The following is a 69,239-nucleotide window of genomic DNA, read 5'->3' as shown; positions in this document are numbered from 1 at the left end:
AGTTTGTCTTTGATGTGTTGTGTGGTTTGTTTGTGTTTGTGTTAGAGTTAGGAGTTTGTCCTAGAGTTATAGGAGCGCCTCCGTCCAGTCAGTTGGCGATTCATATCGCCGACTGATGATTAAGTCTTGGATATGCTAGTGATCCCATTGTTTCCCTTAGGGTGTACAGCCTAGTTACACATAGATTATAGGAACCACCTGCATTAGCTTAGGGCTAACCTGCATTTAGTATAGGCATATAAGGTGTCCTAAAATCTACAATCCATTGGAATTTAAATAATCACACAAGAAGCTTTAAGAACTAGTCCGGTCTTTTAGATCGAGTCTAGGATAGAGGTCTAGATGTCTTAGGCATCATAGCTTAGAATAGGTGCGAAGAACTACGTTGCCTTGATTCTCGTGGAGGCGGGGATACGTAGGCTTCTTTGGATGAACATCAGATCATCTAAAGACTCGGGCCTAGGTATAGATTAGAGTTTTAGGGTTGTATGGTATCGAGTCATTTTCTATGTTTTGCAGTGTTTTCTTACTTTATTGCGCAGACCTTATACTTTTTTGGTGTGTCATGCATGTGTTTGTTCATCAGAACTTAGACACCCATTAGGCATGTCACTTATAACCTAGCTATGCTTAGGTGACACATGTTTCTTTTATTTTATCTTGTGTGCCTTTGATTTCATCTCCGAGACATGCATGATTAGATAGACGTCTTCTCGGAGATATTCATTCCCATTTCATATGATTTTCGCCCAAAGCTCTTCAAAATTATTAAATAAATGGCATAAGAGACCAGGTGTTTGCACTTGGGCGGATGAGGTGCTCTTTAGACCTTCCGAATTCGTAACCAGGCACGAACCTTATTTTATATCTCTGGTTATCCGTTGCAACAGAGCATAGTATGGGATCCAAGGCCCATTTGCCTTTTTCCTTGGATGGCGACTCTTCTTTGTTTAAGGTACGCCTCGAATCTGGGCTAGTCCCCGAATCGAGAGGTATCTCACCTTTGTATCGCCACTCATGCTGTGAGGGGCATTATTCTTTCGAGAGTTCCTTGGTAGAGCTCTCCATTCACGTGGATGATTCATAGAGACAGTTAGCGCGTGGGGGCACGTCCCTCACCACCGCGCCTCTCTCGGATCGGGGTCCACAGGCTGGCGACTCTGCTGGGGATTTCTCTTTCGAGATATTGCCTAACTCTGTTAAAATGCCATTTGTTGCTAATTTTGAAGAATTTTGAGCTAAAATCATTATAAATGGGAATTTAATCGCTTAGAATCCAGGGGCACCAGATAGGTGTTTAAAACAAGGGATTCACACATTGCACAGCATACATCATTTTGTTCTTTATTTTCTTTTATTGATTTTCTTATTATTGGCTCCACGGGATAGATATAATGCGTGCCTCATGGGATATCACTATCCAGATGGTGCTGTTGTATCTATTACCAAGCTATGCGCCAGTGCTGCAGTCGTAAACACTCGGTGTACTTGTGTTTACAGCAGCCGGTGAGCAATGAAGCATACTGTATATAACACTCGGTGTACTTGTGTTATATACTTAAAGTATGGATCATATGCATAGTACCTGATATTGAGTCCGGAGCTCTACTTTCATTTTACATATATTATGTACATGGATATATTTGTTGATATAGTAAAACCCAATTAGGATCTGCATGTGCTTATATATATATTGCATTCATATAAGGACGAACATGTGTTGCTTACACATGTTGGAGCTTAGATTTAGGAGCCATGTCCTATCCATAGATTATTACAGTTCACCTTATGTGGCTACAGACGCAGTCCTAATACACTCACATGTCTGGCTTGAGTCAAGCTTCTTGACTCTATGGAATCATATTTAGGGCTGGTGCCCCTGGTTAGGATATATATGTATATATCTATATTTTGATTATCAGATTAGAGCCTACTCATTAGTGAGGCTTCCTTATCTAATCAAATTAGTCATATCAGTCCGTTCTTCGGATCTAGACCCGACCAGTGGCTTTTACTTGCCCTCTCATGGTCGTGGCCTATCTTTTGCTCTATTCATGGAGATTTTGTCCATATATCTTTTGATTATAAGATTAGGACCTACTTTCTAGTAGAGATTCCTAGCTTGAATCAATCAATCGTGTATATTCATTTTTCAGATCTAAACCTAGCTAGTGGCTTCTACCTGTCACACTCATAGCTATGGTTTATTCCTTGACCCAGTGATGATAAATATTACCTGTTTTCATCCTTCAAATGCAAACCTCATTTATCCATTCTTTTGTTGTATTACTCAGATTATTGTTCGTCCTGTCTTAGATATGGTCGATAGCCTGTCTGCTGTCTCTATGACCATAGTCTATCATTATTGATCTTCTTGATCGTACATTTTTGTCGTCCACCTTTCAGATTTAGATCCGGTCTATGATCTACTTTTGTCATTTTATGACCGTGGTCTCTTCCCTGAGTTTCTGATCATCTTTGATCATCAATGGAACATTTGATGTCGCCAATTATATCCTTCTTGTGATTATTGGTTAAGTCCATCTTTATTCTTTGTTTATTCCAAGTTATTCTCCATTCCCTAATTATCCCATCCTATTCTTTGTGTTTAGGTTAAATCATGGCGAATAATTTGTTGAAAGGCTGGATAAGCGAGACTATTGGGGCTCTTCCGCTAGAATCCTCGGATAGGAGTATGGCTGATCGGTTCATCTGTGCCTTCAGTCATTTGAGTGTTTCCGATATAAATTGGAAGTTTCTCCAAGCAGCCGCTAGATCCTGGGATCCTAATCTTCATGTTTTTCGATTTGGATCATTCGAGCTTTGTCCTATATTCGAAGATTGGTGTGCTTTATTAGAGCTCCCAACAGATGGACTTTGGATACAATCTTCGAACATAGATTCCTCTCATTCCATTTTTTGCAAGTTATTCAAAAATCAAACCGTTGATGCACTTTCATGCTTAACGGATACGTGTGTGCAAGTTCAAAACCTCATCACCCTTTTTTCTGAAAACGTCGATCCTACTAACTCTCGTTTTCAGAGTTGTCGACGCAATGCTTTGATTTTTAGTGTCTTTGCGCGATATGTCATTCGGAAAAACCCTCGTGTTGCTCCGTTAACCTTGTTAACTGTGGTAGACCAAATTAACAAAGGGATGAATCCCATTCCTACCATGTTAGCAGAGACCTTTTTGGGACTAGATCTTATTGCTTCCCAAAATATCAAAGACAATTTCTGTGGGTGTGTGAAGTTGTTGTATGTCTGGCTTGGTGAAAAATTTCAAATTCTTCAGCGACAAAAACAAAATCCGTATACCCTGAAGAATTTCCATACATGGAAACCAATAGCCAACCAACCTCAGTCCATTGATGAATGGCACAATTGGTTACAACATGTAGAGGAGAGCCAGTTTCGTTGGGTAAGTCATTCATGTTTCCACGTTTTTACTAGCACTTACCCGCATTCATTTGTTTACCTCATGGGTATCGAGAAATCTTCTTTTTATGCACCCATACGAATTCTCCATCAGATTACGGGAATTCCATGTCCTCCCGGAATCATAGTCCCTCCTCTTTGTGAAGATCTCACTCCTGATCTCGTCCGATCCATTGTGGCTGCTTGGGGAAACAAAAATATAGAAAGGAGGTTAGGCTTATCTCGCAAATTCCGACGTGGAGAAATATCGGAAGAGCCCGCATGCCGGCGAGCTCGGATTGAGGAACCTTGAAGATCCATATCATGTTTTGTTATTCCGATTTCTGCATTTCCCATTATTGTCAGTCTGCTTATCCAGTTGTGATCAGAGATTAATATTTTTCATCCGTTGTAATCACAATTTGAATCTTATTAATGAAAGTGTGTTTTTGTTTCTTTTGTCATTGTTTGATCAAAATAGTTTATCTCGATTATCAAAATTTTAATCTAGTGATTATACTTCCATTTCAGGATTCTTGATTGAGCAGCCATTGCTCCTAAGAAAATCCTCGTTTCAAAACCAACCTGGTCCCGTCAGACATTTGATTCCAGGCTGAGCCGGCAATCCTTGTCACCTTTTTCTTTTACTTCTCCTTTATCGCCTTCCTTGAATTTTCAAGAAATACTTTCACCAGTCCAACCAACCCCTGAAGCGATGGCAGAGAATGGGCAAAATAGTATGGACACCAATGAGATGATGAAAGCTATAATGTTGCAATTGAGTACCATTAATGAAGAAATAGCCCGATTAAAGAATGACAGAGAATCTACTTCCAAAAATCCTGCACCTCAGCAAACCCCAATCATGCCTCGCCCACCTCCTATGATGGCTCAGCCTCCTGTGTTGCCAGTCTTTGACAATTCTGATGACGAGCAGTATGAAGAAGAGAACTGTCTCCCCCATCTGGATAAAGGCAAGGGGATAATCGATAGGTTAGATAAAATGGCCCAGGAGATGGAGAGCATGAAAATGCAGGGTCCAAAAAAATTAAACATGGCCGAGTATATGATAATACCGGGAGTTGTGCTACCTCCTAATTTCAAGATGCCGGATCATGATAAGTATGATGGGACAGGATGTCCCAAGAGTCATCTGAAAGCCCTTATTCCTCTCTTACAGCAGCATGGGCTTACTCCAGAGCAGATTGCACTTCTTTTCCCTAGATCTCTTACTGGAACAGCAAAGAAATGGTTTTTGAGCTTGAAAACCGAAGAGATCAGAACTCTGGAGGATATTGCCAATAGATTTGTTGAGCAATTCTCCATGGAGGAGGGAATAGATGTGACAAAAAGAGATCTGAAGGCGCTGAAACAAGGGCACAATGAAACCTTCACTTCTTTCATTCGCCGATGGAGGCGAAAGGCAGCGCAGATGACTCACCGTTTGCCTGACTCAGAGCAGATTAAGATTGTTGTGAAAAACTTATCATCTCAATACTATCACCACATGGCAATCCAGTACTTCATTGATTTTGATTTTCTAATCAAAACCGGAACTCAAATCGAAGATGCTTTGTCCAAGGGACTGAGATCAAGACCTTCGTCTGATGTGAGAGAAGGAAAAAGACCTATTGTGGCACCGAAGGAGGTGCACAATGTTAACTATACCGGGCCTCCCAATTATGCCAGACCACCAGGTTATGACCGACCGCAATCCAGAGCGGTGACCGAGGTCAGGAGGCCGATGGAAAAGAAGGTCTTTCGTCAGTTCGACCCTCTCCCTTACTCTTTATCAGTGGCTTTGAAGAAGTTACTGAGAGATAAAAAAATCACTTTGTTGGAACCTAGAGAGCTTCCTAACCCTTTGCCCAAGTATTGGAGGAAGGACCAGTACTGTGATTATCATCAGAATTCAGGGCATTTGACTGACAAATGCATGGCTTTAAGACACAAGATCCAAGACATGATAGAAGCAAAGGATCTTGCCGTTGAAGCACCGAACGTCACTCGAAACCCATTACCTACACATGCAATGCCTCCCCCGAACGTGTATGCCATTTTCACTGAAGAAATCCTCTTAGATCACTCCCGTATTTGTGCGGTTGTTTCTGATAGACCGTATGTTCTGAGATGGGATGATGAAGATGAAGCGATCGAAAACAAGAAACCTTATATACTATCCCCTCTAGATGAAGGATTAACAGGATCCTCTGAGTGTTCTTGTTCTTATGTCCTCAAGAGTGAGGAGGAGGAAGAGATGAAAGAAAAGATCCCTTATGTTTTAAGATTGGAAGAAGAAGACTTGTTGCTTCTGGAAGATCAGTGTGACGAGCTCCGCCATGTCACACGAGGTGGTCGTGTCTTCAAACCTGCAGAACTCAGAGCAGAAAATCCTGCCGAAGTTGTAAGAGCTGCAGAGAATCTGAAACAGAAGCAGACTGTGGATGAAGAGGAAGAAAATTTGTTGAAACAACTGAAGAAGACACAAGCTAACGTGTCCATCTGGGGTTTACTAATGGCATCACCGAAACACAGACAGGTTGTGCTTCGAGAATTAAATGCCTCTCAAGTATCAGTTGAAATTACCCCCTATGAGTTGGTCAATCTCGTGGCAATGGCCAGGGTTTCTAGAACATTGTCATTTACTGATGAGGATCTGCCTCAAGAAGGAAGAGATCACACAAGACCTCTCCGTATCACCATACTGTGTAACAAGAAGAGAGTCCCCGAGGTATTAGTGGATAATGGGTCGGCTTTAAATGTATGTCCTTTAAGCACCGCCACTACCCTGGGATTCGGGCCAGCCGATTTTATCCCGTCGGAACAGGGGATATTGGCATATGACGGAACCAGAAGAGATGTCATCAGGACACTCGCCACAGAAGTCGAAATAGGAGGTGAAACTTTCGAGATAGAGTTTCAGGTTCTTGACATCAAAACATCTTTCTTTCTCCTTCTTGGCCGGCCGTGGCTTCATAAAGTTGGAGTCGTTCCTTCCACACTTCACCAAAAATTGAAATTCGTCCGAAACAATCGGGTGATCACAGTGCGAGGAGACCCTGAGCCGGAAGTTGGACAAATAACATCTGAACTGAGCACTGAAAAATCAAGAGATGTTAGTTTAACTGGCTTTTCATTAGAAGTCTCTACTATTTCCTTTGGGGAAGCAATGAATGAAGAAATAATGTTTCTCTCGAGCACAAACACTCAAGTGGTGAAGATAATGCGAAAATATGGTTATGTCCCGGGAACTGGTCTGGGAAGAAATCTGCAGGGCCCAACTGAGTGGCCGGAATTGAAAGCAGTCGGCGGATTATTCGGGTTAGGGTACGAGCCAACTCCGAAAGAGGTTCAAGAAATGAAGCGTTATATGATGAAGTGGGCTGAATGCCGTCGTCGAGGTATATAATTTCTGACAGGACCGTACAGCATGATTATGAACGGCCGATTCAGAAGAGAAGGGGCAGACTGTCCGTTCTATGGTTTTCCTGAGACCTGGTGCGATAAGACTGGGAAGAGGCTTCCAGGGTTAGAGATCTTCTTCACAGATGAGTTGTCAGAAGATTTCTACAGTGAGCAGTTTGCCTTGGCATCGATAGCAGAAAAACCAGCTACAGATTGGGCGGAAAATATTGAGCCGCATCTCCTAGACTCCCTATATCAGGTTGAGGCCCCAATCGTCGCTATGATTGGAGGAGATGTGCCCTTCACGAGCCCAAGGGATTGCATTACTCCAGCCACTGGACCTTTAGACAATTGGACCGCACAGGTTATACCCCAAGTAGTCCTCCAGTATAGTCCAGTCCTTTCAAAAGAGTCAGTCATTTCAAAAAATGTGTCAGTTTCTGAGTTCAACCCAGAGTCTGTCATTTCTAACTTTTCTTTTGATGCAGGTACCATAGAGGTCGGAGTAGTTCTCGGAGGTGGTGAAGAGTCGGTCCCTGTCGAGTCTCGGTCAGAAGATGTTTTCACTGATTCTTCATTTGTACATAGTCCTGTCTATGTTGATACTGATGTCAACATGTCATTTCATTTGAATTCAGAGTCTGTAACGCCCGCTGTGGGTGAATCATTCGATGTAATCATCAATTCTGCAAAAGAAATAAAAGACTCATTTGTGTACGATCCTGTCTTTATTTCTAATTCTGTTTCTGATTCTGCTTCAAAGCCTGATCAAATAACTAATAATAATAATAATCAAGACTCCCCCTCAAACGAGGAAGCCGACGAAACTCCTTTTGAAATCAAATACATGATTCAACAAGAGGAGATTCGCCGAGCAAAACCACTCGAAGAAGAAATTGAAACTGTAAATATAGGTGATGAAACTTTAATTCGGGAGATTCGGATTGGCAAAACTTTATCTCCTGAGGAGCGCAAAGAATTAATCACCTTGCTAAAAGAGTTTAAGGAGGTCTTTGCTTGGTCTTACGATGACATGCCGGGATTGAGTGAAGACATTGTCCAGCACAGATTACCTCTAATCCCTGGCATCAAACCGAAGAAGCAAAAACTCCGAAAACTCAAGACAGAATGGGAGTTAAAGGTTCATGATGAGGTGAAGAAACTACTCGAGGTAAAATTCATTGAAGTAGTGGAATATCCCGAATGGCTTGCAAATATAGTTCCTGTGCCCAAGAAAGATGGAAAAGTCAGGATGTGCGTTGATTTCAGAGATCTGAATAAGGCGAGCCCAAAAGATGACTTTCCTCTTCCGAACATCGATATCCTGGTAGACAACACTGCTGGACATGCTCTGTTATCTTTCATGGATGGGTTTTCAGGCTACAATCAGATCAAGATGGCGCCTGAGGATATGATGAAGACGGCATTTATTACTCAATGGGGGACGTACTGTTACCGAGTAATGCCGTTTGGCCTCAAAAATGCTGGAGCTACCTATCAGAGGGCTGCGACAACTCTTCTTCATGACATGATTCACAAAGAGGTCGAGGTCTATGTAGATGACATGATTGTCAAAGGAAGGACTCGGCCAGAGCATACAGTCGCTTTGAGAAAGTTCTTTGAGCGAATCCGAAAGTTTCAACTTCGCTTGAACCCAAATAAATGTGTATTTGGGGTCACGTCAGGGAAGTTGCTGGGATTCATGGTCAGTGAAAGAGGAATCGAAGTGGACCCTCAGAAAATCAAGGCTATCCAAGAAATGCAACCACCAAAGACAGAAAAGCAAATTCGTGGATTCCTTGGCAAGGTGCAATACTTGAGGAGATTCATATCTCATTTAACTATGACATGTGAACCCATCTTCAAATTATTGAAAAAGAATTCTTCCAAGAAATGGAATGAAGAATGTCAGGAAGCATTTGAAAAGGTCAAGCAGTGTTTGTATTTACCTCCTGTCTTATCTCCAGTCATTCCTGGTCAACCATTGTTGATGTATTTGTCCATCACAGATACAGCAATGGGTTGTATGCTTGCTCAGCAAGATGTAAGATCTAAGAAGGAGAAGCCTATCTACTACATCAGTAAGAAAATGCTAGAGTACGAGATAAAGTACACTATCTTGGAAAAGACTTGTCTAGCATTAGTCTGGGCGACTCAAAGACTTAGACATTATCTCTTATCGAATAAGGTATTTTTGCTTTCACGGATGGATCCGTTGAAGTACTTATTCGAGAAGCCCGCCCTTACAGGAAGAACTGCAAGGTGGTTGCTATTGTTATCTGAGTTTGACATCACATACGTCACTCAGAAATCTGTCAAAGGACGGGTTATTGCTGAGCAGCTAGCTGATGCTCCTGTTGAGGAGAATGCTTTTCTGAAAGTTGAGTTTCCTGATGAAGAAATCATGGAACTTGAAGAAGAAATTCCAAATACCAGATGGACAATGTACTTTGATGGAGCCGTAAACAATCGAGGACAAGGAATAGGAGCAGTGCTTGTATCTCCCAAGAAAGAATACATCCCGATATCCATCAAGTTACAATTCGAATGTACAAATAACATGGCAGAGTACGAAGCTTGTATCGCAGGGCTTGAAGCAGCTTTAATTTTGAAAGTCCAAGAGATTGATGTATTTGGAGATTCAATTCTGATAATTTGTCAAACCAATGGTAATTGGAAGACAAGAGAATCGAAATTGATCCCGTATAATTTCTATCTCGAATCTCTGGCCAAGAAATTCAAGAGTATCACATTTACCCATCTGTCAAGAACCAAGAATCATTTTGCAGACGCCTTGGCTACCTTAGCCTCGATGTTGGATATTTCTGAGACAATGGAGGTCCAGCCTTTAGCTGTGAGGTCACAATGGGCTCCAGCGCATGTAAATGCCATTGAGATATCAGCACGATGTCCAGATGGAAAACCATGGTATACTGATATCCGAAATCTCATTTCAGGCAATGGACATCCCCCTGAAGCTTCCAGCAAAGAGAGAAAAACTCTTCAGAGATTCGCCGCTAACTTCATCATTTGTGGTGAAGAATTGTACAGAAGATCCTTTGATGGGATTCAGCTTCTGTGTGTTGATGAAGATCAGGCTGCAGAGCTCATTGAACAAACACATGAAGGTGTTTGTGGTCCTCACATGAACGGTAAAATGCTATCAAGGAAGATCCTTAGACTCGGTTTCTATTGGCCCTCAATGGAAACAGATTGTTTCGCATTTGTGAAGAAATGTCATAAATGCCAAGTCTATGCGAACCTTATTCATGTGCCTCCGTCAGAGCTGCATTCTATGACCTCGCCATGGCCATTTTCAGTATGGGGGATTGATATCATTGGCAAAGTCTATCCTAAATCGTCGAGTGGACACGAGTACATCTTGGTGGCCATTGACTATTTCACAAAATGGATAGAAGCTGCTTCATATGCTTCTATAACTTCCAATACCGTTGCGAAGTTCATCCGTGCGAATATCATTTGCAGATATGGAGTACCTCATGAACTGATTTCTGACAATGGATCTCATTTCAAGAAAGAAGTAGTGCACCTGTGCGAAGAGTTTAAAATCAAGCATCATAAATCATCTCCTTACAGACCGCAGACAAACGGGGCTGTAGAAGCAGCGAATAAGAATATCAAGGTCATAATCAGTAAGATGACCGAGACTTATAAGGATTGGTCAAATAAACTCCCGTATGCTTTGTGGGCTTACAGGACGTCGATCAGATCCTCTACAGGTGTAACTCCGTACTCTCTAGTTTACGGAATGGAAGCAGTCCTCCCTGTTGAAGTGAGAATCCCGTCTTTAAGAGTTATGATGGAAGCGAATCTGCCAGAGTCTGAGTGGGCCAAAGCCAGACATGATGAATTGCAGATGATTGATGAAAAGAGGCTCAGAGCCTTATACCACATCCAAGGGTATCAGAGAAGAATTGAAAGGGCATTCAATAAGAAAGTCAAGGTTCGAGACCTGAAACCAGGAGATCTCGTCTTGAAATCTTATCGAGCACCGGTGTTCGATCCCAGAGGAAAATTCAGGCCAAACTGGTCTGGTCCTTACATTGTTGATAAAGTCCTGCCTGGAAAAGCCGTAAGACTCCTCAATGAAAATGGTGAAAAATTAACAGAACCTACAAACCTGGACCAACTAAAGAAGTACTATGCTTAAATACACCAGGAGGCCATCCTTGATCGATCAGAGCCAAAAGCTAACAACCCAAAAGTCAAAATACTGTTTGCAAACCCTTTGGGCCTATTAAAATAAAAAAATAAAAAAATCCCTTTTTCTTGACAAACACAAACCAGGGGCATCTTTTATGACTTGCGTCATAAAAGATAGTAAGCTTGAACTACGTTCTGACCTGATTCCTTTCTACAGGATACGTAGGCCACCTGATTAATTCGGGTTCGGTCAAATTCTTCAAATCCTTCAAATCTTTCAAATCCTTGAAAATATGAAAGAAAGAACAAAACAAAAAAATCCTTGAAACCCCAAAAATGGGCGAACTACGCGGACCTGATTCCCATTTTCTTTGGGGATACGTAGGCAGTCTGGAGGGCCAGATTCGGTTAAATACATAAAACAAACCAAAAGTTTAACCTGTTTGAACCCAAGCCTACCTAAAAGTCCTTCTGGTGTATTTTAGGTCCAGGTTTGTAGAGAAACAGAAAGAAAGAAAAAATGATGGAGTCTTAGACCCGCTAGACTGAAAACCCGAAAGGGCGGTCTAGGCAAAAATTAGGGTCATTCACCTGCTAAGTTGAAAACCCGAAAGGGCGGCTTAGGCAAAAATCAAGGTGCAGAGCCTGCTGGATGGAAAATCTGCAAGGGCAGACAGTCCAGGCAAAATATAAGGCATGCGGTCCGCCAAATCGAAAACCTGAAAAGGCGATTTGGTCATGGCAATGACTTCAAAAGGACGAAACCTCTGAATGCCAGCAAGACTTTCATTTCTTCTGAAGCATTACTCCGAAGTCTGAGCAAGCGCCAGTAGAGATTCTTCTGACACTCTATAAGCTAAGGAGTTGAGACTAAGCAAACCAAAGGGATAATAACCATGACGGAAAACCTGAAAAGAGGAATGAAACACCTTTAAATACGGTTTTTGAAAGATTCTAAGAAGTGGTAGACTGTACCATTTTAAAATACTTATCAGGCTGAAAAGCAGATTCAGTTTCTCTTAGAATCCAAGTCATGGTCGAAATCCTTTTTTGTTATTAGCCACAGTTCATTCTTTATCAAGTCAAGGTTAAACTCCAAAGTCTTGTGTGGGGAGTCCTGTGTGGTCAATGTCTCTCCAAGGCTGGAGTGATGGAAAAATGATGAAGTTGTGGATCCTTGAAAATGATGCAGAGCAGAACAGAGTTCAGAAGGATAGTACTCAGACCATTCGAAGTGTTTACAGCGGACAGAAAGAGAAGAAAATTAGCAGATTCAGTCTGTTATATATAAAAAGATTTGTAATTTCAAAAATTCAGGAAATGAAACCCCTTTTTACCATTTTCCCTGTGTTTGCTCTCCTATGAATTTGTCATGGAAGTAAATTCGTACTAGGAGCATCTTTTATAACCTGTTCAGGTTATAAAAGATATCAAGTGAACTCTGATAATTGAGATGATTATTTTCATTAAGTGAAGATAAGAAGAGCTTCAGTAGGGCTTTAGTTAAATTCCTCTGAGAGTCTTTCTTATCATCTTATTGAAAACCTATCTCATAATCCCCAGTGGAGTTTCTATCCACAATATAAATAAACCAAGCATTAAAATCAAACCATCAAGCCTCCGAGCTAAAAATCAAACTTTTATGCATAAATTCCTTGCTTCTGAGCATAAACCCTGCCTCTGAGCATAAAACCTGCCTCCGAGCATAAAACCTTGCCTCCGAGCATAAACCCTGCCTCCGAGCACAAATCCTTGCCTCCGAGCACAAATCCTTGCCTCCGAGCACAAATCCTTGCCTCCGAGCATAAATTCTCTGCCTCCGAGCATAAAACCTTGCCTCCGAGCATAAACCCTGCCTCTGAGCATAAATTCTTGCCTCTGAGCATAAAACCTTGCCTCCGAACATAAACCCTACTTCTGAACGCAAATCCTTGCCTCCAAGCATAAAATCCTGCCTCTGAGCATAAAACCTTGCCTCCGAGCATAAATCCCTGCCTCCGAGTATAAAATTCTTGCCTCCGAGTATAAAATTCTTGCCTCCGAGCATAAGTCCTTGCCTCTGAGCATAAAACCTTGCTTCCAAGCATAAATCCAAGCCTCTGTGCAAAAACTCAGGCCTCCGAGCTAAAATTCCCTAGCATCTAAGCTAAAACCTTTCAACCTCCGTGCATAAACCATTTTGCCTCTGAGCATAAAACCATCCGCCTCTGAGCAGAAAACCAACATTCCTAACAAACCAATCCTCTAATAATCCAACCTTCACCAAGTCATTTTCTCCATCCCGTTCTCTAAATCAATTTTTGGGCTAGTCAAAATGTGACGTCTGTTCAGCTTTGACATTCGCGCGACAAGCGCGCTCTGCCAAAGAGGGGCATCTGTAGACACCCCATTTTGACTAAGCCCTAATCCTTCCTGGCTCGTGCCAAATCTATCCGAATCTCAGCATTAGGGTTCCAAACTTCACCCTAGGCTGGATGAGGGTCTCTTCTCCCCCCCTGCAAAATTTCATTGAGATCGGAGCTCGTTCGCCCAGCAATCAGGCTGAGAGGGTGTGTGTAGTGTAAATAGGGGGTGGCCCGCTAGGTTTTTCATTTTACCTAAAAATCTATGTACTTTAGGGAAAATTCAAGTTATCCAAAGATCCTAAGTACCCATGAATACATTTTTGGAAACCTTAAGACCCCAGAAAAATCCCTGCAAAATTCCAGAAAGATCCGACGAAGAAATTCGAAAAAGACAAGTGGAGTTAGTGCAGTTATCAAGCGTGGGGAGGGTGCATTAGCCAGCTGAGGTCGCGCATGTGTGCGCTTATCAACTTGGAGTGCCAATATCAACATTCATTTTCTCTTATAAATAGCCATTTAACCTCATTTAAAAAAAAACAGAAAAAATTTCGTTTTAAGAGAGAGAGAGAGAAAGGGAGAGAGAAACTAGATCTTGTTTCTTCAAACCCTAATCCCTTACCGATTTCTTCTACGGCTGATCTCCGATCGACCTCCGGCAAGCTCCGGCCGGTTCTTGCTCTTCTCTAAACATTGCATTCTTCTCTGCAAACCACTATATTTGCCAATTTTCTTGTTCTTCACCATTTTTTTTAACCTTTAAACCCTAGCTGAGCACAAATTCAAAGAAAAAGAAGGAGATCTTCATCTTAGTCATTTTCTCATACTTTTTCCGGCAAGTCTTCGTTTTCTCCGACCGGCCTCGCCAAAGGTCCGGCCAAAATTCCGGCTATCATTCAATCAATTCGATAAACCAGATCGGATCGTTTTTTTTTTTTATATCTTTGGGAAGGAATTAGCAGTTCTATTTTCAGATCAAGCTAAACTTGTGGAGATCTAAGAAAAATCAACTTGCAGTGCTAGATTTCCAATAATTTGAAGTTTCAGGTTATTCTTTCTTCTAAAAAGTTCCTTTTAGGTTTTATATGCTTCTTAAAATTTCCTTTTGATATATATGCAGGTGATTATTATTTTTTGTTTCCGATTGTGTATGATTTATTGATAATAGTATGATCTATTTGATTTTTGAATGAATAAATGATTTTATACTCTGATGATTAAACGATTTACCTGATTTTCATGAGCATGTGATTTTGTGTTCTAGAGACAACATGATTTATTTTGATTATGATGGCTGAATTGATATATTCCCATGTTAAGCGCACTGCTATGCTTATTTATTAGTTTGAATATATGTACGCCTATAATTGATTTTTTTTTTTATTCATACAGCAAGAGGAATTTTAGATAGAGCTAGGCTATTTGAGTGCTATACAGATTATAAAAATGTAAGGGAAGTTAAATTAATTGAATTGTATAGCTGAAAAATTCATTTTTATTCTTATTTATTTTAAAGAAAAATCTTGAAATGAGTCTGTTATGGAAGCCTTAGATGTGTTCGAGTGTGGTGCAAAGGCTAGTCAGTACAATAATGATATTACTCCTATGTTTTCACAAATGATTTTATATTTTTTTTTATTATTATTATTTATTATTTATTTTATCATCTTTACAAATAATTCCTTAGGTAGCAGCTTTCTTTTATGAGAAAGCTAAAGCCAGATAGTTGCCTCAGACCTGAGGAGATGCTAATATTAGTAATCTTGTCTGCCATTTTATCCTTCCTATGACTAGATTGTGTTTCTAGATAGAGGTTTTTCCCATGGCAAGCTTATCTTGATTTTCTTTGTATTTAAGTCTTGAATATGAGAATAGGTAATTGAATTTTCATCGTGAAGTCATTCATTTATATCACATCAATTTGAGGCCCTCTTGATATGTTTTTTTTAGTTCTGTGTTTATATGTTTCGGTTGGTCCATTAACTTTAAAAATAGCAGACACCCAAATTCATAAGTAGTTATCTCTTTGAGAAAGATCTTTTGAAGAATCAGCTTCATATCTTAAACTCCAAATTCATAATTTCATGTCCATTAGATGGTACGAATATGAGTGGGCTGAAAGCAACTATCTGGCCATGACAAGCTCAGTTCTTTTAATTAAATTTTTTTATTTATTGAGACAGCGGAGGATTTGTGATGGATGGATTTTGACTTTAATAATGTCACTTATATTATGGCTGTTCTCTATTCCCTCTAATAGGTGTAAAGACTCTCTATCCCATTTTAAAATATCTAGAGATTAATGGTAACAGAAAGAATAGCCTCATCTAGCTACTGTAATGATGTCATCCTCTTTTATTTTCTTTGTTCAGATCATACTTGTAAATCTCTATGTGGTCTGGAAATACCAAAATCAATTAATGTTGAAATCAATTCTTCATGAAACTTATAAGGGCTGGGAGGATCGTTAAAAATAAAATAAAATAAAATGTTGTGGCTTTATTCTTATGTAATTACATCATTATAATTAGTTTAACTCATCAAATGCCATAAGAGTTTTCAAGAAATATTCAAATCATCTGAAGAATTAGATCTAGTTATTATGTGATGCTTTTGCCATTGGTAAATTTCATACACCCATACAAATTCTAGTTGTTTAAGGACAAATATATTAATTGTTTCCAAAAGGATAGATTGAATATGACAACCATTGACTGCTATATTTGTTTGTTTAAGCTATCGTTTTTATTTTATTTTATTATTTTTCAGACATTTTTGATCAGAAATATCTTATTTTGTTATAGAATGAAAATGTATGTAGAAAGTAAGTAGAATATGTTACTATGACAGTACAGCTTTGAAGATGTGTCTTGACCATCATTGTGTTATACAGTGTCTTGGGTCCCAAAATCCGATGATGTTTGGACAGAAATAGTAGACAATACTGACAGGATTTTAATATGGTAGTCATTTTAGAAATGCATATAGAATAAATATTATTTTGATTAGGAGATTTCCTTTTGGGAGTTTAGCTAATACTTGAGGATCGTACAGAGCTTTATTACTTTATCTCAGTCAAGTGTACATAGTTTTAAGAAATAATTTGGGATAAAAATTTATACATTATAGATTAGTTATAGTTTAAGGTTTCTTTAGACTAAATTAGTCTCTCCATTACTAACTTGTAGCGTGTACCCTTAGATATTAGAGTTTATCATTGCAAAGGGCGATGAAGGCGATAGCCTAAGCCCACCTTTAGAGAGATTTATTGGATTATGATAATACCCTCTCCCCTCTTCTTTCCTCTTATTTAATTTTGAGTTAAATTCTGAAGATAAATGGATTGTTCAGGTGAGATTATATCAAAGTTCATTATACTCATTCCTTTTTTATTTAAATAAATTGTTAATAGGAAGAAGGAGATCAGATGACTACTCTATTCGATATTATCGACATGGGTACTGTCTGATCTCAAGGCGGGATTAGAAATATTATCATGTGTATATGATATCAGATGATTACTTTGGCATCATCTGATTTCATTGGAGTCCCCGTATTGGGGTTTGTGGTTGGTTTTGAAGTGTTTTGATATTGTTTTTACTTTATTAGGCTATCCAGCGGCTGGTCTGGACTAATTAATGTTATTTATCATTTTATGATTGCTATTAGATTGTATATTCTTCTTTGCTTAGCACTTGATTTATTCTTAGAATAAAATTTGCGATTATCTGGTAGCCTTTTCTTCTCTTTTTGATAGACTAACACAGTCTTATAGATTTTGTTAAAATTCTTTGATATTAGAATTCCCTCTCGTTGAAAGGGCGATGAAAGCGCTAGCCCAAGCCCATCTCTAGGGGACTTGCACAGTCCGAATAGCATTCTATTTTCTCAAAAGACTTGCCTAGTCTTTTAGATCCAAATCTTTGGAGACAGGCATTGTCTCATTAATAAATCAACCTGAGTTAACCTCTAGAAGACTACCTCTAGTCTCATAGGTCTTAAACCCTCCTTTTTGTGCGTCGTTTGGTTTTGGGAGAACACCCTACCCGGCTTGGCAACATACCCCTTACCCTTATGGGTATTGGGTTGCACATTTGTTGCACCCTAGGGCTAGGTAGCTGTCCGGCCCGGCTGGGTGTTTTACCTTTGCCAAATATGCACAAGGTCTCTTTTTCCTTGTTAGTATTTTTCTCTATCCTACCTCTGTGTCTAAGAGACTTACCTAGTCTCATTTTCTTGCTAAACCTCATCTTTGTGCGTCTTTTGGTTTTGGGAGAACACCTTGCTCGGCTTGGCAACATACCCCTTACTCTTATGGGTATTGGGTTGCACATTTGTTGCACCCTAGGGCTAGGTAGCTGTCCGGCCTGGCTGGGTGTTTTACCTTTGCCAAATATGCACAAGGTCTCTTTTTCCTTGTTAGTATTTTTCTCTATCCTACCTCTCTGTCTAAGAGACTTACCTAGTCTCATTTTCTTGCTAAATCTCCTCTTTGTGCATCATTTGGTTTTGGGAGAACATCCTACTCGGCTTGGCATCATACCTCTTACCCTATGGGTATTGGGTTGCACATTTGTTGCACCCTAGGGCTAGGTAGCTGTCCGGCCTGGCTGGATGTTTTACCTTTGCTAAATATGCGCAAGGTTTTTTTTTCCTTGGTACTTGTGAGTTTTATCTTAGCTTGATAGTCTCACTAGCACCCTTCTTTATCTCTTTTTCTTTTAGGAGACAGGCTTTGTCTCATTAGCGCCTCCTTCTTAGAATCCTATTTTCAGAGTCAGTCCTTAGCCTAGGAGTCTGTCTTTAGCTAGAGAGTCTGTTTTTCTTTCAGGAGTCAGTCCTATCATCATAGGGGTTAGGATTTTATCCAACCTCTCATCAAATCTTGTGTTTTTCTATCCGCTCCTGCAAGATATAGGATGCTGTCCAACCCTTGCAGAGCTGTGTTTCTGTTCTTTTCCCCCGCAAAGCATAGGATGCTGTCCAACCTTTGCGGGATATCGGGAGTCTGTCCTCCTCTTATGATGATAGGATTTATTCCCCTTGAGTCAAAAACACTTAAAAATAACAAAAACATCTGAAAAACCAAAAATCTCAAAAATCTTGAGTCATTAGGAGAGTAGTTAGGAATTCTGTTTCGAACTACGTTGGCTTGATCCTCTTCCACGAGGTACGTAGTGCAGCTTGAGATTCTTATCTCAGGTCCAGCCAAACCTTTGTAAATAAATCATTTACCCATTTTAAGAAAAAATACCAAAAATCTTCAAAACCTTGTTTTCAACAAGATCTTCCTCTAGAGTTAGTAGTTTGTCCTAGATAAAGAGTTTTAGAGTTTTGAGTTTGTCTTTGATGTGTTGTGTGGTTTGTTTGTGTTTGTGTTAGAGTTAGGAGTTTGTCCTAGAGTTATAGGAGCGCCTCCGTCCAGTCAGTTGGCGATTCATATCGCCGACTGATGATTAAGTCTTGGATATGCTAGTGATCCCATTGTTTCCCTTAGGGTGTACAGCCTAGTTACACATAGATTATAGGAACCACCTGCATTAGCTTAGGGCTAACCTGCATTTAGTATAGGCATATAAGGTGTCCTAAAATCTACAATCCATTGGAATTTAAATAATCACACAAGAAGCTTTAAGAACTAGTCCGGTCTTTTAGATCGAGTCTAGGATAGAGGTCTAGATGTCTTAGGCATCATAGCTTAGAATAGGTGCGAAGAACTACGTTGCCTTGATTCTCGTGGAGGCGGGGATACGTAGGCTTCTTTGGATGAACATCAGATCATCTAAAGACTCGGGCCTAGGTATAGATTAGAGTTTTAGGGTTGTATGGTATCGAGTCATTTTCTATGTTTTGCAGTGTTTTCTTACTTTATTGCGCAGACCTTATACTTTTTTGGTGTGTCATGCATGTGTTTGTTCATCAGAACTTAGACACCCATTAGGCATGTCACTTATAACCTAGCTATGCTTAGGTGACACATGTTTCTTTTATTTTATCTTGTGTGCCTTTGATTTCATCTCCGAGACATGCATGATTAGATAGACGTCTTCTCGGAGATATTCATTCCCATTTCATATGATTTTCGCCCAAAGCTCTTCAAAATTATTAAATAAATGGCATAAGAGACCAGGTGTTTGCACTTGGGCGGATGAGGTGCTCTTTAGACCTTCCGAATTCGTAACCAGGCACGAACCTTATTTTATATCTCTGGTTATCCGTTGCAACAGAGCATAGTATGGGATCCAAGGCCCATTTGCCTTTTTCCTTGGATGGCGACTCTTCTTTGTTTAAGGTACGCCTCGAATCTGGGCTAGTCCCCGAATCGAGAGGTATCTCACCTTTGTATCGCCACTCATGCTGTGAGGGGCATTATTCTTTCGAGAGTTCCTTGGTAGAGCTCTCCATTCACGTGGATGATTCATAGAGACAGTTAGCGCGTGGGGGCACGTCCCTCACCACCGCGCCTCTCTCGGATCGGGGTCCACAGGTATTTACATTTTACATATTTATTTCAGTGCATTCACTAATTTAATGCAATTTACAAAGTTTATTTTTTTAAAGTTTTCATTGAGTTGAGTGAGAGGACTGTTGGGTGGACTTTTTAAAGTTTCACCTTGGCAAGGTGAACATTAGAAGCGTAGTTTTCCCGTATAACATGTGACTTTAAGTTCGTGCGTAGGTGAAAGTCCATTATTTGGGAATCTTCCTACTGAGGTCGCAATTGATAGTTCACGTAAAAAGGCAGCTACGACTAATGGCGGATCCGAAGATTGCCGAAATCCCTCCTGACTAACGCCCCCTAAATGTATCTACCGATACTTTAAGGGAAGTGATATATCTGCCCCTTTTGATTACTTGGGACACCAGCAGCAGTGTATGTGGCAATCAGCCCCATTGAATCCTTCTGACGTCAAGTACACCAGCCCCTCTGCAGTCATTGATACATTGCTGTTGGGTGTCCCAAGTAATCAAAATGGGTGGATTTATCACTTCCCTATTTTATAATGGGCATAAATTGGTGGTTCCACCCTATCAAACATGAGGTGCAAAATTGTAGGCCCCACCTTATGCATGGTTTTGGTCAGAGATGATGGGACCCGACTATCAAAACATAAGGTGCGAAATGGTGGGCCCTGTGCACAGTTTGGGTGGAGATGGTGGCCCACCTCATAAAAGAAGAGGTGTAAACGGCCCCACCCATGTATGCATGAGATGTAATATGGTGGGCCCACCATAGCACGGGTGTAAATCGATGTACCCAACCCCGTCAAAACATGAGTTGCAAAACAGTGGGCCTCACCAAATGCATGGGTTTGGGTCGAGATGGTGGTTCACACCCATCAAAGATGCATCAAAATGATGGGCCTATCCCATAAGCCATAACCTATGCCTAGTTTGGTTGGAGATGGTGGCGCCAAACAATCAAAACACGATGAGTAAATTGGTGGGCCCAACTTTGCAATAAAAAAATAATTAGTTGATTGGATTTACATTGGATAAAGGGCAAGGGAAAGTGAAATGTTCAGGACCTCTATTGCCATTTAAAAGCTGGGAAAACGAACGCTCGTGCTTAGGCAAACGAGATTCACCATCTATGTCGCAACAATCACGTAGATGGTATAAGATATACATTAATCTATTATAGATTCATGTTTAAATGCAGTTTTTTAGCCCCTTCTGAAGTTGGGAACTAAAATGTGTTATTTTGCTTTTCATTTTACAAGACTTGGTGAAAACACTATGGAACGATTGCAAGTTCAAGAATGAAAGAACTCGGGGAGGCATTGCTCATTATAGAGCATCACGAGTTTGTGAAGATGAGTGAATCTTCTTCAAAGTATATATGGTGTGAACCAAAAGTAGATGAGAGTAGTCGATTCAAGGATGTTAAATGGGTGTGGAGGAGGGAGTTTTAGGGGCCTTTTGGATACGCGGATTTTAGATTCTTGGATTTCCTCAAAATTGTAGATGTGATATGAGAGAAGAAAGAGACCAGCCGTTGTTTTCTGATTTCTCACCCTTCTTCCTGACATCAAGAGAGCAGGAGATCATCCCATGTTTCTAGGTTTTAAAAATCTCATGATGCAGGAGAGATTTCTAAAACCTAGACTTCTTACTTCAGCTTAATCATGAACTTTTTTGCACTGTTTTCAAAATAAAACATGATTCTAAAATCCACGTATCCAAACGCCCCCTAGGGTAATTAGTTACTTCGATGAAACTTTAACGCTTTGGGTGGCAGGGACGTTAAAGAGGGTGACTGGTAGGGGGCGAATTTATCAGCCGCCAAGCTTTCTCCCTGTCTTGTTTTGATGTGAATCAAACGAAGGTGGAAATTCCGTTAAGCTCTTAGCAGAAGACAAGTAAATATCATTTCTCCTCCATCATTATGTGTGATTTATAGATAACGGAAACTGAAAGAATAAGATGCTACTTAGAAATATAATCATTCTGAAACACGACGAAGGCCAGAGTGGTGGTTATTTAAGTTTTTTTCCTTTGTATGATTTTCCTCTTTACATTTTCCGTATTTGTAATCTCATTTTCATTTCTCTTGTGCCGATCCCACGTTAAAAAGAAAATATCTTGCTGTTTATGATTTGGGCTCTGAAAGCTCTGGTGGCTCAGGGGATTCAAGAGGTATGCCCCTTGTTCCTGAATTTCTATTGACTTCCAGGCTTGATTTCTCACTTCTGGCTTTGAATTTCAGCGAGCACGCCTGGAGGCAGAGTTGGATGCATGAGTTCTGGAGTCGGCATCCCAGACTTCTGCGGTCGAGGCAAGAGCAAAGGCCGCGGAGGATCAGTTGGCAGAGGCATGGGAGCAGATAGCAGGGGTGCCGGATACTATCTCCGATTAGGAGTATACGATTGCTGAGCTGGTAAGAATTTGTTCTTCCTCTTTGGTGATTTTGAGTTTGCAGCATTGCATTTCTAATTTCTTTCTTGCCAATTTCTAGCGAGAGAGAGAGAGAGAGTTGACAGAGAGGTGCGGAGATAGGCTGAGTTTCTGGATCTTTTCTTTAGAGCATTGATTGTTGATAATTGGCGGAAGCTCCTCAAGGTTTTCCATTATGGGAGAGAAATTGAGATCGATGAGTGGTCTTGAAGGGACGGCACTACTTCTTCCGCCTCCAAAGGAAAGAGGGAAATTATTCATTTCTATCATAGAAAGAAAGAGAGTTCTTTAGGATTTGCTCCCTGCTGACGCCCAGGATGGATTGACGAAGGGAAGGATTGCATAAGAACTGTCAGCCCAAGAAATCCATAAGAAAGCTCTGAGTGATCAGGCAGTCTTGGGAAGTCGAGTCGACCTTGAAACGGGTCCAGCAGCACCCCCTTACAGACTCTATTTTTTCGTAAACCGGAGCAAGTTGATGCCGGATCGAGAGAAGGGGAAACCAGTCGCATTTCACCATATGAATAGAATCTATCGACAAGTACAGTCTTCTCTTTGTACGTTAACCAGAAAGCAGGCTTACCAATTGAGTTGTGGTGGGACTAAATAATGTCCTCAGTCATGACTTAATATGTAAGCTTATCTCAATGCTTCAACACAAGCTATATCCTCGTGATATCTGCCCTCCTCCTGATGAAGTTATTCAGAATGAGGAGATGTGTTGGTTCAAAGATTCAATGAGATGACTGAACCGTACAATCCCCACCGGTTTGCAAGACAATTTGGTTTTGACCAATCCATTCTGGCACCCGGTCACGTCATCGGGCGTGTCATCTTTCATCTTTCGGGACTGGTGAGGTACTGGGCACATATGATGAGAAAGGGCACCGGGGCTGCTTTCGTGATAATGCCGAACGACGGAGAAGGCAAGATGGACTTGGAGTATGTCTGATGGTGGCATCAACTAACATTTTCTTCTCGCAAGGAATCAACAAGCTGTTGACATTCAAAGAGCAGCAACTCCCTGATGAAGAAAGAGTTGTGATCGAGTCGATGTCCTCCTCCTCCTGAACGCACATATGGACCCATTCCCGAGCGGCTCGCTCCAAACCCAGTCTTGTTACCTGATACCTCACAAGTAATGGGTAGCAACAAACTAGCAACTTACGAACGGAGGGAGGTTGAGATCAACTCTATCAATGATACAATTCAAAATGACCAAAGTAAAATGTTACAAGCCCCAATTAGCTCAATGGGCTAGTTTCAAGTTCGATCAATCATACAGTAGAGGATATGCCCTTGTAGAAGGTAGTGGGATATGAATGAATGAATTGTCTTTGACTTCGCGTCTGTCTCTCTTTCCTTTACACACGACATCTAGACATTGGTGCGATATCTTGACGAGATCGGGAATCCCTCCTTCCATCCAGAGCAGGAGTGTAGGAGGAGAGTGATGATGATGATGAGGACTATGAGGGGGAGGAACTGGATGAGTAGCTAGAGGATCTAGACCAAGAGGTAAGGAAAGGGGTTGTCAAGTCAAAAAATTTCTTTACCTCAAAATCGTTTTCGTATAGTTGCATGTACCCGGGGAAACCATAGATAAACTTAATGAAGCAACAAAGAGCAGAAAGCAGAGTAACAAAAAGCAGAGAAGGTACATAATAGACGCAAGTGAGTAGGCTAACATTCCATCTCAGCTTCCATATTTAGCCGATTCCTTCTCCATAGAAAGTACATAAGTCACCGATTGTATAGACCCTATGAAGCACATTAATACCGAGCTTGAGTAAGGGGTACTTGGCGCTTAGCTTTGTTTGCAAACGATAAAGCAGAGATCAAGGAGTAGTAGGAGTAGTAGAAGAAGATGGAGAGAGAATAGTTGTGTCACATGTATAATCAACGAGATTGAATTAAAGAGACATGTACCAATAGCAAGTAACGAACCAATAACGTGTTGTTGACCACACTGGGGGTGGTACTAATTTTGGTTTTCCAATAATTTGATAAAAGTTGACCACAGGTGGATCTCACCGCCCTTCTAGAATCTGAGGATCATCGCACCACTTGTGCCTATTAGGGTCCTAATTGGAGGCCTATTAGGGTCCTAATTGGAGGATATCTCTCTACAAAGTATAAATAAGAGAAACAGAAAGATCACCACCCATATGAATGACTACAAAGATTGCCACCCATTCTAACTAGATAGTGCAGTATATAATCTATTTGGAAGAAGATGGAGGCAAATGGTGGAAAGGCTTTGCTTAGCACCTTGCGAATCTTCTCGGATTAGATTTAAGGCAGCATCAAATCCTTTCTATTTCTCTTATTTATATGTCGTTTTAGATGGAGAGATCTTCTCCAATTGGTACCCTAATAGGCATAAGTGGTGTGATCATCCTCACATTCTAGAGATCCACCCGTGGTCAACTTGTATGAACTTATTGAACAACTAGAAGAAGCACCACTGCCATCAGTGTGGTCATCAACGCGTTATTGGTTTGTTTCTTGCTATTGGTACCTGTCTCTACAATTCAATCTAGTTTATACAGGTGACACAACTACTCTCTCTCTCTCTCTCTCTCTCTCTCTCTCTCTCTCTCCATCTACTGCTACTCCTCCTTCTTGATCTCTGGTTTTATCCTTTGCAGACTAAGCTGAGAGCCAAGTACCTCCCTTACTCAAGCTCGGCATTAATGTGCTTCACGGGGTCTATACAATTGATGATATATACTCTTTCCATGAAGAGGGGATCAGCCAAATAGAAGCTGGAATGGAATGTTTGGCTACTCACTTGCATCTATTACGTATGTTCTCTGCTATTTGTTGCTTCGTTGAGTTTATATACGGTGTCCTCAAGTACATGCAACTACAAGAAAAAGAATTTACTCAGGCCCATATTATTGACTCAACCGCCCCTCTCCTTACCTCCAATGCAACCATAATCAACACCACACATTCCACTTTTTCGTCATGTTTTAGATTCTATCCCAGTGGATCATGTGATAAAAGATACGGAGGAGAGAAGAGAGAAGAGAGAAGAGAGAAAGATGGGAGCTTATAATCGCCATAGTTGGATTGGCTCTGGGATGAATAACCATAGAGATAGCCTGCCAACCCTGTCTAGAGATCCAAATTACGATTTCAATGATGACATCGACACCTCCATTCATGCCCCTCTTTGCCAAAATCGACATAATCCCACCGTCGCTGATCAAGTTGCAGCTACTACTTTTGTCAAAAACTCCATCGTCAAGATCGTCGGACTGCACCAACCGTGATTCATCTGGTTTTAGCAGAAAACATGAATTGGGGTTTTATTCTGCCATGAGCAATGTATTTTGCATTAAGAGTGTCTATTTTTTATAACATAGATTGTTTTTTTGTAATTTTTTCCATTTTGGTTGTCTTATTTCTTGTCTGAGAGATATATGGGTGTTATCTTTCTCTGTTGTGTCTTGTGGTGTGAAATAGAGGAAGCTAAATGTTCTAAGGTGCATTGACCCTTTTAGTCAAGCATCATAATTTGTATGTTTTTTTAGGGAAAGGATTTCAGCGCTCCAATGTTTTGATAAATATGCGCTCCCATGTTTGTCTAGTAGTATTTAAAGGGCTTAAGAACTTTTTGAGAACTGTAATATTCCTCTAACAGCCCTTTAAATACTACACGACAAACATATAAGCGCATGGTTTCGGGGTTTGCTAATTGCTACTATAATTTGCTTGAAGATCAGAAATTGCATAAATAATCTGTAATGGGCTTTGTTCTTTGCCGTTTCATTCATCTAGAGAGACCCACCCAAACCCCTCTGGTTGCTAAAAGTATATCTATGAGTCTGGTTATGGTGATTGACCTCAAATCATGAGTTTATAAATCATTATTATAACTGATATATAAGAAAACAAGAGAAAAACTATGACCTTATATTCTATGTTTCTTTACGAAGAAAAAGAATGCAGAAAAGATCTTTTACTAGTGTTCACCTCCACCACCAAAGAATCCACTAATACAATGTTCAAACATTATCCATGTTTATGTTGCAGAGGTAAAAATAAACCACTTGTTCATTGGTAATCCCTTTCCATTCTATGCGTTTTGTTCTCTGTTTGGTATGGTGGGTGGCACTGCAGTGAACTGATGAGTCGTAGACATTTGGAAGTTTTGCCCACTCTCAAAAGAGTGGAGATTTTGGGGGCAATTGTCTTTCCTTGTGATGATTTTCCGAAGCAAGTACCCATGCAGTCGGTCATTTTTTTGGCACTTAGGGAGAAACATTTTGAGGCATTTGGTTTGATGATCTGTTGAGAGGTTAAGGAAGTGCTTGTAGAAAGGATGAAGGCAATATATATTAGCAATTAGAAGGGTTTCGAAGATAAACTAGTCCTTGAGGAGGGGCTTTACAAATTCTAATTAAGAAACTAGTCCTTTCAAAACAGTGATTCGAAGCTTACAATCTAGCTAGCTAGTATTGGAAGGTGACCCCCCTCAATACAATTCATTTGGAAGAGCAGAGAATGCAAAGAGATCCATGACTTCGAGACTCTAGATACAACATTTCACCATGTCGAGATTGTTGAAGATAAAGCCTCAAAAACCTCACTTGACTATTGGGATCTCTGCCCCATCCTGTGATGATATATACAAGTGCATTACTTCATTATATTTTCTTCTAATAATATTTTCATTGATTATCAAAAGAAAATGTATAAGAGGTTAATGTACATCTCGTTCCTCAACATCAGTCTCCCTGTCAAATGTGAGCTTCTTCATCGATATCATCTCCATTGGCATATACTTGGGAGCTCACAACCTGACCGAACAAGTCCTTGTGTTTTAGATTGCCTGTTAAAGTAAGATGTTTGGTAAGCAAAGCTGAATTTGCCCTTGATCATATAGGCAGTGCATATCAATATCAAATTTTAATGCAGGAAAAGAACTAACATGTAGATAATAATATTTATTTTCAATAATGTCTAATAACTTTACAGGCACGTTGGTGTGTCAGGTCTTCCACATTTGCCTGTACAAACATGCCCGTTTGGATAGTTTAAAAATATTTCATGAAAAGGAAAATAGCGAGTCTACTTGTATGGTGATATTTGTCCACACATACATGTCTATTGAGTCCATGAATGATGAATTTTGTTTCATGAAATCTATGCTCAGGTTACAGACACGGTACATGTAGAAATCAATCGTAAAAATGCATAATGGGTCCATTAAAATATAATGTACCGATCCAAAATGTGCCCCCCTTTTGATGTGTTGTGAAGGAGAGCCTTAACATGAAACAGGAAACGCTCCATGGACCTCTTTGTGGCAGGAATCTTGCTTGTGATTATTGTCCGTCTACAAGAACAACTGAACAACAATATTCACATGAAAAAAAATCAAAAGATTCAAGAAAAAGCAACAACTTAATGGGCAGAACTAACCTTATCCTCATAACAGAGTCTGTATGGTTGTTGCCTTCTGAAGATCCTTGACTTGTGACAAATTAGAGTCTGTATCTTTTGGAAGCTAATTTTGTTTAGCTTAGTTTTATTTTATTTTTACTTTTGAGAGATGTAGTGAGGATAATATTGTAATTTTGTGTCAAGGGTTTGTTGGCCTAGCTTGCACATGTCACATGTGTGAGTCACACATGTTTGCTCCATCTTTTCCCACTACCCACCCATTTCAAATTCAAACTCTACCTTAAACTCTAAACCCATCATCACTTCCCTAGCCTTTAGACATGGGCTAGGAATTAGTAATAGCTGTTTGATTACATCAGTGTTTTGGATTAATCATAAATAGAGGAGATAGTGGATTTTATAAAAGCTATGTGCAAGGGTTGTTTGCACAGTTCATATCATTTTTTGTCGAGTTTAGAAGAAAATCTCCTATCTTCTTTAGAGAGAAAGTGTTGGTTTTTATTTGTTCTTTATGGATTCATAGAATTTTACTTTGTGGATTCGAAGGTTTATCCGATCGGCGTCTCAACTCGTTCTTTGCGCTTCTGGCTACACCAGGTGGTATCAGAGTCCTGCTACGTTCCATGGCTTCCCACGGAGAACGAGAAAGCCAATCGACCATGACGATAGAGATGTTCAATGCTCTACAAGCTATCGTTAATCAAATAGTAGAACAATTGGACGGCTGAATCCTATTGAGCGCGGGCAACCCCATATCGACAATGGTGATCGACGACGACACTCTCAAACTCTACACCAAGTTCCATGTCCCGGCCATAGAGTTACATATTTTTCCGATGATGATTACTTCATCGACGATGAATTCGAAGACTTCATCTATCTGAGGCATGCCCCTGGTCACGTTCCACAAGCTGTGGTTCGTGATCGCGACTATCATATTAAAAGGGATTTGCTCGAGTTTAACGGCCAACTTCACATAGAAGACTTCCTTAATTAGCTTGTAGTCGAGAGATTTTTTTTATTACATGGAAGTACCTGAGGAGAAGAAGACAAGACTCACGGCTATCAATGTTTAAATGGGGAGATTCGGTATGGTGGGAGTAACTTGAACTCTCTCGTACAAGGATGGGACATCGATCGATCCAGACATGGGCATGAATGAGTCAAGTCCTTCATGAGAAGTTTCAACCAATTGATTATGATCAGCTACTATTCCAACAATATTAAAATTATCACCAAGGTAGCAGATTAGTGCAAGATTATACAGAAGAGTTCTACTGACTATCGTCCAGAATTGATATTTTAGAGATCGAAACACAATAAGTGGCACACTACATCGACGATATTCGTTAAAAAATCTATGATCATGTAACTCTTCACCCAGTTTGAACATTATTTGAGGTAGTGAAGATGGCGTAATAAGTTGAGACCATGCTCAAGTTTCGAGCTCAGAAGACTTTTTATGTAAGTCAAGTCATGGTAGAGACACCACAGACGATGATTCCAATTGCAATAGAGGAGGTTCTCAATCCTTATTTTGGGAGAAGCAAGCCTGCCCAGACGTTTTCGACGCGAGAAAGAGGACGTGGAGACATCCCATCTACTTTTACAATGACGCTTGTTCCACGATGTGATCCGTACGAGTTGCAGTTCGAGCAGCATATCATGTGCTATAGGTGTAACCAGTTGGATCACAAATCCAACCTGTGTCCCAAAGGTGGCCGGCGTACTAGCAATCTAGCTGTTGTTGACAAGCATGAAGACGATGATCCTGAGTAGTGTGCCGCTATGTATATTCTTTGTGCTCCCATATTTTCTCCAAAGGCTTACGTTGCGGTTTGGATCTCCCTCCCTCATGTATTCCGAGTTAGGGATGGGGTCTTGTGCGTGTGAATGTAGCATCTTTCTCTGTATCAAATAAGTCTGTAGAGGTCCCAGCCAAACCACAACTTACCCAAACCACAGCTTACCGACAAAAAAACAAAAATATGCACATCATCATTCAAGAACTTGTAAAATTATAAAAAAAGTGACACCTTTACCGGAGGCTGTCGTGGGATCAAATACCAAGGCCGGCTCCTTTGTCTCTCTTGCACATCAAATTAATATCAAGGACAGCACCCATGTGGTACCCCGCGCAGCGCACGCGAACCCCATATAATTTCACTCTGAAATTGTACTAGCTAATGGACAACCAATACAATAAAGTGAAAAGTGCCAATATCAAATATCAAAGGAGTACTCATATCATCTCTCAAAAGTTGAGTGCGAATATACTTCACAGCTTTTTTCACATGGGTGTTTTACATGGAAGTATGGGGCATTAGAATTTCACACCATTAAATAGAGGACAAGGGGGCATGAGTTAGAAACCCACATAGAGTCTGTGTTCAACATGGCCATTTCTAAATGGTTCCCTTTCTACTTCCTGTTCATTCTCATGTTCCTAAATATTGAGATGATTAAGACTCAAGCCAGAGAAGCCAGAGAAGTGGCTTTCCCCGTAGCCTTGCAATGTCCTCCTTCAATTCCTGCATGCCGAGGGGGTGTCCCTAACGAGGGCTGTTGCAATGCCATTAGCAAAGAGATCATGGGTCCGAATCGCTGTACTTGTGTGTGTAGGGCTTTAGGGAATAGTATGGTGTCTCCCTCCAAGTGTTCTAAGTGGTGTCCAAAGTGTAGTACTACGTGCAACTGTTAGGGTGGATGATGATGAAGACGATGAGGAGCTGCGTATTTAGTCTTAGATATGATGTGTTATTGGGTGTTTGGTGACTTCTTTGGAGTGTTTCTAGTGATGCCTATGTAGTTTGGTTACTTCTTTGGAGTGTTTATAGTTATGCCTTTGTTAGTGTTTAATTTTGTTGGTTATGGAATTAACATGTCTCTATGGTATCTGAGTATCTCTTCTATCTTTGTTCAGATTTCAGACATTCTCTTCGGGGACAAAAAAATAAAAATAAAACGGGTGATAGTTCTCTTCTGGGATAATTAAGCCTCACAATTTTTTGCAATACCTGTAAGTAAAGGACCTCTTTGGCACTGATCCATGGCGAGGCAAGGCAACAAAATTTTCTTTTGATGAAAAACAGGGAATAACAATATGGGTATGATTCTCCTGAGGCTCTTTCATTTCCGTTTCTGTGAAGCATTAAAGAGAAGAGGCAGATTTGAAGGAGAGTTCATTTCTTCCAAGTCGTTTGTATTTCCCAAGTCATTAGGAGTGGTAATGATGAGGTTTGAAGAGACAAGTCACATAAAATCTCTCTCACGATGTGAAGAATGATAAAAAATACACCCATTCTTTTTACTATCAACACTCCCATTGTTCCATCCCATTTCTCTAAAAACACCCATTTTGGTCTTATCTCGTAAACTCAAGTTCCAAAGTTGAAAACACCCTCTCTCACCTTATTTTTTTTATCTTTACCCAAATATCACGCCCCTCATTTGATATCAACACACAGCCTTCTTGTCTTATCTTATGAAAATAGTTGGCACCTCAATCCATTCCACCTTGGATTTTCACATGGATTGATAACGAAAACCTTTTTTTTTTTTCCGAAAGCACTCGCTCATCTTGTCTTATACAGAAAAAAGAAGAAGAAAAATGCCCACAAAGTTGATACATGCACCTATTTTTATACGAATGTACAAATTCTTTTCTATATTTCTACTCTCGTTGATAACTGCTGCCACCATTCTCCAATTGTCGCCTCTCTTCATCTTTTCTTATTTTTTATTCCCTTTATACCTCTCTGAGGTGCGTATCTGAAATATGAGCTCTACTCAGTTGAAGTGCCTCAATTCTTTGAGGTGTGTGTCTAAGAGAGTCAAATTTCACGAGGAACAATATCAAAAGTGGACCCATGATGTTTCATTCAACGAGGACTGGTAACTAAAACCGATCGTGATGATTTGCCCATTGAGAGGTATCTAAAACCAATCAATCCTTGAAGAACGATATCTAAAATCGATCCATGAAAACTCGCCCTTCGAGGCTAGAGTCCCATCAAGCCTATTAAGGCTTATCTTCCAAGTAGGACTGTGCATTCGGTTATACCCGAACTGATTTTGCTGAAATTAACCTAACCGAGAAATTTCGGTTCCTGAGAATAGGGAATCGAAACCGAATCGAAATTTACAGTAACCGAACCTAAAATCGGTTATTCTGTAAGTTCAGTTATAAGCAGCGAATAATTATAGATTGGGGATGAAAATGCAAAAAAGCCATGCAAAACGAAGTTACAGCTATGGTTTTAAATTTCGACCGAAATTCGAAATTTCGGAATTTCGGAATTTTCGAAATTTGACCCAAAAAATCTGTTTTTTTAAATATTAATTTCATATTTAACCTAAATTTCGACCGAAATTACCGAAATTTAATATTGAATAAAATATGGGTTTCGATTTTTGTACCAGATTTCGACCGAAATTTCAAAATTTCAAGGTCCGAAACCGGTACCGAAACCAAAATTTTAAACCTTGGTTACAGCTGCAAAAAAAAAATCCCCTTCTTCTCTTGGTTTCTCCTCGAAACCCTAATAATAGAACCTCTCCAATGGTCAAACCGTCTTTCTCTTTCTTAGCCAAAGTGTTCTTAGCCAAAGTGCCAAACGCCCAAACTCTCTTTGAAACCCTAAATCGAATTGTAGACTTTAAAGACTGAGATTTGGTGCCGTTTGGACTTTGGATCACAGAGATTTGCATCACAATAAAAAAAAAACGCTCGGATTCTTCGAAAGAATCGGAACTTCGGATTCAAAGATTGAGACCAATCTACCGCAGATCGAAAGAGGTTTCGGTAGGGGTGTAGCCGTCGGTTGATCCCTTGATCTCTCAAGTCTAGGCTCTCAAGTTCATGTTCCTCTCCTTCCTCTTCAACTCTTCCTTGGTGCTTCCTCTTCTTGGAAACTTTGAAAATGAAAAATGAAACCCTTGGGAATAATGACTAATAGTCTAATACTATATTATGCACCCATTTTTACTTGGGACACCCCTTGAGCTTTTGAGCCTTGATGTTGACATGTCACAGTTGAATTGATCCGTCTCTTCTACTCTTTTATTATTTAATTGTCTTTAGTGGTTTGGGGTTGTACAAACTCCAAAGTAAATAAAAGCGTGCACAGTTGAATTGACTAGTCACTAGTCTCTTTTACTCTTTTATTATTTAATTGTCTTTAGTGGTTGGGGGAGGGGGGGAGGGGAGGAGGGGGGGCGGGGGGGTTTGTACAAACTTCAAAGTAAAAAAAGTGTGCATAATTTACTTTGTTCATAAAAGTTTATTTCCAACCCAAAACTTCGGTTCTCCGAATAAACCGAAATTTTGAAAACAATAACCGAAACCGAAACCGTAAACCGATTTTTTTAAAAATTAATAATTGAAACCGAACACACTTAGGAACCGAACCAAAATGACCGACCGAATTAGGTTCGGTCAATTATTTCGGTTATATCCGAGTAGTGCACACCCCTACTTCCAACTGACGTAATATTCAACAACTACTATTAGTCATCTGGCAACAGAGATAAATCATCGTCCTCTGCAACATCGGCAACATCTATCAGGCGATATCTTCAACAGACAATTTATCAATATTCTATATTGTGCATCAAATTGGGAAATTTTATGTGGGAAGTTTTATGTTATATCAAACGTATGTTGATTTTTTCAATCACATACCCATCTTTGATTTCCAAATATTTTTTTGAATGGTGCTTAGCGTGTTGGCAGAGGTTCCCGTTAGGGGATATTTAACCCGTTGGGAACTGCCATGGGTCCACAAAGATCGGTATGAATCGGTTCCAAAGGCCCCTTTAAAAAATTCCAGTATATCCACCTTGAGGCCGAGTGGAACGGATGTCGCTCAACGGGTAAAAGTGACTCTAGGGACAATTAAGGCATCAAGTTTGTTTACACAGTAAGAGAAAGACTGATAGAAAATGGGACTAAGTCATGAGCATGCTTAAGGGGGCATGTTAGAGAATATAAGATCTAATAAGATGTGATCTTTGGATCATTAGAGGGGTAGATCAGTCTACAAATTAAGATAGATTAGTAGCTAACTGAGATTGGAATTTTCTTCCTTCATAGTTATCATTATCTCTTATGTTCATCTGTAAGTACTTTATTTAATCGCTCGTTATGGTTAATGAAAATTATGCGAAGATTTGTGGAGATCAAATCTCTTTAGTGCATTTGCCTTTGACTACTGAAAATAAATGATATCCTGGTTGATTCGCCGTGTTATCTCTCTCTCTCTCTCTCTCTCTCTCTCTCTCTCTCTCTCTCTGAGACAGAGAGAGATGTTCAAAGATGGCTTGTGAAATACATCTTTAAACATCTCTACTAATAAGACACGGTAACATAGCTAGGCTTGCATACGCGTGAACATCTCGTATCACATCGGTCTCGTCAGACCCAAAACATTTCCATGGAAATCTTGAATACATTGAAAAGCGTCGAACAACTTGCGAATCATGTGCAACAACATACCATACTTGATACATAAATTTATGTCAATAAAACATGCCAAAACATGATTTAAAAGAAGCTGACAAATATACAAGGTTTCGAAGCATGTTTTTCCAGCGGTCCATAAAAATGGGTTGCAAAGCGTGAGTCATATGCAAGAACAAAAATCATGGAGAAAACACCAATATAGGAATACAAATTACTTACTAAGATGTTGATCAAGTCCCTCAACAACCGGTCTCTAAATCGATTTATTGTGTCAGTCACCCTACAATCAGACTGTCTCTAAGTTAATCTTTAGGTACATATACAAGTTACTTGGGGTGAGATCGTGCCCCAAAATCACCCTTGAAAGCCCAACCACGAACTGAAAAAGTCAAAAAACTTTCTGGCTTGGTCAACCGGTCCCTCCTTGGTCAACCGACGGGGAGGTCCTAGAAACTTTTTTCAAAACCTTGCGGTTGGGTTTCGTCAACCTACCATCACCTTCGGTCGACTGAACCCATGATTCTGGGTTTTCTCAGAACGCGCAGTTTTTCTTCATTTCTCTAAATTTTCACGCCCACAACTTCGAGTTTTTTTTTTTTTATCTTAGAGAATATGGAAAAACACCCTAAGAACTTAATCTTCTAGTTTCTCAAGCCTCCCCCTCTCTAATCAAGATCAGCTAAAGCATTTAGCTAGAATCATTGTGATGTAAGGATCCCCACGAGTCCATAAATTCACCGGAAACTCTTTGGACATCGTCCGTCGACAAAAACATCACTATTAATGTGGACCCCGATCCTGAGGAGGCGGCGAGAAACGAGTCCCCATCGGTTCTTTTGGATCTCCACATGAAGGAGAGCTCTACCAAGGAACTCTCAAAACGGTGCCACCCTCATAGCATAGCACGAGTGACGATATAAATGAGATACCTCTTGATCCGGAGTCAAGGCTCGAAACCAAGACGTACTTAAAACAACTCAGAGTCGCCATCCATGGATAGGCCATGGAACCCAAAAACAAATCCTCTGTGCAATGGATAATCAGAAATATATATGGGTTCGTGCCTGATTACGAATGAGGAAGGTCCGAAGAGCACCCCCATCCGCCCGAATGCAAGCACTCAGTCTCTTATGCCATATTTTATTAACTTTGAAGAGTTTTGGGCGAAAATCATTTGATATGGAAATGGGCATCCCCGAGAAAACGTCTACCTAAACATGCATGACCCGGAAATGGGTAAAATAAGCACATACAAAATAAATGAAAGAAGTGTCACCTGAGCATAACTAGGTTATGAATGTCATGCCTAATTGATGTCTAAGTTCTGGTGGGCAAACACATGCATGCTACAACTAAAGGTATAAGGTATGTACAGGAAAGTACGAAAACACAATAAAAACACACAACATGACTCGACACTACATACGATACGACACGACATGCATGCTACAACTAAAGGTATAAGGTATGTACAGGAAAGTAAGAAAACACAATAAAAACACACAACACGACTCGACACTACATACGATACGACACGACAAACCCTAGACTCTAATGTGAAATTTGACTCGGACCAGGATGGCCATCCCGACTGATCTACGTATCACGGCCTCAGGAAGAATCAGAGTCAACGTAGTTCGGTGGCCTATTCTAAGCTACGATGCCTAAATGTGCCTAGGCCACACTAGACGCACAACGACACAACTCGACTCATGTTTAAGTTGTTTAAGTATTTTTGACACGCCTATATGGTCCTAAGCTAACGCAAGTCAACCTAGTCTAATGTAGGTGAGCACTACATCTTATGTGCAATTAAGCTGAGACCCTAGAAAGTGGGCTAACTAAGTGCATCCTAATCTACCCATCGGCTCGACTAAGTGTCTAACAGACCATGACTCGAAGCCTCCTAACTCTAAGGACATTCACATGACAAGACACAGCAAACACGACCAAACAAGACTCTAGACAATCTAAACCTCCTGTCACACCATCTTAGAATCGAAGGGGAAGATCTTTTCGAAAACATTTCATTTTTTTAAGAGTTTTTCACATTTTTTAGGGTTTTGAATTTATTAATGATTTTTAAGGATTTTTGGTTTATTTATTTATAAAATGGTGAGAAATATTTACAAAATGGTGACTGGACTTAAGACAAAGATTCCAAGCTGCCTACGTACCCCGTGGGAGGGGATCAAGCCAACGTAGTTCGGAAACAAATTTTCCTAGTACGCTCCTAAAATTTTTGACTTTTCAAATATTTCAAATGTTTTTTAATTTTGAATTTCAAATGTTTTTGAGTTTCAAATTTCTATTGTTTTTGAATTTTAAATTTCAAATGTTTTTGAGTTTCAAATTTCTATTGTTTTTGAATTTTAAATTTCAAATGTTTTTGAGTTTCAAATTTCTATTGTTTTTGAATTTTAAAATGCTTCAATGTTTTTGGATTTTTAAAATGTTCAAGTATTTTTAGATTTTTAAAATGTTTTCACCCTTAAAGGGGCATGCAAAACAACACACTAGGGCCAAACCCTAAATAAGTAAACTCACTAAAAGTGAAATGATCCCAAAATGAGTAAACTAGTGTCCAAAGAACATGAAAAGATAAGATCCCAAGTAGGTAAAACTATAACAACACTGAGCTAATCTCTAACCAAGAGGAGTGACAACAACACTAAAGGATAAACTCATAACTGACATCACTAAGGAGGGAGTGCAAGTAGACCAAAACACATCTAACAACTCTTAGAGGAGGTGCAAATAAGTCAAAGACTCGCTAATAACGCTACCAAAACATGGGGATAAATAAGTCAAAGACTCTTTCTAGAAGAAGAGGAGATAAATATGGCTGCTAGTGAGACTGAGCAAGTTTCCTAGACACAAAGGTGGGCTCCAAGTATCCATATCATTGCCCTTGCAATGATTAGTAGGCACTACAAGAAATTGGGCAATTAGTGGCGATATTTTTAGTGGCGACCTGCATTTCGCCACTAATGACAAGTTTTAGTGACGAAAAATAAAAGTCACCACTAAAATTAAAACATTAGTGGCAACTTTCTTTCTTGTCGCTAATTAAAAAAAATTTGTCACAAAAGCTTATAAGATAGTGCCAACTTTATATCTTGTCACTAACCGTACGTAATTGCCTAAGTATAGCGACAACATTTGTCTTGTCACTAAACATCTCGCCACTTTATCCGTTGATGGGGAAAAGTTTCCGCGGGAAATGTTGGCGGGAATAATATCAGTGACGACTTTTCAGAAGTCGCCACTATAATGGTCTTTCTTCAATGGCGAAATATAAGTTGCCACTAATAATTAGATTTTAGTGACAAGAGTTTTTAGTCGCCATTAAAGATTTAATTTAGTGGCGACCTGGTATTTGCCACTAATAACTAGTTTGTAGTGGCGACAAATAAAAGTCGCCACTAAAATTATAACATTAGTGGCGACTTCCTGTCTTGTCGCTGGCGGGGAAATTTTTTTCATGGGAAATGTTAGCGTGTTTAGTATCAGTGACTACCTTTCATAAGTCGCCACTAAAATGGTCTAATGGAAAATCTTTTCTTCCGTGGCGAAATATAGGTCGCCACTAATAATTAGATTTCAGTGACAAGACCTTTTAGTCGCCACTAAAGATTTAATTTAGTGGCCACTTTATACAGCGTCACTAATCCTATGCAATGGCACACAATTTTGACTAAATAATAAGATAGACCCCACCGTATCACACAATCCCAAAATCACAGAAGTTGAAAAATTCTAGCCATCTTCAAATTGCCTATGAATGGACGGTTAAGACAAGAATCGCCAATTGATTACATTCAATAATGTCAATGGGGTAGTGTGTTCAATTACAAGAGAATGACTATGACTTTAACACTTCAGACCGATGTATATATGTACATGTAAGACCGTTGGTCTTCATTAGGTGACCAATATGGTCTTGATTCCATTCCAAATGGACATGCTATAACGAAAAAAGAAAGAAAAGGTAGAAGATCTATTAGGACAGAATGATCTTCATTTGCAAACTTAGTGTACATTTGTAGATTAGTAGACTAACTAGATCTTAGATAGACCTGGCAAATGGGTGGGCCGGGCTGTGTTTCACCCAACCTGTACGGGTTCGGCTAAAAATTGACCCGGAATTTTACATGTCACAATTTGGTGAACTCAGATCCCACCCGTATGTCACAATTATGTTATCACTAAAAGATATCTCATTAGTGGCGATATGTTAAAGTCGTCACTATTATCTTTAGTGACACATCTATAGTGGCAACTCAGTGGCGGCGAATTTGTCGCCACTAAAACCTTTTAGTGACGACATCAAGATATTTAGTGACGACTATTTTCGCCACTAAAGAGCTTGTTTCTTGTAGTGAGGGGTATAGGCAACTAACAGAAGTTAGTCTTCAACTAAAGAGGTAATTCTTTAAATGAGACTAAGCAAGCCTTCTATGGGTACACTCTCTAAATGAGACAAAACTTGTCTCTTAAAGGGGGCTCTAGATGACTCTTTCATTGCCCTTACAATGAATAAGAGAACCTATGTCTAAGGATAACTAAAAGACTACGAAAGTTTTCTAAAAAAAAAGAGTACTACTAAGACCGAGCAAGTCTCTTAAGGATGGGCTTGGGCTAACACCTTCATCTCCATTTTTCCTAGAAGAACCCAAAAAAATAAATGTACCTATTGAAATTTCAAACCCACCAATCATGAGGTGTACTCAAAGAGCTATGGTGGATGAGGCTCCTCATCCACGGCCATGGCCGAGGCCGCTCCCTGCTGGGCCATAGTCGATCCACCTCCTGCAGGTGAGACCATAGAAAAGGGTGCATCTGTGAGAGCCAGTACCTCTGGTTCGGTGGGCTGCAGATCCTTTAAGATAACAAACCCAAATGGGGTGGATTTCACGGGCACGTACCTGCTTTCCTCTAAAAACTTGATAAACTTCTCTTGAGCAGGAACCACCCTACTTGGGTTTGTCAGAATTTCAAAAGATAGTTCAGCTTCCACTTTCTTTTCTGATGGGGTATCCACCTGTATGGATTCACTCTCCTTTTCAGTGGACTTAGGGCCCTTCCCTGAACTCGAACCAATTGAAGCACCTTCATTGGATAATTTTTACGTGCACACCTTCTGATCTGCCTCCTTCTTAGCCCTAGATTTGGCTTTTGCAGATGTTGATAAAATGGCAGTAGGAATCTTAACTGTTGATGTTGTAGTTGGTGTAGTTATAGGGCGAGGATACTCAAACAGGGATGGTTTGGCATGTGATAAGAACTCAAATCTTGGAACTTTTAGATCGTAGTTGAGTCCAATCAAGGCAGTAGAAGAGAAGGCGAGGCCTATAAAATAGATAAGGGGTACCAATACCAAAACTGATTGAATACTGCAATCCCAACAACTGTAGTTATCTAATCATGCTTAGTTTTAGAGAGCAGCCTGGTTGTCACATTCCTTTCACCAGCATCAAGAATACCAGACGCCAAAATTGCACCCATCTTGCTCAGTGTATCCTCATGCTTATCAAGAACCATTTTCTTCAGTTAGCGCCTTACATCATCACTCACATCTCCATAACGTATTATCGGACCTTGATCACGAGTCATTTGCTCAATTAATGTGTCGGCCTCTTCTTCCCTTCCATACATTGTAAGTGCAATCCCTAGCGATAATCCCTTGATGATTTTTTCATGTTGTGTGTCATGTGCATAAGTAAGCATCTCACTAGCCTTCTTGCTGGTAGTTCCAACCATTATTAAACCCATATTGATACCTGCAGCTTCCCTGGCAACGGCACTATCTATATAAAGAACACTCTTGACATCATCATATATCTCCTCATTGGCAGTTCCAAGAACTACCAAACCAAAACCCAAGGATGTTCCCTGTTGAATAACCTCAACACTTGTACTGCATAGGCTTTCGCGAAGGAATTATTTGATGCCTTCACCATGGTTAACATGAATCAGACCTAAAGGGTAAAGAGCACCACCTTCCGAGTACGAACTTCCACAACCACCAGCACCACTCTGAGGCAGGTAAGGTGCCATCAGAGGTCTGCCTTGTTGAAGGTGGCCTTAATGAATAACACCCAACCCGGCAGTAGCGCTAAATTTAGACCAATTTGTGACTCTGCTTAGCCAGTTGAGATTGTCCCTAAGAAATGTATCCACGGTTGTTCCAGCGTGCATTATTGCATTGGCATATACAGTTGCACTGTGGCAGACACAGTTTCTCATTTCAATAGACCGCTTTATCATCTTTAGAATCAGAAGATCAGACCTGTTATGGCTAAATAAAAATTGCAACGTCAACTGTACCTAGGTTTCCCCTGACAAAATTCCCTCGATTTTTGTTAGTCTATCCGCATATATGACTTCATTTGGATCCATTTCCTCTACAGTTACATTGGGTGTAGGAGTTCCATCTGATGATTCCATTATGGCAACAAGGAAGTTGCTTTCTTCCACAAAAACCAGCACGCAACTAATGAAAGCAAAACTCAGTGACATCAAGATATTGGTGGCAATATTCTCCATGTACCCAGCTATGGATGAATAAGCTCTGTCCTTGGCTGTAGCATCGGCCCCAATGTTTTTAGCATCATATCATACTGGGCAAGTTGCAGCATTGAAAATAAGGTCCATGGGCAAATTGAACTCTCGTTCAACAACTTGCACCCTTCCTTTCTCCATTGCAAGAATCTTTTGGTACGAGCTTCTCCGAGATATTAACGTTTCTTTGTCAAAATTCTGTGCGTTCACAACTATGATTATATCATGCATCCTTGAATGTGTATCCTCAGAATTCATTTGAAATGACATGCTCAAAACTGACTCATGGGATAGTAGTAAGCAATCTGACGATAGCAGAGCATCTGCTATTGAATTTGAGAACTCTTCATTGTCCAGCTCATCCGGTTGATTAAAATATGCATGACCATTTCTTACTTCATGACACCATATCCTCATATCAGTCAACTTCCTCTTCAATGGCCATCAGAAGATTCTGAACTGTTTGTCCTCTGGATCATTTCTATAATAAGTAAAGAAGGATGCGATTCGATTGCTCTGTTCTCCACCTTCAAGTATGCATCTTCAATCAGGGTGTGAAGGAGACTTAATCTCACTCTAAAATATTTGAGGCTCTGAAAGAAATTTCTTAGCTAGATACAAGTGAGCTGAATGGATCCCCTCCCCACCCCCCCCCAAAAAAAAAAAAGAAAAAGAAAAAGAAAGTAATGAACCATTTGTTTAATAACATATAATGCAATATATGCCATGAGGGTTTCATCTTCAAAAGCTGATGTACTTTCAGATTTTCTTTGGAATGCTAAGAAATTTAAAATCATTGACAGCCTGGAATGAGCCACGCTTCCTTCTCAAACCTGTCGCCAATGCCCTTTTTACCCTTTTCGAAGATGGAAATTGAAGTCTCCTTTGTCTGCAACTTTCACTCTCTTTATTTCCTGTTCCCTTTTGATATTGCTTCAAAAGGGAATTTGAATCACAGATCTTGTTTCTTCGCGGATCTGAGATGACTATGTCCTCTTTATGCAACTCGATCTCTCATTCCCTGATATAGTGAAATCTTTTAAACTCACAAGCAGCTTCCAAAAACCTCTTCCCATCAAACGATGCAAATTTCCTCCTGAATTGCAGCTCCTTCTAATCTCTAACTAAGAGAAGATTTAGATTATTTCCAGAGATGATGAAGCTCGCCAGATGTAGAAAGGTCGGATTTGTGTTGCAAGTAATCGCCGGATTCCGGTGAGCGGCCCGAATTGCAAGGGTCTGTCGTAATTAAAGACTCTTCAATAGTGAAACCAGTGACAAGGAGGCCAATAGGAAGACCTTGCTAGAATTTCATAAACGATGATGATTATATGAGAGGAATTTAGCAATAGAGATAGCTAAACAGGATAATGGAGATTTTGTGGTGCTAGAATCAATGGCTGGTGGAAATTAGTAGAGGAGATGATAAAAAAAAAAAATGATAGCTTTACTCTCCCTCTCCCTCTCCCTCTCCCTCCCTAAGATTACAAGAAAAACCCTAACGAATGAAAAAAATCCCCCAAATGAGATCTCTAATCACCTATATTTATAGATAGGGCTGCAACTTGAGCCGGGTTTTACCCGACCCGCATCGACCCGACCCGAAAATACCCTGGGTTGGGTTCAGGTTTCATGGGTTTCGGGTCGAGCCGGGTTTAGCATTCAAAAGCCCGCATGAATCTTGGGTCGAACAGGGTTTGAAGGGGCCCGACCCGACCCGACCCGACCCGACTTACATAAGTTATAGTATGTACATTTTTTTCTATTGTTAGTTAAAAGTTAAAAGTGAAAACCCACGCACCCACTGTTACTGTATGTGAGTGTGTAGACACCCCATTTTGACCGGACCCAAGTTCGTGCCGATTGTGCAAAACCTCGTCAAATCAGTGAGCTGGGGTTCCAAATTGAACCTTGGAGTAGCTTAAGGTCTCACTAAGATCCCCATAAAATTTCATCATGATCCGAGTGCGTTTGCCTGCCGAACAAGCCAAGACAGGGGGCGCAATGCGGACCAGAAGGGGGTTGTCCGTGAGAAAGAGGGAGTTAAATATATCATTTATATGAAGAAGGGGGGGTACATAATCCCGTCCTGGCCGCGCTTGATTCGCGCGCCCATCAACATTTGTGCGCCCATCAAATGGGTAGTGCGGATATCAGCATTCAAATTTTTAATATAAAAAAAAATATACGAAGAGCAGAGAGGGGGAGGAGCTCATTTTCTCGGTTTTTACGGAGAGAGAGAGAGAGAGAGAGAGAGAGAGAGAGAGAGAGAGAGAGAGAGAGAGAGAGAGAGATTGCAGAGAGAGAGGGAGGGTTTTCTTCTCCTCCGGCAACGGTGCCGGAGCTCCGATCACATCCCTGCGAAATCTCAGATCTGAGATCTTTGATCTAAGAAGAGAGAGAGAGAGAGAGAAAGAAAGAACGAGGGAGGGTTTTCTTTTCTTCTTTTGTTTTGGATCATCTTCTCCGGCAAGGTTCCGTCGGAACCGGGCCGGAGTTTGATTCTAGCTTCCGATCGGCAGATATTTAAGCTATAGCCCTCTCCTCTTACCTTATTCTCAGCCTTATTCTCTTCTCAAACCCTAGTTTAAGCCATGAGAGCTTCTATCTGTTTTAAATCCTAGATCTACCCTTTTTCTCCTCAGATCCGTCCCGAATACCCTTTGATTCCGATAATTTTTGCCGAAATCCTCCATCCTCTCTGGTCGTTATCTCATCTCCGACATTAACTCCGGGCAAAATTTTAGATCTGATGGGTTTTAGTTTAAGATTTGCGTAAGAGGATCAGAAATTCCAAGGATCATGAGCAGATCTGGGCATAATCCCTTTGCAGAAAAAAGGGGCTTGGATATTCACAGAGGTAAAAGAAATTTCAGATGATGAAGCAGATTCATTTTCGCAGCTTGAATTTGCTAGTTACATTTCCTCATTAGCTCAAGGTATGAATAAGAGAAGAAGATCATTTCCTTTGAGATTCCCCTGAATTGTCATAGCTGTAGAAATTTTGATTTGGATCTCAAATTTTAATTTCGTATGATTCAGCTCTTGATAGTTTATGATATTCATGTGATAATTCATTTAATGATGCACGATCATAATTTTAGTTGAGAATTATGCCAATCTTTTCAAGATCTATTATGGTTTCCTACAATTGCAAATAATTTATGTTGATTTTGATTTCGATCTGGAATGATAGCATATTCAGGTTACAATCTCTCTATTATCCCTTTATTTGCTGATTTCATCTGATGACATGTTAAGCTCCTCGTAAATCCATGGAGTCGCAAAAAAATTTAGCTTTGTTGTTGGTGCATTGAAGCTGCTATGAGCGAAGATTCTTCTCTGTGCTCGTCCATTTCACTTTGTCATTTGGCAGCCACCATCTCACTTTGAGTTGGTGTAGTCTATATTTCACTATGGTTTTGGCTACTATATTCGTACTTTACTTTTGACAGACAGTATCTGCTAGTAATTCTCGAGTTCAGTTCAGGCTTACACTTTACTGTTGATAGAGTCTGGCCTGATTTCTCTTTAAGTTCCAATAGTAAAATTTGGCTTGGGAAATTATGCATGGGTTGTTGGATTGTGTATATTGAAATAGGTATGGGGTTGATAATGCTGCCATTTAAATGGTGTAGCATAGATATTAGTTGTTAGCTAATGGTACTATCATTATAAGAGTTACTCTCTTAAATAGAAGTTATATGATGAGAACTTTTTATTTTGCTTTTTGTTAAGAGAATCTCTTATTTCATTGAATCATTGCCCGAGCGTGTCTTGCCACCTGTCTAGCACTAATTTGTCTCCATTTAGTAGAGAATGGTAGTAAGGTTCCATTGCTGTTGATAAACCTGAAACGGAGGTATTAAGATCTTAAGATGAGGGCGATGAAGGCGATAGCCCAAGCCCATCTTTAGGGGACTCGCTCAATCCAAGTAGCGCTCCCCTCTTTTGTTTAGTAGGCCTACCCAACCTTTTGGATTTCTTTTAACCATTTTTTTTAAAAGAACCCTTCTCTGGGCAATGATAAGGTTACTTGGAGCTCGTCTTTATGTTTTGTGGCTCACCGCTTCGTGCTTGGATCTGCACAAGTTGATGTCCCCTGTATGCACTGAAATTTTTACTAATTGGAATTATCATAATCTTTTGATATTTCTAATACTCTTCTTATCTTAAGCATTGAGTTAGGTTCTGAAGACAATAATGAATGGACTGTTCAGGTGAGATTATCTTGAAGCTTATCATATTTGTTTAATTTTATTTAAATAAATTATTTTAGGAAAGAAGGAGATCAGATGACTACTCTATTCGATATTATCGACAGGAGTACTGTCTGATTTCAAGGTGGGATTAGAAATATTATCATGTGTATTATGATATCAGATGATTACTTTAGCATCATCTGATTTCATCCCCATATTGGGGTGGTGTTTGTGTTTGGGCATAGAAGTGTTTGATATTGTTTTTTGCTTTATTAGGCTATCCAGCGGCTGGTCTGGACTAATTAATGTTGTTTATCATTTTATGATTGCTACAGGTTGTGCACTCTTTAGTTGTAGATCATATTTTGCTGATATTTGATTTATTTTTATAATAATTGATTGAAAATTTGAGATTATCTGGCACCCTTTTTCCTCTCTTTTTGGATAGACTAGCACAGTCTTTTGGATTTCTGATTAAATTTCTTTAGACACTATAACCTGTACTAGGAGACATACTCTGTCTCGTTAGGCAATCCTCCTTTGGAGGCAAGCCTCGTTTTAGCTTAACCTCAGGGAGGTTGTTTTGATTTTGATAAATAGTGTACTTTTAGAAGGCATGCTTGGCCTCATTTGTAGAATCCTCGCTGAGATTGCACCTCAATTTGTGCCTCTGTAAATTAGAGACCAATTTGGTCAATTAGTTGTCTTAGCCTTGCTTCCCCCTTGCAAGGGCAATGATAAGGTTGCTTGGAGCCCATCTTTGTGTGTGTTTGGGAGACCCGCCCGGTCTCATTCTCTCGCTAGTTCTCCTCTTTGTGCGTTGTTTGGTTTTTTGGGAGAACACCCTACTCGGCTTGGCTTCATACCCCTACCCTTATGGGTATTGGGTTGCACATTTGTTGCACCCTAGGGCTAGGTAGCTGTCCGGCCCGGCTGGGTGTTTTACCTTTGCCAAATGCACAAGGTCTCTTATTCCTTTTGCTTGTAAGCTTCTCTTTATTCGATAGTCCATTCGCATAGGAGTCAGCCTTGATTAGAGTCTTTGACTCATTCATCCCTTAGATAGTGTTATTAGAGAGTCTTTGACTCATTCGCCTTTTAGGTAGTGTTATAGGAGAGTCTTTGACTCATTTGCCTTTTTGGTAGTATTAGAGAGTCTGTGACTCATTTGTCTTTCAGGTGGTGTTATTAAAGAGTTTTGACTCAATCTTTCTCTTATTGGTTTTTTCTAGAGAGTCTTTGACTCATCTATCCTTTAGTTGGTGTTAGTGGAGTCTTTGACTCGTGTTTCCTTTTCTTTTAGAGAGTCTTTGATTCATCTATCCTTTAGTTGGTGTTAGTGGAGTTTTTGACTCGTGTTTCCATTTCTTTTAGAGAGTCCTTGACTCATTTATCCTTTTAGTTGGTTGTCAGAGTCTTTGACTCATATTCCTTTTCTTTTAGAGAGTCTTTGACTCGCTCGTCCTTTGATAGCAGTATTAGAGAGTCTTTGACTCATTTCCCCATCCCTTTAGTTGTTTTTAGGAGCTTCTCCTTAGTGTTGTCGTTACTCTTGTTTGTTGGAGACTTGCCCAGTCTCATTGGAGCTTTACCTTCTGGGTCTTAGATCCTTTTGTCATCTTTGATAGTTAGCTTGCCTGGTTTAGGGGTTTCCCCTGTTTGCCCTAGGGTTTAGCTCTAGGGTTTTGCTTTGTGTGTTCCCTTAGGTCTTTGATCAAAAGGGTGAAATCAGAAATTAAAAATCTAAAAAACATCAGAAATTCGAAATCCAAAAACATTTGAAAAGCTTTAAAACCCAAAAACATTAGAAATTTGAAACTCAAAAACATTGGAAAAACTTTAAAAACATCAAAAACATTAAAAAATATAAAAAAGCCAAAAGTGTTGAGTGTTTTAGAAACAATAATTAGGAGAGTTCGCTTCGAACTACGTTGGCTTGATCCTCTTCCACGAGGTACGTAGTGTAGCTTGGGATTTACATCCCAAGTCCAGCCAAACTTTTTTGTAAATAAACGTTTTAAACCTTCTTCAAAAACCTTTAAAATCTTGTTTTCAAAAGATCTTCCTCTAGAGTTAGGAGTTTCTCCTAGATAGAGAGTTTTAGAGTTAGGGTTTTTCTTTTGATAGGTTGTTTGATTGTTTGTTTGCTGTGTGCTTGTTTTAGAGTTAGGGGTCTGTCCTAGAGTTATAGGAGTGCCTCCGTCTGGTCAGTCGGCGATCCACATCGCCGAGTGATGACTAGAGTAGGATACGCTAGTCCACCTTTGGTTTTCCTTAGGAAATACAGCCTAGTTACACATAGGTTGTAGGAACCACCTGCATTAGCCTAGGGCTAATCTGCATTTAGTTAGGGCATATAGGGTGTCTTAAAATCCACAATTCACTGGAATATAAATAATCATATAATAAACTTTAATAACTAGTCCGGTCTTTTAGATCGAGTCTAGGATAGAGGTCTAGGTGTCTTAGGCATCATAGCTTAGAATAGGCGCGAAGACCTACGTTGCCTTGATTCTCGTGGAGGCGGGGAGACGTAGGCTTCTTTGGATGAATACCAGACCATCCGAAGACTCAGGCTAATCATTTAGAGTCTTAGGATTTGTTGTGCTATTATTGTAGGATTTGATGTGTTTTCTCATTTTTTTTGTACTGATCTCATACCTTTAGCTATAGCTTGCATGTGTTTGCACATCAGAACTTAGACACCCATTAGGCTTGTCACTCATAACCTAGCTATGCTTAGGTGGCACATCTTTCATTTTATTTTATATGTGTTTATTATTTTTATCCTTAGGAAATGCATGCTTAGGTAGACGAGTCCTGAGGATTGTTCCCATTTCACATGATTTTTATTCAAACTTCTTTGGAGTTACTAAAAATGGCATAAGAGACCAAGTGCTTGCACTCGGACGAATTGGGGGTGCTCTCAGACCTTCCCCATTCGTAACCAGGCACGAACCCATATATATTTCTGGTTATCCATTGCACAGAGGATTTGATTTTAGGGTTCCATGGCATATCCATGGATGGCGACTCTGAGTTTATTTCAGGTATGTCTTGGTTTCGAGCCTTGGCTCCGGATCGAGACATATCTCTTTCTTTTTATATCGCCACTCGTGCTATGCTATGAGGGTGGCATCCGTTTTGAGAGTTCCTTGGTAGAGCTCTCCTTCACACGTGGATGATCCAGAAGATGGTGTTAGGGACCCGTTCCCTCGCCGCCTATCTCGGATCGGGGTCCACAGAGTGTAATTTCTGCTTCTATGAGTTGAGTTGATTCAAGTGTTTGATTCAGCATTGTTTGATTATAATTACAACATTGTTTGATTACAGCATTGTTTGATTCAAGTGTAATGTGAGTGTAATTACATCAATGTTTGATTCAAGTGTAATGTGAGAGTAATTTCTGCTTCTATGAGTTGAGTTGCCTTGACAAACAAGAATTTTCCTTAAAAAATTGCGTCAACGTGAAAAAACCCGACCCGAGATTTATCATGGGTAGGGCCGGGTTTGGGAATTGTGGGTTTTCCGAAAAAAAACCCGACCCGAGATATTTCTCGGGTAGGGTTGGGTTCTCCAAAACCCGACCCGCCTGACCCGAGTTGCAGCCCTATTTATAGACTTATTCAATAATTTTTAATCCCCTTAAGTTAACAAGACACCCCTCTTTTGGGTGTATTTGATTTTAATTTTAGATCAAAGAGGTGGTCCGCAGAAAAATGCCCCAACGAAAAATTAAGAAAATTTTAGGTCCTTTTAGTTGCCCCACCTCCTGCTAGAAATCATACTAACTAAACCGCACCCCAAACCGGATAAAGCACTCCCCTTTTGCTACACTACATTACACTATATTACAAAACAACACTTGTTTGCTAGGCAAATCTTGACGGATTTGGACGAAATTTTAGAGAGACCTACCTGGGATCCTAACCTATCTTAGGGTGAAATTTGGAACTCTAAAACACTAGTCTAATAGGGTTTCTAATCGAACAAAGCTATTTGGGGTTCGGTTAAAATGAGATGTCTACAATTAATCACTGTTAACAATGTTTAACTCGTACCATTCAAATAAAATAAAATAAAATAAAATCTCTAACTCGTTTGTAACATAGTTTTCTACCTTAGCTAGTAACAAGTTGGGTTTTTCTTACCTTGGAGATTGTTCTTCCATCGCGAATTGTTCTTACCTTGGGTTTTTGTTAATCACTGTTAACAATCTTCCTCTTTGTGGACCCCGATCCGAGAGAGAGGCGGCGGGGGACTAGCCCAGATTCGAGGCGTACCTTAAACAAAGAAGAGTCGCCATCCAAGGAAGTGGGCCAAGGATCTCATACTATGCTCTGTTGCAACGGATAATCAGAGATTATAAAAAGAGGGTTCGTGCCTGGTTACGAATTTGGAAGGTCTAAAGAGCACCTCATCCGCCCAAGTGCAAGCACCTGGTCTCTTATGCCATTTATTATTGATTTTGAAGAGTTTTGGGCAAAAGTCATATGAAATAGGAACGAATATCTCCGAGAAGACGTCTATCTAATCATGCATGTCTCGGAGATGAATAATAAGCACACATAAAAGAAATGAAAGAAGTGTCGCCTAAGAATAACTAGGTTATGAGTGTTATACCTAATTGGCGCCTGAGTTCTGGTGTGCAAACACATGCATGCTACAGCTAAAGGTATAGGATCTGTACATGAAAGTAAGAAAACACAGCAAAACACACAACACAATTCAATTCTATACATGATTGGACAAAAATGAGTCCTAACTCTAATGCAACCTGACTCGGACCAAGATGGCCGTCCATCCCAGCTGCTCTACGTATCCCGGCCTCGGGAAGATTTGGAGTCAACGTAGTTCGATGCCCCTATTCTAAACTATTATGCCTAACCATCTAGAACTGCTATCCTAGACTCGATTCCATTAGACTCGACTGATTTTTAAAGCTTTTTTGTACAATTGCCTAAATTCATGTGAGTTGTAATTTTTAGGACTCTATATGCCCTAACTAATGCAAGTTGGTTAACCCTAAGCTAATGCAGGTGGGCCCTACATCCTATGCGTATCTAGGCTGTGCAACCTAATGAAAACCATTGGCTGACTATATGCTTCATAGTCTAGCCATCAGTTCAACTAAGTGTCTAACCGATCAACTTGAGGCCTCCTAACTCTAGGGACACTCACGCGACGGGACACACCATATCAAAAAATCAGGACAGACTCCTAACTCTAAAACAACCTAAATAGCTAGGACAGACTCCTAACTCTAGGGGAAGATCTTTTTTGAAAAGGTTTTGAAGAAGTTTTGTGTTTTTTTTGAAAGGTTTAAAATGTTTATTTTGAAAGGTTTGGCTGGACTTGGGATGTGGATCCCAAGCTGCACTACGTACCTCATGAAAGAGGATCAAGCCAACGTAGTTCGGAACAGAATTCCTAACTACTCTCCTAATGACTCAAGAGTTTTGAGATTTTTGGTTTTTCAGATGTTTTTGATGTTTTTGACACGACAGGACTGAATCCTATCATCATAAGGGGAGGACAGACTCCTGATATCCCGCAAAGGTTAGACAGCATCCTATGCTTTGCGGGGGAATGAACAGAAACACGACTCTGCAAGGGTTGGACAGCATCCTATACCTTGCAAGAGCGGATAGAAGAACATGATCTGATGAAAGGTTGGATAAAATCCTAACCCCTATGATGATAGAATTTGATTCCTGAACAAGAGGACTGACTCTCTAGACTAAGGACAGATTCCTATGCTAGTGGACTATCAAACCAAAATAAAGCTCACAATTAATAAGGAAAAAAGAGACCCTGTGCATATTTGGCAAAGGAAAAACACCCAGCCGGGCCGGACAGCTACCTAGTGTCTAACCGATCAACTTGAGGCCTCCTAACTCTAGGGACACTCACGCGACGGGACACACCATATCAACAAATCAGGACAGACTCCTAACTCTAAAACAACCTAAATAGCTAGGACAGACTCCTAACTCTAGGCGAAGATCTTTTTTGAAAAGGTTTTGAAGAAGTTTTGTATTTTTTTGGAAGGTTTAAAATGTTTATTTTGAAAGGTTTGTCTGGACTTGGGATGTGGATCCCAAGCTGCACTACGTACCTCGTGAAAGAGGATCAAGCCAACGTAGTTCGGAACAGAATTCCTAACTACTCTCCTAATGACTCAAGATTTTTGAGATTTTTGGTTTTTCAGATGTTTTTGATGTTTTTGACACGAGAGGACTGAATCCTATCATCATAAGGGGAGGACAGACTCCTGATATCCCGCAAAGGTTAGACATCATCCTATGCTTTGCGGGGGAATGAACAGAAACACGACTCTGCAAGGGTTGGACAGCATCCTATACCTTGCAAGAGCGGATAGAAGAACATGATCTGATGAAAGGTTGGATAAAATCCTAACCCCTATGATGATAGAATTTGATTCCTGAACAAGAGGACTGACTCTCTAGACTAAGGACAGATTCCTATGCTAGTGGACTATCAAACCAAAATAAAGCTCACAATTAATAAGGAAAAAAGAGACCCTGTGCATATTTGGCAAAGGAAAAACACCCAGCCGGGCCGGACAGCTACCTAGCCCTAGGGTGCAACAAATGTGCAACCCAATACCCATAAGGGTAGGGGTATGTTGCCAAGCCGAGTAAGGTGTTCTCCCAAAACTAAACGACGCACAAAGAGGAGGTTTAGCAAGAGAATGAGACTGGGTAAGTCTCTTAGACACAGAGGTAGGATAGAGAAAAATGCTAGCAAGACTGGGCAAGTCTCCTAAGAAGAAGGATGGGCTCCAAGTAACCTTATCATTGCCTAAACAATGATAAGAAAATGAGATAACTGACAGACCAAGTTGGTCTTCGACTAGAAGAGGGTTTAAGACCTGTGAGACTAGAGGTAGTCTCCTAGGGGTTGACTCAGGTTGATTCATTAATGAGACAATGCCTGTCTCCAAAGATTTGGATCTAAAAGACTAGGCAAGTCTTTTGAGAAAATGGAATGCTATTTGGACTGTGCAAGTCCCCCTAGAGATGGGCTTGAAATGACAAAGGAAAGAAACCTGAAAGACTTAAACAGTCTCATAAAATGAAGAAAAGATTAGAAGGGAAAACATTACTAGGACTATGCAAGTCCTCTAAAATAATGGGCTCGGGATGACTCCTTCATAGCCCTTGCAATGAGAGGGGATTCTAATATCTAAAGAAAATTAACAGAAATCTATAAGACTGTGTTAGTCTATCAAAGAGAGAAGAAAAGGCTACTAGATAATCGCAAATTTCATTCTATTCTTATAAAAATAAATCAAGTGCTAAGCAAAGAAGAATTTTCAATAAAAAAATCTATAGCAATCATAAAATGATAAACAACATTAATTAGTCCAGACCAACCGCTGGATAGCCTAATAAAGTAAAAGAAAACAATATCAAACACTTCTATGCCCAACCACAAACACCACCCCAATATGGGGATGAAATCAGATGATGCTAAAGTAATCATCTGATATCATATACACATGATAATATTTCTATATCCCGCCTTGAAATCAGACAGTACTCATGTCGATAATATCGAATAGAGTAGTCATCTGATCTCCTTCTTCCTATTAAACAATTTATTTAAATAAAAAGGAATGAGTATAATAAGCTTTGAGATAATCTCACCTGAACAATCCATTTATTACCGTCTTCGAACCCTAACTCAAAGCTTAGTATGAAAGAGAAGTATTAAATTTATAAATACTGGACTATAGGCTTAATTTTGGAAATCCTTATCGAAATCTTCTCAAATTTTATTTCAAAGTACTCTTTATTCAGTTTTTTTTTTTTTTTTACATATTTTCAAGGAAAAGATAAACTGAATAAGCCTAAAAACAACCAGGACATTTTTTTTTAAATTTTTTTAAATCATGAATAAAGTACTCTTATCAAAAATTTCAAAGTTAAAACAATATAAACTTGGGATTTTACATAACTTTCACCCATCATTTTTCTTTTTAAAAAAAAAAACTGAATTGATGAGTTATTATAATTCCTAGTCACAAATTCAAAGATCTGACCAAAACACCCAAGGATAAATGATTTCGAATAGCTATTAAAACATGAATGTTCAGACAAGACCCTCATGTTTTCGTGCGACACTATCATGCAGACATTTCCCTATTTCAATATCACCACAACCACCCAAACATATGTCTAGACTAATTTAAGGACTATTCAAACAGGTCTTCACAGAACTCATGAAGCATCATTTGAACAGAAGTTCAAATTAAAGTTCTAAAAAAAATACAAATAAAAAACCTATATAGAATTCTTATTTGACCATCGTTATTTTAACCTAATAGTTGAAAAATACAAAAAGACTTCAAATCACCTCTCAACATCATAATATTTTAATTAGAACATCAAAATTTTAATAACCATACTCTGTACCCAAGTTACCACATTCTGAAAGATAAATTCAGTAATGCACAAAGCTGACTAAAAACAAAAAAAAATGACACATAACTTGTATAGTAAATCAAATGAATGGATGACTATGGCTATTAGCACAGATATGTAAGACACAACAAACTTAAACTCCAAATAACTCATCCAAAAGAGTTTTTAAGAATCTCAGGTTACATTACTTTAGCATCAAACAATTAATGTTCAGATCCTCTTTATTTAACACATGATAACATGAAACAGATCTTAATGATTTGATCATCTTGTGTCGATTCAACATAGCAGGAAAGAAATATTTTCTCCGAATCAACATCAAAATTCAGGCATAACAATTATTAAAGTGCAATTTTAAAAATCAAATCCATTGGAGAATTAAAAATCAAAGGCATATCATTCAAATCAACTATTACACCATTACAAAAATGCAATTTTAAAAAGAACAATCATGAAATTGTATAAGGGAATGATTCAGATCTTACCTGTAGTAGACGAATTTTCACCTTCTTCTTAGAACTGATGAACACTCCTTTGCAATTTTCAGATTCAAGGCTCTCACAACTGAATCTTCTTTTCTTCAAGTTTTTCCTCTTCTTTGTAAATCTAAACTCTCTTCAATTTCACTAAGATCCAGATGACTTGAAGTATTGGATTGATCCCTTCTTCCAGAGACAACAAAATATTTCAGAAACACCCTTTACGCCTCAGATCTGAACTCCAGTGATCATTAATGTCTGAATCCAAAAGTTTTTCGATATATAGAGAAGATCATTTCTCTTTTTCTTTTTTTTTTCTTCTTTCATTTCTTTTTTTTTTTTCAAATTTCGATCGGCAAAGGAGAAATACTTGCAAGATCAGAGAAGATGCAAAGAGAGTAAGGATTTTGAGATTAAAAGAAAAGGAGTACAACGTCAGAACTGAACTTAACCTTGTCAGCAATAATGAACTAGCCAAAATCTGACCGGAGGATCACCGGAGAAGATGACCGGTGAAGCACAGTTAGGGTTTCGAGAGGGAAAAACGGTATAAATTTCATATCTCTCGAAAATACGCAAGATAAAAAAACAAATGGATTATGATGTGAAGAGAAAAATCTCAAAGAAAACTAATGGCTGGATCTCAGGCGAGTTCGTCGGAGAAAATGGATCAAAAATTGTCTGGAATTAGATCGGATCTCAAATGAAATCGATCAGAGAAAAAGGAGAAGAATAGGCTAGCATTTGAATCTTAAGAAGAAGAAAAACAATTTAAGATGTAAAGATGATCGGAATTCCCATAGGCTTACCGGAGATGATTTCCGATCGGAGAAGATTGCCGGAATCTGAGCGAGATTTGTTTTCTCTCACTAGAAAACCGAGAGCTTCTCTCTCTAGAAAATGAATTTTTCTTTTTTTTTCTTAAAAAATGAGCTTAAACAAAATATTTATATAAAAAACAAAGTGCGGATATTGGCACTACTATTGGATGAGAGCGCGGTTGCGCGAATTTTGATGAGCGCGCCGCGGAATCATGTCCCATTCAGATGACAATTGCACCATACCAGGATAAATTCGCCCCCTCTCTGGATAAACTCACTCCCCTTCTGGACTTGCACCTCAACACTTCTTTGGTTCGTTCGCTAGGCAAACACGCTCGGATTTTGATGAAATTTCGCAGGAACCTAGCTGGGATCTTAACCTAGACTAGGGTGAAGTTTCGGACCCTAACTCACTCATTTGATGGGTTTTTTCGCAAAACTGGAAGGTTTAGGGCATGGTCAAAATGGGGTGTCTACACTCTTCCTCAAGGTTTTCACCAGCCTTTTCTCCTTCTAGTGTTTCTTCTGTAGAGATTAGATGTAAATTAAGGATTAATAAGTGTATTTATACCCAAAACCATAGGTTTATTGTGAATTGAACTGCTAGAAGCTATCGCTTCGGGTCGAAGCACTAAAAGAAAAGGACTGGAAAACGCGGCGGCATAGGAACCAGGGGACCCAGGAGGGAGAAAGATGATGTACGAGATATGGGATCCTCTTAGTAGGCTGGACCAACATCCAGCCGAGAGAGGGTAGCCTTTAGAAGCAACTAGACCATTGATTTGAGCAATATGCCATAGGTTTTTTCTTCAAGTGTGGAAGCCCCCAGGACCAGAAGCAGTAGGATTGATTCTCATAATAATAATAATAATAATAATAATAATAATAATGAAGCTGTTGATTCTGCTCTGGATTCTTCATGGTTAAGCCACTGATGAAGCCATGCCATGCAGTCGTTTCTTATGTTTTTTCTTTTGATTTCCGGAGGGAGTGCTTGTCTAATTATACGATGCATCTTTTGGGAAAACTTTGACTACCAATCCCTCTTCTGGAAAGAGAGTAACTATGATTGGTAACCCTGCTAATAGGCTTATCGAAAGCAAGTAAAACCATAGGTTTACTGTGAATTGACAACACCATCCTTAATTTTTTTTTAAAACATCCAAATTCTCTCCGAAGGGCTTATTTGACGACAACGTCCTTAGTTTTAGGGCGTTTCAATAATAGAATATACTTCCCTTCAGTTTGTGAACACAAGCAACCACCTTGTGATAATCGACAACAGTTTAGTCAGTGGACATAGAATAAACAACAATCAAATGAATCTTAGTAAAATGGGTGAAGTGAAGCCAAGGAGTACTTGTTAAAAAGTAATTTGTAATTGTTAATTCTAGAATATTGTAGACCATGTATTCTTTAAGAAATATCTTGAATGTGTCGGTGGGAAGAAGTGTCGGTTGTGTAGAGAAAAATATCTAAGATCTAGAATTCTCAATGTCAGTGTAAGATGATTATAAATATGTGGATGTATCTTCATGTTAAGCAATCAAGCAATGAAATAAAATAAAAGCTTCTAAGAAACATCTCTTCTTCTTCCATATCTCCAACAGTACTTTGGAAAGGTTGGAAGAGGAAGAACAAGTAGAACATAAATTAAAAAAGAGCAAAAGGCCAAAGTATCAAACATGGAATCTACAGGCTGCTCTCCTGCGTCGTACCCGCATTAGTCGTGCATGGAGATCAAATATCATGGCACCTATGTCGTACCCCGCGCATGCTAGCCAAGTATAATTTCAATCTGAAATTGTACCAGCTAATGGAAAAGCTATAAAATAAAGTGAATAGTGCCAATATCAGACTTGGAATGAGTACTCCTATCATCTAGCAAAAGTTGTGTGCCAGTACACTAGCTTTTTTCACGTGGGAGTTTTACATAGAAGGAGTAAAGTCAGAAAGGGGCAATAGAATTTCACACCACCGATATAGGGTCTCTGTTTAACATGGCCATTTCTAAATGTTTCCCTTTCTACTGCTTGTTCATTCTCATGATCCGAAATACTATGGTTATGACTGTGGCTTCTCCCACGGCGTTGCTGCGGTGTTCTGCTTCGATTCCTGCATGCCGAGTGGGCGTACCTAACAAGAACTGTTGTACTGCCATTAGCAAACATATCAAGAGCCAGAATCGCTGTGCTTGTGTGTGTAAGGTTTTGTTAGGGAATGGTATGGCTGCTCTGCCCACCCAGTGTTCTACTTTTTGGTGTCGAAACTGTAGTACGTGCAATTGTGGAGGGAAAGACTAGGGAGATCAGACCCTATGTAGTTGATGATGATTAGGAGATGTGTGTTTAGTCTTATATATGGTGTGTTGTTGGGTGTCTGGTTACTTGTTTGAGCATGTTTCTAGTAATGCCTATGTAAGTGTTTAGTTTTGTTGGTTATGGGATTTAATGTGCCTAAGCATCTGTATTATGTAGTTCATTTGCTTGTGACTACTGAAAACATTTTGATAGCCTGGTTGATCTCTCTCTCTCTCTCTCCTAGTATGACCCCGTGGCCCCACAACGGCCCCCAGCCAGCTACGTGGTGCCGATGCTCTCCTTTTGTTTGTTGTTTACATCTTCTCTTCTTCTTGCGTATTCCGCACATTATTGGGTTCTACCTGGGTCTTACCGCCCTTTGATTTTCATAAGAACCCTTACCGGCTTGAATCTTCTCAATGGAGGGGCCAGCAAGGCCTTGACATGGATTTTCCCATGAAATTGGGCGAATCAAATTCCTTAGAAAAATATGGTAGAGTCGCCACCTAGGTTCGGGCCTAGGACCCGTATTGACTCTCTCTATTAGCACCGTCTTGCTTTCCCAAAGGAAGGTCCGTGTTCTAGTTACGGAGTTGGAAGGTGTTACGCACCAACTCCACCCAACTTGCATTGGTCTTTACTAAAAGCAGGATAAATTACACAAAATGGAATTCACTTGCAAGTTGAGACAAGGAGCCTCTTCAATTATCGATCACTAGGAGAAGGGAGGACAAGGCTGTCAAAGGTCTTATTCTCCTTCCTCTTCTTGCTTGGTTTTGGGAATGGGAGATGATATTTTCACCCCCTCTGCAGTACGCATTCACCACCCTTATAACATGAACAGTGGGCAACTCTAACGCTTTTTGACGTTAAATCGATCACATTACTGCAGGGGGGGGGGGGGGGGGGGGGGATATCGTCGCCCTTGTGAATAATCTCTTGTTTTTTATGGCCTTTTGTTTAATTAGTCCATAAGGAAATGAGAGAGAGAGAGAGAGAGAGAGAGAGAGAGAGAGAGAGAGAGAGGTGGGCTGGTGGTTGAGGAGTCAAGCCATGGACTGGCCTACCTTCTTAACCATTCTCTAGTCTCTTATTAACCAAGTAAACCTATGAATGCTGGGCCCACTTGGTTTGGGCTGGGGTCTCGGGATTTGGGTTACAAGTAATCTAAATCCCAAGATCTCTGACCCAATCAAGTATGTGCCAAGGCTCTTGGATCCTAAATAATCAACTAAGCTCTAGTTCTAATTAAGTACTAACAAACTGAGCAATTAATTAAGTAATCAGAAATATTAATTAAGCAAAGCTAGTAGAGAAATTACCACGAAAGCATGATTAGTGGTGCGACGATGTCCCTTCAGGCAATCCGAGCTCTCCTGACAGTCCAACGCCTTATGTGGTGAGGGCCTAGGCTACTCGAAGTGGACCCGCAGGGGGAGATAATATCTCAAACTCGATGGGGCCACAAAGTGTGCGTGCAAAGGAAAAACTCTTCTTAATGGTGGGGACTCTTTCAAGATCCTCTAGGGATTAGCCAAAGGTACTCCTGACTCCTGTGGGCGTACCCTTGGCCCAAATTGTCCTCCTCCCTTTACAGAAGGAGTAAAGGCTTTTATGAGGTCATGGAACGAGGCAAGTTTTGGTTATGGTCGATGTGAGAGTATTCACTTTGCATTTTTTTAAAAAACTGGGGGCAAACCCGTATTAGGTGGGGGAGTTGCACGTGTGACCATGGGTCAGCGAGTCCTCGTATAGGCCTACCTTCTGGTTGTAAACGTTTGGAGGCTGGTGGTGAGCTCAGGGCTCGGGTGTTTGTTGGAGAAAATCTGTGTAGTGGTTGAGAATGAAATGAGAAGATGCTTCAAGGCGCGTCAACGCTCTTCTTAAGACGATATTCGCCCCCACCAGTAGTGTGCAAAGGGGACCACGAACTCGCCTCCAAGATACAATGAAGCTTGGTTCCAAACCGATTGCTTGACGACGTTCTGCACTGAAAGGAATCAAGCCTGAATCACCTTTGAATTTTGCAAGTATTTGAGACACAAGAGTTCTGTTTCTGCAGAAAACAGAATACTTGAAAGGATTTCTAAAAACAGTAAAACAGTAACTTTTTAGGGGTTTAGAGAGAGAGAGAGAATTGTGTTGGAAATAGTATTTCTGGGTATGCCAAAGTAGAAATCCGAATTCTGTATAGAATGAGTATTTTCTACTGTTTTTATAGAGCTTCTGGTGGCTTTTCCCATTGGAAAACACCCTTTGTGGACATCCTTTTAGCAGGTTTGAATTTTGATCATTAGATCGCATCTAATCACGACTCTACGGTTCAGATCAATCCTGGAGTGACCGTTGGCTTATGTAAAAACCCTTCCAACTCCGTAACCGCTAGATCTCCCATCCACGGTGCAGATTGCACCCTTTAGGAACTCGACCGTTGTGTAGAAGAGACACAATCCAATGGTCATAATCAACTAGCTGTTACACCACGATCCGACGGTTCGGATTGCACCCGCTCACGCACTATCCATTGGAGCCCCTAGGCCTGCTGGGCCAACTGTTGGGCCTGAACTCAGGCCCAACGGCGTGCGAAGTGCAAAGTGCGCCTAAAAAAGCGCCAATAAAGCGCCCTATAACCCATTGCCCACGCCGCGCGAGCGCGTGCGCGTTCGCGTGTTCAAGTTGCACCGTCCCGCAGTTCAACCCAAGGCTAAGACCATTATGCACCATAATAAAGAAGAGAAAAAGGTAAAGTTTTATAAGCCCAATTTTTCTTTTCTTATGAGTCGGTATGGGACTATCTTTTTCACACTACTTTTGTACTCTTCTCTTTCTCTTGCAAAAAGCAAATATTTCCAAAGAAAAGTTTTTCCTTTTCCAAAACACACTTAGAAAACATTTTCCAAACACTTTCTTTTGACCAAAAAATAATATTTTGAAAATCAAAATCTAACAATTTTTCTACTGTTTTTAGAAATCCTTTCAAGTATTCTGTTTTCTGTAGAAACAGAACTCTTGTGTCTCAAATACTTGCAAAATTCAAAGGTGATTCAGGCTTGATTCCGTTCAGTGGAGAACGTCATTAAGCAATCCTTGATCTAAAGGTGATTAATACACTTGATCTTAAGATTGTTGGAGGAAATCTGTGTAGTGGTTGAGAATGAAATGAGAAGATGCTTCAAGGCGCGTAAACGCTCTCCTTAAGATGATATTCGCCCCCACCAGTAGTGTGCAAAGGGGACCACGAACTCGCCTCCAAGATACAATGAAGCCCGGTTATATTCGCCTTGAAGCATCTTCCTATTTTCTTCTCAACCACTACACAGATTTTCTCCAACAGTGTTGTGGTTTGAAAAAGTGTTTTGGTCCTTGAAATATAGGTGTGATCGCTTCATCGACTGGGTCCTATGACTGTCGGTTTGAAAATGAGGTTTTGATTTGAAATCCGATATCGCGCGTTCTGCAAGCATATAAAGTGTGCTACTCCTCTCACCAAGGTGATACATCATTGGGTTCACTGTCGTGGACTCTCATTAGTAAGTGGAGCAAAATGAAGAAATGTGTGTTTAGTCTTATATATGGTGTGTTCTTAAGTGTTTGGTTCCTTGTTTGAGAGTGTTTCTAGTGATGCCCATGTAAGTGTTAGTTTTGTTGGTTATGGGATTAGATGTGCCTAAGCATATGTATTATGTAGTGCATTTGATTGTGATAATAAAAAATTAACATTTGATATCGTAGTTGATTTGGCTTGTTATGGCTGTGAGCTCTCTCTCTGTGACTATGTCTCTCTCTCTACTAGTAAGGCCCCATCCGATGCACGGGGTGACAAAAAGGTACGCTTTAAAACTGTTTACAAAAAGATGCATTCGTAAAAAAAAGATGCAATTTGAAAATGCAAATGCAGGAAATGTTCGGCAACCATTAGAATAAGGTTTTCCTCGATTTTTTAGATGTGGACAATAAACACATTATGTTAAGTTATATTAGTTGATTAAAATATTGATTGAATGATTGTTTAAGAAGGCTTTTTGAAGGAAAGATCAAAGCCATTGAAACTGGATCATAGATAATGGAGCATAGAGCTTGAAGCCAAAGTGTTAAATTCTAAAGCTAAGAGAAGATCCATGGAGCTTGAAGCAAGATCTTGATGGCTTTCTCAAGATGGATAACTTTAAGACTATGAAGAATAGAAGATTTAAGTCAAGTCTTAGGTTGTATAACTAGTCCCTTAATGGACTTGTAAGTAATGAAACTAAGGTAGACCTAAACAAGGCTAAGGCCAAGTGACCTTAAAATGAACATAATATGAATTGCACACAAGTCCAGATAGTTGAATGGAGTTTAGACTATGAAAGAACACATTCAGTGCTCCAGACGGTCGACTGTGGGGTTTGACAGACGACCATGGCAGTTTTGTATATAATGAACAGAAGCCTTCACAGTTGACCGTTGTTCTTAACGATCGATCATAACCTGTCTACGGTCAACCTTGCATAGGGAGGATTGAGCATGCAGGGGACTAAGCCAACGGCTAGTCCCAATAGCTAGTTCCACAAACGACCATGGATTGTCCATCCTGCCCCTGATGTAAATGCCGTAACGGCTAGTTTTGGTTCTAAACCTCTATGATAGGGGTCCTAAGGTCCCTAAACTAAAAAAATATGACACTTGGGCTCATATTTACCAATATACAAATGTTAAACCCTTAATGGCATCATTTGGGTACCGTTAAGGGATTAGATAGGCTTAATTGTATATCTTTCTTGAGAGACACTGTAAGTGAGCTATGCTTGTAAATTCACCATTGTAAATGGTTCTTTTATTTTCTGTTTATTCTTGTAATTGGTGGTAAGGGCACTGTATCAACCCTAGAAGGGTAAGCTTGGGGATAATGCTTCGGTTTGGTAGAAGGGCAGTGTATCAACCCTTGGATGAAGCTCGGAGAAGCTTGTAAATGGTTGTGGACCCCGATCTGAGAGAGACGAGTGCGGCGAGGGACGCGAGGTCCCCCTGTAATCCTCAAAGATCTCAACATGTGAAGGAGAGCTCTACCAAGGAACTCTCAAAATAGGTGCCGCTCTCACAGCATAGCATGAGTGGCGATACAAAACGAATGAGATACATTCTGATCCGGAGCCAGGGCTCGAAACCAAGATGTACCTAAAAATAACTCAGAGTCGCCATCCATGGATAGGCCATGGAACCCCAAAATCAAATCCTCTGTGCAATGGATAACCAGAAATGTATATGGGCTCGTGCCTGATTACGAATGGAGAAGGTCCGAAGAGCACCCCCAATTCGTCCGAGTGCAAGCACTTGGTCTTTTTTGCCATTTATTATTAACCTCGAAGAGTTTTGGGCGAAAATCATATGAAATGGGAACAATCCTCAGGAGTCGTCTACCTAAGCATGCATTTTCTGAGAATACAAATAATAAGTACATGAAAAAGATAAATGAAAGAGGTGCCATCTAAACATTGCTAGGTTATGAGTGACATACCTAACTGGTATCTAAGTTCTAGTGTGCAAACACATACATGCTACAGCTAAAGATATAGGTTTGCACAAGAAAGTAAGAAAACATAACAAAATATACAATAACACAACAAATCCTAAGACTCTAAACAATTTAGCCTGAGTCCTTGGATGGTCTGATATTCATCCAAAGAAGCCTATGTATCCCCGCCTCCACGAGAATCAAGGCAACGTAGTTCTTCGCGCCTATTCTAAGCTATGATGCCTAAGACACCTAGACCTCTATCCTATACTCGATCTAAAAGATAGGACTAGTTATTAAAACTTCTTGCGCGATTATTTAAATTCCAATGAATTGTGAATTTTAGGACATCCTATATGCCCTAGCTAAATGCAGGTTAGCCTTAAACTAATGCAGGTGGTTCCTACAACCTATGTGTATCTAGGCTGCTTCCTAAGGAAAACAAAGGGGCGGACTAACGCATCCTATTTCAGTCATCAGTCGGCGATGTGGATCGCCAACTGACCGGACGGAGGCGCTCCTATAACTCTAGGACAAACCCCTAACTCTAACACAAGCACACAACAACCACAGCAAATCAAGGACAACCCCCTAACTCTAAAGAAACTCTCTATCTAAAAGAAACTCCTAACTGTAAAGAAAGAGCTTTTCGAAATCAATGTGTTGCTTATTCAAAAAGGTTTAAAACGCTATTTCCAAAAGGTTTGGCTGGACTTGGGATACAGATCCCAAGCTGCACTACGTACCTCGTGGAAGAGGATCAAGCCAACGTAGTTCGAAACGAACTCTCCTACTACGCTCCTAAAGCTTTAAAGCATTTCAAAATGACTTAAGGTTTTTGATATTTTTCAACTGTTTTTGAATTTTAAGAAATTTCAATGTTTTTGATGTTTTTAAAGTTTTAACATGCTTTTTTTTTAATTTTAAATTTCAATTGTTTTTGTGTTTTAATGTTTCAAGTGTTTTTGGATTTTAAAATATTTTCACCATTTTGGTCAAAGACCTAAGGGAATACACAAAGTGAAACCCTAGGGACGAAACTTAGGGCTAACAGAGAAAACCCCTAAACCAGGTAAGCTAGTGCCAAAGACAAAGACCTGATCTAACACTACCAAGAGGACGAATGAGTCAAAGACTCTCTAATAAAAACGCTAAAGGGAAAAATGAGTCAAAGACTCTCTAATAAGGACCAATGAGAAAGACAAATGAGTCAAAGACTTTCTAAAAGTAGCTGCTCTTAATATAAGGCTAGGTAAGCCTCCTAAAAGGGAGACTCTCTAAATGAGACAAGGCTTGTCTTCCAAATATGGGCTCCATAAATGAGGCAATGCATGCCTCCTAGACACAAAGGATACAAACAAAGGATCTAACAAGACTGGGCAAGTCTCCTAGTCACAAAGGATGCAAACAAAGGATCTAACGAGACTGGGCAAGTCTCCTAGTCATGAAGGATGCAAACAAAGGATCTGACTGGGCAAGTCTCCTAGACAAGAGAGGGGAGTGCTACTAGAAACGAGCGAGTCCCCTAAAGATGGGCTTGGGCTAGCGCCTTCATCGCCTTTGCAATGCAAGCCCTTCTAAAAGGGTGAATGATTTTCAAGATAATTCTAATACTACTAGTGAAAAGGTTGGGGTATAAGAAAATGAAAGGATCCCATACTTTCTAGATTTTCTTAAGGCCATTACTCATATAAGAAAGCATCTCCCCTAATTATCTATCTGAAGCAACCTGAAAGACTACTGATTTCCACTAATGATATTCTCGATGAAAAGAAGGAAATACCACTAAGAAAATTATACCAAAGCTATATGATGACCACAAAATAAGAACATGCTATGATTTGCATAATCTTTCCACCATAAGTACACCATACCTTAAAGCAAAGAGACACGTATAGACATTGAATCACAAATTATGAAACCTGAACACTGCTCATATACAAATAACGAGAGTTAATGCCATCGTCTAAGAGCATGATACTATTAACTCTCTCATCAACTATTCTGAAGTTATCTTTCTCTTTAGTAACACATTTCCAAATAAATATAATAACCCCGATAGCCTTACTGTTAGGCACTTGATTTAGTACAGACAATTACAAGAAGTTCAATTCTTCTGGCATCAAGACAAGATAGTACAAAGATTGACAATCAAAGTATGCAGTATCAGCGAGACTTTGTACATTTAAACTATATAACAGGGCAGATATTGACAAGCAAGGCTTATAATATTTAGGGGACAGGCCCAGCTCTACACACTCATAATCACATATACATACCCACACTATGTTAATGCCTTGCTTGAGCACAAAGAAAACACTAAGGAATTGCGAAATGAAAGTGGAAACATGCTCAAGAATCAAACTTTTCTTCACTGGATCACTCAAATAACTGTGCATAGTTTAAATGCACTCATTGAGGCTCATAGAACCAAAGTGAAAATTAAATCAAAGAGGGCCAAACTGTGGACAGCTTCGCGCCTCAAACCGGGGCTGAAATGTGCTTAAACATGGGCTGAATTGTGCTTAGAAATGGGGCTGAAATGGGCTTAAGAATGTGCGTAAAACCGGAGTAAACTACGGGACAGATTTGAGCCGCAAACAGGGGCTAAAATGCTGACCAAACTATACCCAAAACAGAGACTGGATTATTGTGCAGAAAGTGCGTAACACTTGTACCAAAACTGGGTAGAATTTGAGGATTAAATCTGTACAGGAGAATGAGCAAGATTTGTACAAAGACTGGGTCATACTGATACACAACATGATCACACTAAAAGAATTTGAAATGATTATGCAGTGTAAGTGACCTGAACATAACCTAGACTTTAATTGGAAAGATAACTATGGAAACCATATTGCACAGCAATTAGAATTAGTTCGTAACACAGAACGTTATCAAGTTAACTTGCAAACACATTATACTCAACTATAGGTCAAACACAAACTGTAAATAGTCCAGAGATTACATCCTCCTACCGAAGTGATCAGAAATAGCATGCTGCAAATGTCTTTTGCCACGCATTTTGAAGAACATTCTTATGACAAGCTCAACTGGAATAATCAATTTGGTGTGAAACAATTCATAAAACAAGACTTACACAGCCAGGGTATGGCATGGTTCATTCAAAACTAATGTCATTTCAAACCGCGAATTCATTGAAATACAAGCGACTCATGTTAGCAATAATGCCTAATAATTGGAGATAAACAAATCAAATCCAATAGCATAACTCAGACCTCCCCTTTTCTTCTTCTTCCTTTTTTTTTAAAAGCATGAAGACCAATAATAATCTTAGCAAGGAAAAGATCAATCTGAATGCAACAATATCAAGCTCGAATAAACCCAAGATGATCCAAAGACAAAAGAAAACAACGTGATCAAATAATTCCTACTCCCGCACCCTCGACATGGGGTAAAGAAACGAGATCACATAATGCAACAATCAAACCCACGACATGGGGTAAAGAAACAAGATCAAATAATGCAACAATCAAACCCACGACATGGGGTCTCCTGTGAAATCAGATGGTACTCATACCCTCGACATGGAGTAGAGTGGTCATCTGATTTTCTACATCAATTGAGCACGCATAACTTTCTAATCCATCTCCAGGACAATTAACACCATTTTACACCCAAATTTATGAACTGTTACCATACTTTCGATAGAGCAAAGTCAGCCATCAAAACCATTTTAGCAATACAAGCAGGGTTAGAAATGTTACCTGAGTTGCAACCAAAATTATCAAGTAGGAAAAGATATCGCGGCCGATTAGATCCGAGGAGAAGAGAATCGAGCTCTGCTTCAACAGCTTTCGGATCTAGCTTGATTACAAATAGGTCCGACCCAAAAATGACTTAAACCTATAGTCTAATGAAGGATAAAGAGGGTTGATGGTGGGGGAAAATGAAGTGGGCTTGGGGTGGGGTATTGACCGGAGTTGCAGCTATGAGTTTTGGATTTTAAAATAAAGGAAGGAGTGGCTGATGAAGGGGATAATGGGGGTTTTGGGGGTAGAAAAATGGTGGAAATAGAATGGGTTTAGTGAAGGATTTAATGGGGAAATGGGGTTGAAATGGGAGTAGTTGAGGGTGGACGGAGACGGCTGGAGAAATGGGGTTTGCCGGAAATGGTGGCTGAGATGAGATGAGAAGAAAATGATGGATGATTGGAGGTTGAAGGAGATGATGGGGATTGGGAGTGGAGGTGGGTGAGGTGGAGGTAACAGCAGATCTTAGGGGAAAATGGAAGGGGTTTGGGGTTTTGGATTTTGCAGAGAAGAGGAGATGGGTTTGGGAGTGTGTTCTCGGATTCCGGTGGGGTTTGCCGGAGATGGAGGTGGCTCGGATTTCGGTGGTCGATGGAGGTGGTAGTAATTGGAGAAAAGGGGTTTCGAATGAAGAATATGGGTTTTTAAAAATAAAAATCAATGGAGTAGAAGGGATTTAATGGCTGTGAGGTTGAATGGGTCTTGCCGGATTTAATGGCAGCCGGCCGGAATCCGATGGGTTTGAAGGTGGAGATGATAATGGAAATGGGGGTTTGTGATTTGGGTTTAAGGAGAAAATGGGAATGGGTTTAAGAAGGAGATTTTGGTGACGAGGGTGAAGGTAGCAGAAAAGGGGAGATGGTGGTGGAGCTCGGGTTCCGGTGGCTTACCGGAGATGAGGAATGGCCGGGGAGATGACAACTCCCTCTCCTTCTCTCTCTCTGCAAGTTTCTCTTCCCTTCTCTCTGCTATGGCCCGAGCCACCGGAGGAAATAGAGAAAGAAGAAGAAGAAAAAGAAGAGTAAGAAGATGATGGTGACCTTGGATTTAGATTTTGAGAGGTGGGGGTTGGTGGCTGTGATGGAAGGTGATGGTGAGATGGTGGTGGGGGTTGATCGGATTTCCAGTTGGAGGTTGGCCGGAGAAGAGGGAGTTGCCGGAGAAGATGCGAAGAAGGAAAAATGGCTGAGGTCCCTCTCCACGTTTGTCTCTTTGCTCGATCTTGTAGACACCCCATTTTGACCGTGCCCTAAACCCTCCAAGTTTGAGCAAAATCCCACCAAATCAATCAATTAGGGTCCCAAACTTCACCCTAAGCTAGGTTAGGGTCCCATCTGGCTCCCCGCAAAATTTCATCAAAATCCGAGCGTGTTTGCCTAGCGAACGGGTCGAGCAAAGTCGTAGTACAAGTTCGCAGAAGGGGGGTGAATTATCCTGGAACGGTACCAAGCGGCTTCCGAATAGGACACGATTCAATCGTGCGCCTATCAATTTCCGCGCAACCGCGCGCTCATAAAATCTGGGGGTGCCAATATCAATGCTCATTTTTCTATTATAAATATCAGGTTTTCTCTGTTTAAAAAAAAAAAAGAAAAAATCTTCATTTAGAGAGAGAGAGAGAGAGAGAGAGAGAAATAGAGAGAGAAAACCGATCTCACCCAAACCTATTTCTTCCGATCTTCTCCGATCAACCCGTTCTTCTCCGGCGAATCCTTGCCAGAAGTCATCCATCTCTTTCAACCTCCATCATCTTTCCTACCAGATCACAGATCCTTCAGATCTCGTTTTTCCCTAACCATCTTTTTCCCGATCGTCTTCTCCGGCAGATCTCCGGCCGATCCACCGGTGCTCTGGCTAGATCTGTAACCTCCGATCATATTCTCCATTCCTTCTTCACTTCATCACCTGCTAGCTACCGCACTACTTCATCTCCGATCATTCTACGGTCTTATTCATTCATCAGCAAGATTTTTCGATCTACATCTTTTTACTTTAGAGATCTCAGATTCTAAAGACCGTAGATCTGCTCATCCAGAAGCTCAGATCTGCAAAAGAGAACCGAGACGAATTCCTTTTCTCGCCTTCTCTGATCATCTTCTCTAATAGCCTTATCGGAGCTCCGAATGGCTAGCATTTCAATCAAAGCTTTAGATTCGAACTTAAAGCCGTGGTTTAATATCTCAAATATCAGATCTAGTTTCCGAAAGAAGCTTCAACAGAGGTATTTAAATATTTCTCTCTTAATTAGTTTGATTATTGATTATAATACTGAGTATTCTTATCCTTGAATTCATGATAAAAATTTTGATTTTAAATTCAAATCTGCATTAAAGAGAAGAACAGAGAAGAGAATAGCACTTTGATTTACTTTTGTTGTGGCTGAATTTGATAAGAAATTTTTTTTTGGAAAGAAATGGATATAGGAGATTCCGATGTACTCAATTTGTTTAATTTATAGTAGATCTGAAAGATTCAATGCACTTAAAATTCTAGATCCAAAGTTCGGTCCACAATTATGAAAAACAAGAATCTCAAATCTTGTAAATTTCATAGTTCATGTTGTTACAACTCAAAGATCGGTTATTCTTGTCATTTTACTATTCTTGGATCAAGTACTTGAACTTCCTGAGTAGAAATAACACTTGAATTCTGTTAGACATCATTGAATTAAATCTCTGTCGCCGATCTTGAAAATTCGTATGAATTTTTTACTAATCTTTTATCATTTATTTTTATATATACTTGTACAGTTTAACTGCAAATTTCTGCATTCAATCCATATTTTTTTTCCGCTTAACTTGTAATCTCATAATTGGAATTCATGTTAATTTCTTAAATTAGCTAAACTCTCTTCACTTCAAGTTCTGGCTGAACTAGCTCTTTACATGCATTATATCAAATAATTTCTGTCAGATTGCACAGTGAACATAGCAGAAACTTCAATTTCTGCTATATTCCTTTGAAGAAACCTACCAATTTCTCATCTAATTCCTTTGAATTCATGAACCTTGTCTTGTAGTCTGTCATTTCCTCTATATTATAACTGTTTGGT

General features: G+C 39.9%; 2 protein-coding genes and 1 pseudogene across 2 annotated transcripts; 2 read left to right on the top strand and 1 right to left on the bottom strand.

Annotated features, from left to right (window-relative positions):
* Positions 1-4,132: 4,132 nt before the first annotated feature.
* LOC143891849 (uncharacterized) lies at positions 4,133-6,826 on the top strand. Its single transcript, XM_077396357.1, has one exon. The coding sequence runs from the start codon at positions 4,133-4,135 to the stop codon at positions 6,824-6,826; it is 2,694 nt and encodes an 897-aa protein (XP_077252472.1).
* Positions 6,827-9,265: 2,439 nt separating this feature from the next.
* LOC143891848 (uncharacterized) lies at positions 9,266-20,117 on the top strand. The gene is made up of 2 exons (XM_077396356.1): positions 9,266-9,857; positions 20,008-20,117. The coding sequence occupies exons 1-2, from the start codon at positions 9,266-9,268 to the stop codon at positions 20,115-20,117; spliced, it is 702 nt and encodes a 233-aa protein (XP_077252471.1).
* A 17,803-nt stretch (positions 20,118-37,920) lies between these two features.
* LOC143845909 (26S proteasome non-ATPase regulatory subunit 1 homolog A pseudogene) lies at positions 37,921-41,283 on the bottom strand (annotated as a pseudogene).
* Positions 41,284-69,239: the final 27,956 nt, after the last annotated feature.

Source organism: Tasmannia lanceolata, unplaced genomic scaffold (genome assembly GCF_043159265.1).
Source record: "Tasmannia lanceolata isolate RefF3 unplaced genomic scaffold, GAP_Taslan_0.1 ptg000015l, whole genome shotgun sequence".
In the NCBI taxonomy this organism is placed as follows: domain Eukaryota; kingdom Viridiplantae; phylum Streptophyta; class Magnoliopsida; order Canellales; family Winteraceae; genus Tasmannia; species Tasmannia lanceolata.
This window is presented reverse-complemented; position numbering and strand designations above follow the sequence as displayed.

Coding starts and splice junctions, on each gene's coding strand:
- LOC143891849 (XM_077396357.1), top strand. CDS start 4,133: ATGGCAGAGAATGGGCAAAATAGTATGGACACCAATGAGATGATGAAA.
- LOC143891848 (XM_077396356.1), top strand. CDS start 9,266: ATGTACTTTGATGGAGCCGTAAACAATCGAGGACAAGGAATAGGAGCA. Junction 9,858..20,007: donor CGCTAACTTCATCATTTGTG/GTGAAGAATTGT, acceptor GTTCGTGCGTAG/GTGAAAGTCCATTATTTGGG.